The sequence below is a fragment of the Tursiops truncatus genome, chromosome 14 (genome assembly GCF_011762595.2).
Source record: "Tursiops truncatus isolate mTurTru1 chromosome 14, mTurTru1.mat.Y, whole genome shotgun sequence".
NCBI classification, from domain to species: Eukaryota; Metazoa; Chordata; class Mammalia; order Artiodactyla; family Delphinidae; genus Tursiops; species Tursiops truncatus.
The window spans coordinates 13,878,957-13,939,563 of NC_047047.1; the positions used below are offsets into that span (position 1 = coordinate 13,878,957).

Below are 60,607 nucleotides of genomic sequence, written 5' to 3' on the forward strand. Positions count from 1 at the left end.
TCCTTCCCTCATCACCTCCCCTCTCCTGGGGCAGCCCTGCCCCTCCTACACAGCCCTCTGGCCTGACAGTCCTTTCCTTGTCCTCTTATTAACCCTCCCCCATCCCCACTGAACCATTATTGCCCCATCTTAGGCCAAGGCCACACAAAGACTTCGGGCACGAGCTGGCCTATGGGGCTGGAGAGGCACTAAGAGCACAGGCAGTGGAGTGAGGCCGCTCTGATGTGAGAACTGTTTCTGTCACTGCCTGGCCCTGTCTCCTCCCCGCCTCAGGTTCCTCATCTGTACAATGGGATTAAAACTTCAGTCCCCACCTTATAAACTCACAGTCTGGAGTGAACGAGGCACGTTCCTGACCTGGCCTCCTGGTCACTAGACCAGGCCGAGGCCTTGGCGAGGGCCCCACCCCCTTACACACATACAGCTCACTTCCCGAAGGGCTCTCAACCTCTCCCTCCCCCCACAGCCCTCTCCAACTGACCGGCCAAAGTCCTGGTCACCCACGGAGTCCATCAACACAAGCAAGCGTTTTCGTTACATGTTGGGGCTTTTACTTCAATTTGAAGCAGATGGTTGAGCACAGATGTGAACAGCTTTGGCCTTGTGCACAAGGAAGGAACAGGCCTTGACTTTGAACATGCCCGCCTCCCCACATACTGGCCCATTCCCCTGGTCCCTTCCTCCCCTCCGCCCCCCTGCACAGCCATCACAGCCCGCCGGCCCCCAGGCAGGGTGCCATCTTGTGTGCCCAGTCAGGAGGGCGGGGCCCTGGCAAGGAGTGGCTGGCTGGACCGGCTGGGGGTCACCTTGGGGCAAGTCCCTGGGGTGAGGTACGGGTGGTCAGTATTGCCCCCCACCCTCCCATTCACTTCTCACGATGCTTAGGGCCCAAGAAGGAGCCTGCGCCCAGGGAACATGGGAAAATCAGGGTCAGAGGTCTGGGCAGCCAGTGGGAAGGAGAGGGGGGCCGGGATCTCAGACCTCACTCCCCACAGGTGCCCCCAGCCTCCCTGTCACAGCCTCCCTATCACCGATAAGCCAGAAGGCTTATCTGCGTCCAGCCAGCTCGGGGCCCAGCTGCAGAAAGGGAGTTCCGGGTCAGAGGGTCAAGCGCTTCCAACAGTCACCAAACGTCCATCCTTTCCACGAGTTCCTAGTGGAACTGCTGACTCTTCTTTGGCGTGAGATGGGACCCGGGCAACAGGAGGAGTAAACATCACAGAGCAACAGTGTGGCTTTTCACTATGGGGTCTTCTCACCCCATTTTGTTCAGTGTCTCTGTCGAATCTTTGGCAATGAATTTCTGCAGCCAGACGGTGGGCCTCAGGCCCGGGCAAGGGGAAGGCTTTGCTCTCCCCGTCCCACCAGGCAGAGAGCAAAGTGCAAAGTCACTGTGGAGTGGTTGCAGGGTGGGGCGGGGGGAGAGGGCGAGAGGGGGCAGGCAAGCTTCTGTCCTGAGAGGTGGTGGTCTGAGCATCCGGTGGCAACTTAGAGAGGACGACAAGGCTGGACTTGGCGAGCTCACCTTCTCTTCAAGCTTGACTGGAAAGAGGGCCCACAGCAGCGTCCTTGGACAAGCCCATGGCCGGTCACTCCTGAAAGAAACAACCAATGGGAGGAGAGGGAGAAATTAGGAGGTTGGGATTAACATATACACACTACTGTATCTAAAACAGGTAATCAACAAGGACCTACCGTAGAGCACCGGGAACTCTACTCAATACTCTGTCATAACCTATATGGGAAAATAATCTGAAAAAGAATAGATATCTGTATATATCTATATATAAAACTGAATCACTTTGCTGTACACCTGAAACTAACACAACATTATAAATCAAATATACTCCAATATAAAAAAATAAACTAAAGAAATAAAGAAACAGCAGCTAAGACCCGGCACAGCCAAATAAATAAATAAATAAATGTTTTTAAAAAATAAAGAAACAAACAAAAAATAAAATAAATAAGCTAAAAGGATATATTGTATAGCACAGGCATTAGAGCCAATATTTTATACTAACTTTAAATGGAATATAATCTATAAAAATTTTGAATCCCTATATTACATACCTGAAACTAATATAATATTGTAAACCAACTATACGTCAATAAACAAGCAAACAAACAAAAAGAAGGGCTTCCCCGGTGGCGCAGTGGTTACGGATCCGCCTGCCAACGCAGAGGACACGGGTTCAAGCCCTGGTCCCGGAAGATCCCACATGCCCCTCCCCCATGGTCCGTGGAAAATCTGTCTTCCACGAAACCGGGCCCTGCTGCCAAAAAGGTTGGGGACCGCTGCCCTACACCCTTCAGACAAGACACTACACCGGCAGCCAAGAGGCTGACTCTAGGTGCAGCCCATCCCCCCGCCAGCTGGGCCTCAGTGGTCTCATCTATAAAATGACAGTGTCTTCATCTATAAGAGGACAGTGTCCTCAGCTGTAGTAGAAATGAAGTCTGACCTGGGAATTCGAACCCAGAAAACAGATGAACACGGTTCTAGTCTATTTGGATCGGGAGAGTACAGGGGACACAGAGAGAGGGGAGCCCAGAGTCTACAGTATTCCTTCCAACGTGGAGCCTGGGGTGGCTGTGAGAACCCAGGTGCTCTGGGGCAAATTGGGAAACCCCTAGGTTAGACCGTCTTTCAGTTCCTTGCAGTCCTGACCTTCGGAAACTTCACACTGGCAGCTGAACTTGGTGTTGCTCATGAGAAAACTGACCAGAGGCATGATTTTGCTACAGGAAGGGACAGGAGATGCGAAAAGGTCCTGGGGCTGCCGGGCTTTAGCTTTGGGGGAGGTCAGAGCTGGTGGGGAGGCTCTTCAGGGGCTCCCAGTCCACCCAGAAGACGCAGGAGAATAACAGCCATCCGCTAACTGGGCACAGCACAGCCCTAATACCGCAGTTCCAAATCCTTCTCTCCCGTATCCTGCAACAACCCTGAGCAAACAGCTAAGCACTTACTTTTGAAGCAAAACATCTGTCAGGCACCTCTGACACGCCAGGGCGCTTCTCACGTCCCCAGCTCAGAGGTAAGTGCTACGAGTTGGCAGCACCACGATTCGAATCCAGATCGGCAGTGTTTATTCTACCACAAGGAGCCTGCTCCTGCTGAAAGGGAGGCTCGGGGAGCCGGGCTGCAGCCAAACCACGAGGCTGGAGGGGCTGCTAACCACAGGCCCTAGTGAGCCTCAGGCCTGGGCGGCGCTGGGCAGGCAGCCAAGGTGCGAGGCCGGGGCAAGGCTGGAAGTGGGGTCCAGGGAGGGCGAGGGAGCCCAGCCAGGAGGAGGGAGTGTCCTCCAGCTAACAGAGGCTAAGAAGGGGAAAAGGAAAAGTGAGAGGAGGTAGCATCTTGATGTGGTGAATCCAGGCTCACATTCTCCGAGCCCATGGTGCGTGGCTGGCCCCAGCAGGAATCTGCTTTTTGTTACCGAGTCTGAGGAGGATTAAGAAGCGGAAAGGAAACCCGTGGGGATGGCACTGGGTCTGTGGTCCACGGGGTGATTTACAGCCGCGTCATCCCGGCGCTGGCTGCCTGGGCGGGCCCTGCGGAGGACTGGCCCGGAGTTCCTCCCTTGTTCAGTCTGCCTGCGGTCAGGGAAGGCACGGAAGGCTAGGGCAGCTGAAGCCATCCCACTGGCTGCCCTGTAAAGGCGGCCGCCTGGCCGGGCCCAGCCCCAAGCCCTCCGTCGGCTCTCAGACTCCACTGAAGCCATGGCTACCACCCAAGAGCAAGGGAGACAGGGGTTTCTCTCGCCAAGGCCCAACCTGCAATTCTCAACCCCACCCTTTCCCTAACGTCTACACTGGACCTGCGTTCCCACCACCCACCTTGGTCCAGGAATGCCAGCACATGCATCATCCGTCCAAGGAAGCCTCATGTCAACTGGAGTGTGGTGGGAACACTGGGAGGCCTTAGGTGCCACGACCTTTTTTTGCAACTAACCGACTGTGTGACCTTGGGGAACTGACTCTCCCTCTCTGTGCTTTAATTCCTTCACCTGTACGGCAAGTGCACGTACATGGATTAGCACTCCCCGAAGGGTGCTCTTCAGAATACTAGCCAGGTGAGGTATATCCCGTGAGTTTGGGAAACCTCACAGACCTTGGCCCGACTTTGGAAAGTCACCGTGTATATGAACATATTAAAGTCTCTGAAAAGTCCTACAGTAAAGAAATTCGTGTGGCTTTACTTACCCAGTGTTTTCCCAACCCATCTGATTGTGTGACTGCAACCGCACTGTGAGGAGTAGAAACTCACTCTACTCTTCCCATTATTTAAGGCTGCACAAGGGCATTTCAGAGGGGCTGGGGGAAAGTCTCAGGAAAGCTTGCTGAACTGCAGTAGGGGCAATCTGTGGCCCTTCCCTCCAGGTACCTGCCAACAACATCACTCAGCCACCTCCAGGCTCTGCTTCTTTCTTGCCTGTCTGCCCATTGGCCCAATCTCTCAGCATCCCAACCCCGAAGACCCAGTGAAGGCAGTCAGTTGGTCCAGCCTCAGTCAGATTCCTTCCCCTAGACCAATCTGGTGTGGCTGAGAGACAGGAGACAAACCCACCTATGCCATCCCTTCAGAAGAGGTGGGGTGTGTGTGTGTGTGTGTGTGTGTGCGCGCGGACGCGTGTACGTAAGTGTAGGTGTGGACGTGGATGTGTATGCACGCACACATGCAAGCATAACTGCAAATACAGGGGAGAGGGCTGGACATACTCCCCACTGTGACAACCACACCACAGACCCCCTTCTCATGTAACTCCTGGCAACATCCTGCTTGGGTCCATGTGAGAAGCACAGCTTGAAAGGGCCTCTTGCGTCCCCTCTGACTCTGGCCTTCTGTGTGTGGTGTTCCCACTGTGGCCAAGCCTCTGATTATAGCTGGGTAAGGCTCTCACCGTCCTGAGGAGCCCCCTGCAGCATGACCCCTCCACACAAAAGATGCCCTTTAAACACAGGTCTTGCTGCTCACTAATACAAACTTTAAAAATGACTAGACAAGATGCCTCCCAGGTCCCTTTCAGCAGGTCTGACGTGCTGAGTCCGACTGAAGTGATTTGGTCAGGGTGACGAAGTGTCTGGGTTTATCACATTCAGAAATCATCTTTTTTTCTTTTTTGGCCACAGTATGGCATTCAGGATCTTAGTTCCCCAACCAGGGATCAAACCGTGCCCTCGGCAGTGAAAGTGCAGAGTCCTAACCACTGGACCGCCAGGGAATTCCCAGAAATCATCTTTTTATCTGCCCACTCATTTGTGGTCAGAATGGCAGCTCCACAATGGCAGGGACATGGTCGTTTTGTTCGCTGCTATAGCCCCAGAGCCTAGAACAGTCTGGACACACAGTAGCATCTCAATAAATATTTGTTATTTGTTGGACGTGTGAATATTTCCAGTTACCAGGCATTTTATTTACTGTAGCGTTTAAGTACCACCAGATACGTTTCCTATTTCAAATGTAACACTGAGCATTTTTGTAACTGTGCCTATGTTTTAGGGGAACTTTTGGTAATTGTTGTGAACCCAGGAACAATGTTGTATCTGTCTGGTTTTGTTCACTTCCAGTTTTTAAATTTCTAATTATACCTCCTCTACTTACTAAGTTTGTCCCTGGCTTTAAGTGGATTGGTTTCCTCTCATCACTTCTATGTGCTTCAGGGTAATTTTATCACTTTGGGGGCATTTTAAAAAAAACGATTATTTCTGCCTATAAGTTATTTTACCTTTTAAGTTCATTTTCAGTCACTTCACCTATTTAACCTTTTTGTTTGTTTGTTTGTTTTTTGTTTTTCTGCGGGACGCGGGCCTCTCACTGTTGTGGCCTCTCCCGTTGCGGAGCACAGGCTCCGGACGCGCAGGCTCAGCGGCCATGGCTCACGGGCCCAGCCGCTCCGCGGCATGTGGGATCTTCCCGGACCGGGGCACAAACCCGTGTCCCCTGCATCGGCAGGCGGACTCTCAACCACTGCGCCACCAGGGAAGCCCTATTTAACCATTTTTGACTGTTTTCAAATCATACATCTTTCTGTATTTAAGCAATTTGTATAGAGCCTTCTATGTGTAGAGAAAGACGTCAAATGGGACTGAAATCCTGAGTTTTTTGTTTTTTATGGTTTGTCCTAAAAGGAGCAGTCAGATTGCAATGTTACTTTAAAACTAAAATATGAAAGACAAGCAGGGAGGGCATGGGAGAAGTATTCTTCAAGCCCCACACTATCAGGCATTATTTTACCTTTCACTTTTACGTACACCAATATATGGGCTAGAAAGGGTTTGGTTCTAAATGCTGACCACTAGGGTTCATCTTGGCCCCAAAGTCAGCGGGACTCTGGGGCCCTGGGCAGGCTGGTTGATCTCTCAAAGCCTCAGTTTACTCATCTTTAAAATGAGCACAGGGGAGGGATAAACTGTGAGATCGGGATTGACATATACACCTATTATATATAAAATAGGTAACTAATAAGGACCTACTGTACAGCACAGGAAACTCTACTCAGTCCTCTGTAATGACCTATATGGGAAAAGAATCGGAAAAAAAGTGGATATATGTATATGTATAACTGATTCACTTTTCTGTACACCTGAAACTAACACAACACTGCCAATCAACTATACTCCAGTAAAAATTAAAAAGATAAAATGAGCACAGTAATAGTATCCACTTTCTAGCTCAGTTGCAAAGAATCAATGGGACGAGACAGCCACACTCCCAGCAGGGCCTGGCACACAGTATAAGCACCAGTTCCCATTCCTGCAAAGAGCCGGGTCCTTGGTGTGACTCACTGGTGTTTGAAAACATAAAATGGCATCACAGGCTGAAAGGTCTCAAAAGAAGTAATCAGAAATAGTCATATGGAACCAACTGTCATCTCGGCCAATCTGCTTTAGACGAATTCTTTTTTAAAAATAAGCACAACTTTTAAATTACTTAAGTCACATCCATGACGAATGAATAACCAAAGTGTGGTCTATTCATACAATGGAATATTATTCAGCCATAAAAAGGAATGAAGTACTGACATATGACAGAACTTGGATGAACCTTGAAAACAGTACGCTAGGTGAAAGGAGCCAGGCACAAAAGCCCACGTATTACAGGATTCCATTCCCATGAAATGTCCAGAACAGGGAAACCCATAGATTAGTGGTTGCCTAGGGCTGGGAGGGAGGAGATTCCTAAAGCATATGGGGTTTCTTTGGGGGCTGATGAAAATGCTCTAAAATTGGCTGTGGTGATGGCCACATTTTAGTGAAAAAACTAAAAAATCATTGAATTGTACACTTTAAATGGGTAAACTATAATCTCAATAAAAATGTTAAAGATTTTGGGACTTCCCTGGTGGCACAGTGGTTAAGAATCCGCCTGCCAATGCAGGGGACACGGGTTCAATCCCTGGTCCGGGAAGATCCCACATGCGGCAGAGCAACTAAGCCTGTGCACCACAACTGCTGAGCCTGTGTGCCACAACTGCTGAAGCCCAAGCACCTAGATCCCGTGCTCCACAACAAGAGAAGCCATCGCAACGAGAAGCCCGCGCACCGCAATGAAGAGTCGTCCCCGCTCGCCACAACTAGAGAAAGCCCGCGCACAGCAACGAAGACCCAACGCAGCCAAAAATAAATAAATTAATTTATAATTTAAAAAACTGTTAAAACTTTTGTAAACGCCTAAGTAGTATATGTTAATTATAGAAAAGTTAGAGAACACAGAAGAGTGAACAGAAGAAAACCATTTAAATCACCTCCATCTCCCCACCGAGAGAAACCATGATAGTGCTGGGTGATTGCTGTTCCACATACTTTTCCTTTTTTTTTTTCCTAGTTGATACACAATGCTGTGTTGGTTTCAAGTGCACAGCAAAGTGATTCCGTTTTATATATATATATATATATATATATATATATATATATATATATACACACACACATATATATGTACATATATATATATATTTTTTTAGATTCTTTTCGATTATAGGTTATTACAAGACATTGACTATAGTTCCCTGTGCTATAGAGTAGGTCCTCACTGTTTATCTCTTTTATATGTAGTAGTGCGTATTTGTTAATTCCAAACTCCTAATTTATCCCTTCCCACCCTTTTCCCCTTCGGTAACCATGAGTTTGTTTTCTATGCCTTTGAGTCTGTTTTTGTTGTGTAAATAAATTCGCTTGTATCATTTTTAAGATTCTACCGATAAGTGATATCATATGGTATTTGTCTTTCTCTGTCTGACTTGCTTCACTTAGTATGATCATCTCTAGGCCCATCCATCCACATACTTTTCCTATGCGTAGGCAGACCTATGTTGGATTTCACTCCCATGAAATCAGCTTGTGCACGGCAAGCTGGTGTTTGTGTTTTCTCCAACACTCCAGCCCATACATCTTTGCATCTGGCAGATCTGCTTCCACCTCTCCAAGGGCCAGGCTCTGCTGAGGTTATTCTGGGCACGAGCATAGGCCTGGGCTTCTGGCCTCCAAACTTCCCAGGGAACTGGAAGCAGGTATGGACCAGCCCACCCCCAGCGCCTCCCGCCTCGCCTGGCCTGGGCGCCACGGGTGACAGGCAGGAAATTTATGAGCAGTTGGAGCTGGCGGCCCTTTGCTGAGGGCAGGAACACGGCGTGAATCAACGACCACACTGTGTCCAGGCTGGGAGGGCTCTCCAGGTGCCAGGAACTGAGAGTTGCAAAGTTAGAGCCAGAGCCCCTTGTGAGCCAGGAGAATCCGCCTGGGGACCATGAACTGGGGGAAAACTTCGTTCAGTCATCAAAGATTTATTGAGTTCCTCCTGTCAGCTCTGACAGGCGTCAGGGTGGGAGGCCCTGCCCTGCAGCAGCTTACAGTCTAACCCCAGGGCAGAGCAGAAACCACCAAAATGCTATCCTGGTAGACGCTGTCGAGTCACCTCTTCCCCCTGCCCCCCGCTGTGTCCCTCCAGGCCACTCGTCAGAGAAGTGAATATGATTGCCAGGAGCTCCCGGCTACAGGGTGCAGATAGCTTCCTGTGATGCTAGGAGGACGTCCTGCCCTGCCGGCCCAGGTCAGGAGCAACAGTGGGTCCAGCAGTCTAAACCGCTCGCTGACTGGGGCCAACATTTATGTTCAAACCTCAGGGTCAGTCAAGGACATACAGAAGAACTTTCCTAGCTGTAGGAAACAACCACTGAGTAACACTGGGGACCCCTCCTGTGCTAAGATGCTGGAGCTGAAGCTGGGACCCAGGCACCCGGGCCAGCACTAAGAGAGCACCGTCCAGTCCCGGGCGTCCCCTCTGTTCCAGTACAGCCTTGCGCGGAGTACTTCCACCCACGGGAACGGAGGCTCCAGGAGGGCAGGGTTCTGCTGGCTGTGTCCCTGCTGTGTCCCCAGTCCAGGACAATGAGGCCTCCAGTCCAGCTGCCTGCCCCGAAACCCACCTCACTGCAGTCTGGGGAAATGTGTTTCCCCTCTGAAGCCTCCAAGCACTTCATACCGACTCCTCCTACACCCCTCTGTGCTCGAGTTATGGCTGCTGCAGCTGCCATCGCCCACTTGCTCCCCCCCACACGGCTCCACCACGGGCTCCTGAGACAGGGGGCCAGGTCATCCTCCCAGGCCTGGGGACAGTAGTCCGTGAATCGGCTGAGGGCGGCCTCGTCCGGAGCCCAACACACTCCTTTGCATGTGCGGTTGTACAGTCCTTGGGAGGTGCTGTCGCTGCTTCCATTTTGCAGATGGGGAAATGGAGGCCCTCGGTCACACGCTAGGATGCAGCAGAGCAAGGCAGACCCCTCAGTCCCTAGAGGATTCAGCTTCTTCACGGGCAATCGGGACTAGAAAGTCCTCAAGCCACCCCCCCAGCTGCCACCTCTCTTGGTGCTAAGAAAGCCTCAGCCTTCATCCCCTGGGGCCTAAGGGAAGGTGGGAGGCCCGGCGCTTGCAGAGCCGGGCCAGAGCTCAGAGGGAGAACCCACGCCTGCAGGGGACGGGCAGGGAGACCCCAGGGGCCGCCGGGCCGACCCTTCTCGGGCTGCAGGCTGACCATCTCTGCTTCTCTCTCCGTGCTCCCGCCGCGTCTCTCTGTGCCAGCTCTCTCTTGGCCTCCCCTCTACTTCTCTCTCCACGTCTGTCAGCCTATCTGCCTTTCTTGGTCCCCACCTCACCCCACCCACAGCACAGGGCACGGCAAGGGCCGAGCTGGCCTGGGTGAGGCCTGAGGCCCAGCTGCTGCAGCTTCCCATCTGCTCCCCGTCCTGTGAGGTTGTCCAGCCAATTCCACTTCGCTGCACGCTGCCCTTCCAGATCCCAGAAGCTCAAGGAGCTCCTGCCCTTGCCCCATAGCCAGAGAAGGCACCCGGGCTGGAGGGCAGCAGATAGCTGGGCAGACACGTGGCCCAGCCAGGTGAGGAAGGCCCTGCTCCCTGGAAGCGTCCCTAGGGCCCCGACTCATGACCCTCACACACGCCCCCCACCCCCCGCCAACACTACACATATACACACACCCCCAACCACAGTGTCGGGGGTCCCCGGGGGCCCCATCATGCTTCTGCATATCTCCGTGCCTCCCCTCTCCCCAATCCTTTTTTTATTTAATTTATTTTGGCTGCATCAGGTCTTGGTTGTGTCACACAGGATCTTCGCTGCAGCACGCGGGATCTTTAGTGCTGGCCCGTGGGATCTAGTTCCCTGACCAGGGATCGAACCTAGGCCCCCTGCATTGGGAGCGTGGAGCCTTAGCCACTGGACCACCAGGGAAGTCCCTCCCCTCCCCTCCCCAATCCTTATAGCAAAGCGACAGCAGGAGTGAGGGGGCATCAACCAGACAAGCCAATTCATGCTGAAGTGCCGGCCCACAAGCCTTTGCAAAGCCCACAGCATGTCTTCAGGAGACCCCCAGTCAGAGTCTAGCTGTGGATAGTTCAGGATCAGTGGAGGCAATAATGGGGTGGCTGGGAGAGGCCACCAGGCCCCTGGACAAATGATTTCTGAAAAAACAGTGTGCAAACCCCTCCTCTGGCCCCTCCCATCGTCCCTAAGCCCCTCATAGCCAGACTCTGGAGCTACCGTGGGATTCAGGAAAGGGCAGGACATCTCTGATCAGGGCTCTTTACTCACCACCACCCTGACCGTCAGTGACACCACAAAAGTACCGGGAAGAGAAACGGATCTTTCACCCACACACACACTTAAGTGCACGTACATACGCTCCCTGACGCACAAGCACCCTCACGGACGCAGCGCAGCGGAGTGGCTAAAGGTGCGGCTGTGGCATCACACAGCCTCTGCTTGAATCCTGACTTCCCCATTCCACCAGCCGTGGGACTTGGAGCACTGACGTCACCTCTCTGTGCCTCGGTTTCTCCACCTATAAAATGGCAATAATAGTAGTCTACTGTCTGAGGCTGAAGAGAGGATTAAAGGTCACAAAGGCTGCGAAGCCAAGCACTCAGGGTGAGGCAGCCACATGTCAGTACACACACGTGTGCATGTATGTGTGTGGGGGGGTCTCCCCCCATTTGCATGTCAGCTCCTCAAGGCAGGAACTGTGTCTCCCCATCAGGTGGCCAGGGCCCCACTGGGGACACGGCAGAGAGGAGCTAGCTGCCCACGAGATAGTGTGGAAGGCAGCTAGAAACACCTCACTTGCTTGGGCTTTCACGCTTCCATTCATTCGGCAAGCATGTACTGAGTGTTCAGACTGTGCCCGGCTCCATTCGGAGCACGGGGGGCCCCCCGCAGTGAGCAAAACAGACAAGGACCCCGACCCGCCCAGCGCTGCCCCCGCAGGAGAACAAGCCCCTGAGCAGGAGTGACTTTCCCTAGAGAAAGGAAGCCGTGTGTTTTCTGTGCCCAAACAGCTTGGACAGGTCCCAGTTCCCAATAATTGATGCACTTCCCTGCATTCTCCGTCAGACGCTACTGGATGAACTTCAGCTTCCCCTTGACAACTCAAGGTCAAGCCCGGGAATGTCAGTCTACAGAGGACTCCCCAGGTCCTTGAGGCTCCCGGGGCCCCTCACCCCGACACTAAATGGCTCCAATCCCTTGGCTTTTCTGAGCCCCTGGTGTTGCCCTCTTTGTTCTCTGTTTCCTCCCACGCCATCAGGCCACTGGCTGTGATTCTGGGGGCTGTCACTGCACCTGCTCCAGGAGCTGGTCTCCTGGTTGTTTCTGCTCAGCTGCTCTGACCCAAGCCTCCAGGGAGGCAGGCTTGTAAGAACTGTGCACAGAGCTAAGCACAGTGGGCTGCGAACAAGGTCCTGCAGGGCTCTCCTGTGAGCTTTCCTGCCCGGGCTTTGTGTCGTTCAGCCTGAGTTCCAAAGGGTGGGGCCTTTGTTTTGTTCTCCAGAGTGACCCAGCACCTAAAACAATGCCTGGCACATAGTAAACACTCAAAACTGTTTATTCTTAAATAAACGTACAGCGTCCTTCGAGCTTAATTCATCTTTTTCTGCTTCTGTTGAATAAACGAACCACCACTGCGTGTAAACGTGGAGGGGGTGGGTGGGTGCCAAAGTGGATCCTGACCCCTGGAGGAGAGGGGAAGTTCTGAAGCCCTTGAAGACCTCCGGGCACCTCCCCAGTGCCAGACACTCAGTCCACCATGTGGGAGGCCCTCCGTCTGATCCTGGCAGACAGTGCCTACAGATGCCCCAACAAACCTGTGCACATACACACACACACACACACACACACACACACGCACACACACGCAGCAGAAGGACGGACTCGGTGTCTGCTGCCTGGCAACAGAGTCAAGTCCACCCAGTCTAAGTCCCTGGGTGGGGAGGGGACACTCAAGGTCCCTCTTCCCACCTTCCGGATGGACAGCAGTGTCCTCCAGGAGCCCCAGTGACTGCGTAGTGCAGCCAGTTGACGTAGCCCTTTCATGGCCATCATTTCCTTGAACCCTCCTCACCCATGGACATTTCTATCCACGTCTCACGAGGAAAGCGAAGCTTGGAGAAGGCAAGTGCTCGAGCTGACAGAGCTCATGAGTGGCTGCGCTGAGACAGACCCGCGTCACTGCTAGACCCCCTCACCTTGGGAGAACAGAGGGCAGTGATGGTCTAGATTCGGAAGCGCTTGTTTCACGGGGCTGGATGAGCCTAGGTCCTGCCCGGCCCCACCCAGCTGTGTGGCACTGAGTGACTTCACCCCCCGGGTCCCAGCCTCCTCGTCTAGCTCCCATGGTTAGTGACGTGGATCTCAGGAGGTCACTGCAAAACTCAAGAGGGTAAGAGGCATGAGAAGGCTCTGCAAACTGAAAAGCACTGTGCAGAGGAAGCAGGTCACCAGTGGCCTAGTCACCTAGGTTCTCTGAACCTCAGTGCTGTCAACTGAAAACAGGGCTACTGGCCCTCACTTTGCGGGGCTGGGGGGAGGAGTAGGCAAACTCGCAGAGATGGGGTTCTGACACTGTGGTTGAGGTTATGATGACATCCGTCAGCCCCATTGGGAAGAAAACCACTCTGTCAAAAATCAGGGTCAACTTTCCAGGGATGAGCCACGTGGCCGTTTACCCTACTGTCCTCCCAGATGAGAGGCCCCAATCTCCTCCTCGGTTTCAGGGAGAGCACCCCTTCTTCCAGGGCAGGTAGGGGATGGCTGGACAGGACTGACTGAACTGGTGAGGAGAAACGCTCTTCCCGGCAAGGCCCTGCCCTGCCTTGGATGTAGCGTGTGGATGAAGTACTCAGTGCTGTGGCAGCCACTGTGCAGTCATGAGGTAAAGACCAAGAAAGAAGCCCGAAGCCTTAGCATCACCAGAGCCTTGGAGCCAGGGAACAGTCTCCTCACTTCACCTTTCCTAACTGTGAGAAACAGGAGCCCTGTTAGTTTAAGCTGCTGCTAGAGGCGTTTCTGTGATCTGAAATGCAAAGCTCTCTGCACTGATTCAAGGCAACAAGAGCCCAAACTCCCCAAACAGGAGCCTGGGGGAGCCCAGGGGCACTTCCCTGTCTGTGTCCTAAAGCCCCTAGTTCACGCTTCCCTAGAGTCTTTGCCTTCAGCTCAGGAATATTCAGCCCCAGCGTGTGTGGATTTTCGTGGAAGGAACGCTGTGCATTACTTGGCAGCCTCCTCTGTGCCAGGAGCTGGGACACAAAGATGAAAGGGCTGACAGTCTAGCTAGAGAGGTGTCCTAAACACACATTGTGTGACATAAGGTAATGTAGTATAGAGTTTTAATATCACATAATTTATCAGGTAACATATCACCTAAAAATACAATAAAATGAGCTCTCAAATATCACATAACGGAGTATCACATAATTTATCATGACTTCATACTGTATCATAGGATGCGCTCCTGAATTAGACTCTACGCCCCCCTATGGTAAGGGCAGGGAGGTGGCCATGCTATGGGGCCCTGCGGTGGAGGCTGGGGTAGGGGTCAGGGAGGGCTTCCAGGAGCAGGACTTAGCCAGACAGACAGGGTAGAAGGGCATTCCAGGCAGAAGGGACGGCGTGAGCACAGAGGCCAAAAATAGCCCCTCTGGGCGAGGAGTTCTGCGTTGATGGAGTGTAAATTGGGACACCGGGAGTGACCGGCTGGAGCCAGGTCACTTAGGGGGAGGGGCAGCTGCCCTGTAAGGGAGTCTGGCCTCTACCCTTGGCCTGTGGAGAGCCCCTGAGGGGTCCTGAGCAGGGGGAGTGAGGCAGTCAGACCCGGCTTTCAGCAGAGCTGCTGGGAGGGGCTCAGGTGGGTATGAACCGTGCCAGGGAGCAGCTGGGCGGCAGGGCCAGGCCCCAGGTGGCCGTGAAGTCTGGGCAGAGAACTAAGCACCGTGAAGGCAGGAAAGGCTCCTGCTTCGCCCTCTAGAAACGTTTATACTAGGAGGCCAGGAAGGCAGGGATTTATACCTTCCCCTAGAACCAGCCTCCAGTCTGCAGGGGGAGGTAGAAAAAGGACAACCAGGGCCTGCTGGCGCCCCCTGTGCCAGGCGATCCACTGTGCCAGGGGCAGGGGCTCAAGAATGGGCAGTGGGAGGGCAGCCCTGCCCTCCATTCTCCTCCCACTGCTCCTCTGGAAGCTCCAGGTCTGGAAAGCAAGTTCTGGTCACTGGTCGGACCCCACGTCATCACCAGGGGCCTGGGGCCAGCGGCCACGCCTCCTTCCCCAGGCCCTCCTCACCTTCGGCTCCACGGGGACCAGCTTCTCAGGCAGCAGACACGGGAGGGAGGACAGAGTTCACAAAACAGTTTCACATCCTTTGTGCCACTGACCCCTGGATAGGTGGGCAGTCAGGCTGGCATCTCCCGGATACGACACTTGAGCAAGGCCACCCAGCTATGCAGGCCCCTGGGCAGAGACGAGACCAGCCTCAGAGTCCAGATAGGTAGCTGCCCACCCAGGCCTTAGCAGGGAGGGGGGACCTCGGCCCATGCCCAGCCCTGCAGACGGGGAGACGAATGGCCCTGAAATTGTGATAAACTTATATATATTTTGTCCTGCCAGAGCTGCCACTTCTCCAACCGAAACTGGGAAGAGAGGAGAAAGGAGTGAAGTACGGCGCCTGAGTAAAGCGCAGAAGAAACGCCCTCCGTAGCCCGAGCCTCAGCGTGTGAGGACCGGCCACCCACGGCGATGTGGACGACAGGCTTTTTCCACTGCCGGGGTGAGGGGCAGCCGAGCTTCTGGGTCTCACGGGACAGTGCCGGGGCAGGCAGTGAAAAAGGGGTGCCGGCACTGAGAAAGGAAAGGGGAAGCCCCCCGTCCCCTGCCCCTGCCCCGTGACCCCCCATGAGGTCACACCCATCTGACACCTGGGAGGTGTCCCTCTCCCCACCTCCACCTGGCAGCCCTGGGCCTGACTCTCAGCTCCCCCTCAGGGGTCCAGGGGGTGTGAGGAAGGTGGCCAGGCCTTGCCCTCCCCTCCCCACCGCCGCCAATGCTGGCCTCCCAGCTGCCAGCCCTGCCCCAGCACAGCCCAAGGGCCCCACTCAGGCCACCCGGTGACTGCTCCCAGGAGGTGCCCAGATTCCAGGCAGACGTCTCCCAGAAGTTTCTGGCGGTGGCGGCGGTTCTTAAAAAAGGCTTCCTGTCATACTGCAATCAGCTGGGGCGCCAGGCGCTGAGCTTTTCATTAATGCCACTGCTCTCCCAGAGCGTCTCCGTGTTGCCTTCCGATGTGTTGACGGCAGTCTCCACGCCCTCTCTGCCCCCGACCCTCCCTCGGGTTGACGACTTTCTGCTGCCCTGCCCACACTGTGCCCTCCCGGGCACCTTCTTTCTGCCCCGTCTCCTCCAGCCCGGGTTTTATGACAACAGTCACTTCTAACCGCCTCCCATTTTAAGAGCTTTGGGAAGGAAAAACAGTTCGGCAGCGTCCAGGATACCTAATTAGGTGGCCTTCAGGCACCTTAGAGGAGGAAGAAAAGTCACAACTGGTGCAAGAAGGGGAAGAAACACCATTAAAAGAAAACAAGGGGAAACCAAATAAAGAGCGGAGATAAAGAGTCGGGAGAAAACAGCGGCGCCTGAGAAACACGGATTCCAGCCGCCAACTTTTACGGCGTCCAGCCCTGTTATTCATAAGCGAGTTTCCTCTCTCACAAAGGACCTTTTGCACGGTTTTCCCTGCTGCCTCCAAACCAGCTGCTTGTGCTGTTGTATCCTGAGTGATGATGAGGCTCTGAAAGGGTTTTTTGGGAACAGATGGCCAGGGGAGAGCTGGGGAATGTGCCAGCAGAGCGCTGGGCGGGCTGCCAGGGCCTGCGGTGACTGAGTGCTTGGGCTTCCAGCTCGCGTGCTTTCCCTGCCCTCTGCCCTCCGTGGCGCCAGCAGGCCTTCCCAGCGAGCGCTCGGAACATCTGGAGTCTGGGGCTGCCAGGAGGGGGGGCCGCGGCGGCCGGGCGGGGGACCCTCTGTTCCAGCGGAGCTCCCAGGGCCTCGCCACCAGGCCCGCCTTGTGGAACAGCTAATCAAAACCACAGCGCTCGAATGGGAACCAGGCGCGCTCCCAGCTGCAGCCAGAGGCCGCCAGGGCAACTTAACCCCGTGTCAGGCCTCGCTGGCGGCGGCACTGGGGGCGGGGGGCTGCTGACACCACCACCCCCACCGGCCCGGCCCACCCCTTGCCACCCTCAGCGGTCTGTGGGCTCCCCGCGGCTCAATGGAGCCTGCAAGCGCCACAGCCTGGCTGCTTACATAAGAGCTGCTGCTCCTGACAAGGCCCTGCACCCGCATTTGCTGGGGGTCTCCGGGCTCAGGCCACCCTGCTGGGCGGTATGTGAGCTTCAGGGCCCGGGCGCGGCTGAAGAGCTCGGAGTTTGGAACCAAAGAGACACGGGCTCAAAGCAGCTCCACCACTTCCTCGCTGCATGGCCTTGGGCAAGCTACTGCCCTTCTCTTGGCCTCAGTTTCCCCTCCGTGCAATGGGGAAGTGGTGCTAACTTGTGGGGTCAGCATAAAGGGTAGAGATAAAGTATGGGAGGTGCTCGGCACGCAATGGGCACCCCCCGCTCGGTCAGCGCGACTGTTGGTGAGAGTCTGTTTATTAGCATTATTACCACGTACAACCACACGTTATGCATGTTCTTTGGTATGAATCCGTGAACTTTGAAAGCCCAGGGATTTCTGGACTGGCTAGGTGCTCGCCCCCCTTTAAGGATGCAGGGCCAGGGGGTTTGTCCCGAACGCCGGACAAACAGGAGTCCCCCATTCAGAATTATTTGCCCTTATCTGCCCTTTGTCTGGTCATTCATCCATTCCAGGCACTGCCCTTTGCTGAGATGATCCTTCCTGGGATTCCATATGAAGTTGTTACCTTGTGGCTGTAAATTCCTGAGATTTCCCTTCTGGCACTGAGAAAAGGCCAGCCCTTTCTCATACTGGATCTCCTTTAATCCTTCCAGCAAGGTGGCGAGGAAGGTTTATAAGCTCACACTTTACACACGAGAGAACGGGGGATCAGAGAAGTTAGGTAACACACCCAAGGTCACATGGGTAGGAAGTACCAGTGCCATGATTCAAACCCAGGTCTCCAGCGCCAAAGCCTACACTTCCCCTACTTCGTGGTCTTGCCAAGGGTCTCCCTGTTGTATGTGCCTTAAAGTTAAATGACAGCACCAGAGAGAACTGAAAGGAACTATAGGGTTCTCTCAACTCAACACCCACCTGTAGCATCCTGGACCACTGAGCCTCTGAAGGGGTTTCCAGAGGGGCACTGGCTCGAAGAGATGCCCTGGAGGTTAGAGCATCAGAGGGGACTTTGCACGTCTCTGACTTTCTGAGCAGGAGAGGTTGGTCCCTTCTCACTGTCCGAGACCCCAAGTTTTCATTCATACACAGCACGGTGGGGAGAAGGGTGGGGTCTGTGAGTGCGTGTCAGTGGGGGAGAGGAGGAAGAGGTGAAGACAGTGTGAAAGGAGAGGGGAAAGCAGTGCCCCAGTCTCTCCCCCACCTCGGGACCACCCGGCGAACAGCAGAGGGCCAAGTTCTGCGTTCCAAGGAAGCTAACCTGGGGGGCTCCCCAGCCCACGACCCCTCCATCCCAGTCCCTGCCAGCCGTGTGGACTAACGGTGTCAACCGAGAGAGGAGAAACGGCAGCTGAGAGAACACTCCGTGTTAGAACAAACAGCTGGCGACAAACGTCTATGTAATTGGAATGCCAGAAAAAATAAATTGCATCCATTTTTATGACAAGAAGGGAATTTAATGGTGGTTTCCCACCCACCCCCCTTCTTTCCCAGCATAGACGGACTCCATGGGCTTTGAAAGCACATGGTATTTAACTCAGTAACATGGCTCGGAGGATGTGGAAACAGGACCTCCTCTCACCACCCCATTTCCATGCGGGGGGCGGGACAGGGAAGTGATAGGAGCCCCGGGCACCTCTCCTACTGGCCAGTTCCTCGGGCCTCTGAGCCTAAGATTCATTGTTCCTGGGACAACGTCAGGATCCACCTTGAAGGGGTGGCGGGAGGAGTCAACGGGGTGATCTGTCAGAAGTACTAAGCACCCAGCACCTCGCCTGGCGTGGGATCCAGGCTCTAAGAACGTCAGGTAGTATCAGGATTCTCCGGGTGCACTGCACTGGGGTCCCGACAGTCTCTGTGAGCAGCTTTCAGATCTGTGTGAAATGCCCGTGATGGGCAGAGGGGAAGGGAGAGTAAACGCCTGTTGTCATTGAGACAGAAAAAGGAGCTGAGGTGACCTCAGTTCGGAAAGTCTGACCAGAAGGGGCCTTAGAAATCACTTCTGGGGTCAACTCACCTTACAGAAGTGGAGACCAAAGCCCCAGTGGGGGTGACTGTGTACGTGGCATGTGGGGACAGAGACAGGACAGTGTCCCTCAATGGGGACTCTGGGGATGCAGGAGACCCTGCACACGAGGGGCTGGATCCAGCCAGAGCAGGAGCTGGAGACTGCCTCACATACTCTGGGGCTCCGGAACAGACCACAGAGAGAGCAGGTGCCACCAGGTCCTGTCCGAGGCCTGGTTTCAACCACCCAGACAGAACCCTCTCGGCTCCCACTGACCCCCCAACCCAAAACCAATGTGCTACCTCAGCTGGCCCCCAGCACCAAAAGTACAGAAGTCTGCACCCAAGATGTTCTTCCCAACAGGGGTCCGGCTACCCTCGAACCTGCCATCACCACGAAAAGCCTCCCCTACCCAGAAAGCAGCAGGAAGAGAGAAGATGCGGTCGAGCTATGCCAGCCTCACTGCCTCCTCTGGCACTGGACCACCCACAGGGTGAGAAGCAGCCTCTGGCCTTGCAGAGCCAGCCTTCCCTGCCCAGCTGGCACACACGGCTACAGCCACAGCTCTGGGGTCACCAATCGGTGCCCAGGTGTCTGGTAGGGCCCTTAGCTCAGCGCACCATAATGAACTTATCTCTCCCCCCACCCCACCCCGCCAACCTGGGGCCTGTGAGAAACCTGGGGGCAGGAACTTACTGGCCATTTACCGCCAGGGCTTAAGCTATGCCATCAGTGTTAGTAGCTGCTGCCGCTGTCATTATTATTATTATCATTATTCACTGGAAGGCAGGGCCCTAGACTGTGGGAAACTGCTCGTCTCCTATCCCGCAGGCCCGGCAATGCCCACCCTGCCCAGGTGTGGAACAGTTCTGCTTCTCTTCCCTTCTCTCCTCCTCAGAAGCTCCCAGGAGTCGCTGCTTTAAAAACAGGAGCTGCGGAAACATGGCCCAGAGCCAGGTGCTTAATGTGCATTATCTCCGGCTGCAGCCGGAGCTCGAGCTGAGATCTGCAGAGCCCTTCCACTCCTCCCACCTGTCTCTCCGCTTGGCAGCCTCCGACGAGCCTCTCTGCACGACCAGGGCTTCCAAACGGACCCTGGACCCTCAAAGTCACCTCCTGTGAGGTCCAGATATAGAGGACTCACCCGTCAAGGTCCCCACCCCCAGCAAGGAAGGGCTGAGACAGGCAAAAGGATGTGCCTGGGGCCTAGAGGGTAAGGAAAGATCACTTTAAATCCCACTCTTAACACAGGTCTGGAGGGACAAGGCAGCTCATCAGGGAACACTGAGTACAGTCTGTCAAGGCGGTGTTCTGGAAAAGGGTCGCCCAGCCTCTGGGGCACATGAACGGCGAGAGAGCCGCGTTCCGTGGGACAGCTCAGAGCGCCATCAGTGGCACTGGTGATGACCATTTATGAAAGACTTCCTTTCAGCTGGTCACTGACATCAGCATCGTTTTCTAGTTTCTTCCTTTCTTTATCCTCCATTAGAATGTAAGCCTGACTCACTCCCATCCCCAAACCCTCAGGCCGCCCTGAATGGCTGCAGGGGAGGGGAACAGGGGCTTGATTTGAGCCTCACATCCACCTGCCCTGTCCACAGGGACTAGGGAGGGTCAAGCCCGCCCCATCGCAAATACCCGTCACAGTGCCCACGTGCTGAGGATGGGATTCCCCAACACGGAGCTCACTGCCGCTGCTCGATAGACACTGAACGAATGAATGTATGAACAAATGAAGGAACGCGTCTCCAGGGACACCAGCTCCCTTGGTTCTGGTTAACAAAAGGATGGCCTATCCCAGGCACTCAGGGCCACTGGGCGGGTCACTGAAGTCCACCCCTGAGGGCATCCCTGAAACTCACCTACCTGCATGGTGACAGATGCAGGAAGGCACACACACCAGGAGTGGGGTGGTGCTGTGATCCGCCAATCTACCAGGGCAGTTACAGGGCCCAAGAGGCCTCAGATGCCCCAGCAGCCCCAAGACCCTGTCCCATCCCTCCCTCTAAGTCCTCTGGGCAACGGTGGCTGTGCAGGCATGGTCCTCGGGAGATGGCAGCCTCAGGACAGCCCGCTCGGCAGGAAGGGCTGCAGGATGCAAGGGGCCCCTTGCCCTTCAGAGGTGAGGCAGGACCTCTGCTCGTAGAGTCAGACTAGAAAGGGCCTTGGACATCTCTGATGTTTCCACCATCCCCGTTTATTGAGGAGAAAACTGAGGCAGGAAGAGGTAAAGAAATGGGTCCAAAATGATACAGCTAGTAGGTGGTGAGCCAGGCCTTGAACTCAGGGCTGTTTGATGCTCTTACCCACAATCTAACACCTCAGTCTCCCAATCTGGACAATGGGGAGGCTGGACCAGATAGTCTCTAAGGTGTCTTAGATTTGATGTGATTTCAGGGGAAGCCAAAAGCTCGTCTCTGCTGGGCATCGTCACCCCACCACCCCCCTTCTTCCCCCTCACCTCCCAAGCGTCTAGTTTCCTCCCCAGCCCAGGGCACTTGCTCCAATCAAAGAACAGGGAAGGAGGGGGACCCAGCACTCTGGCCTTTGGTGGCTGACGGGAGGACTTGGGGAGGGGGGAAGAGGGGCAGAGATGGGGGAAATGGTGCCTGTCCATCCTGCCCATCCACACCTCCGACCGACCACCACCGAACGCCAGGGGAAGTTCACCGAGAGTTTACAACCCTCCTTTGTCACCGAGCGCTGCATGGGGCCATCAATCACGCCCTTAATTTACCCGCGTCACCTTCCAGAGGAAAAGCCGCCCTGCGAGCAGCCAGTGGCGCTTCCTCTCTCACCCCTTGAGGAAGATTTCATCTAATTGGTCCACATTAAATCACTCCCAGGATCGCAACGTGCCATCACCGCAGCAGCGGCAGTGGCTGGCGGTGGGGACGTGCCGGGGCCCTCCCTGCTGTGGGCAGGAGAGTCCACAGAGGGCCTCCCTGGCTGGAAGCCTCTTGAAGGGGCCCCTGGGAAACCTGGAGAACCCAGAGAGGGGCCTCCTTGAAAGGGGGGCTGGGGGAGGAATGTCAGGGATGCGGGGAGGGGCCGGCCAGGAAGGAAGGAGGAGGTGGTAGGAAGGAATGAATGGAGGATGCCAGAGCCACTTGGCTACCCCCCCCCACTCCCCATCCCTGGATGCCCAGGGGAGTCAGGCATCTCTAACCACCTCTACCCTCTTCATGGATGCAGACTGGGTCCCACCCTCTGTCTCTCTCCCTCTAGCCTCGTGGGCACAGAGATCCAGAGGGTTGCCATGAGCCTTGCTCCACACAGCCTGGCAATGACCCCCAACTGGAAATGCTGGAAGTCTAGGCCATCTGCGAAGCGAAGCTGTGCCCGACATTTTTCCTCCCGCCCGTATTTCTCCAAACACATCAGGCTTTGTACAGGCTGTTCCCTCTGCCTCAGATACTGTTCCTGCTTCATCTGCCCGGTGACCTCCTTGTTGTCCAGCTCAAACACCACTTACACAAAGATGACCTTTCCAACTCCCTTGGGCAGGAGAGGTCACCTGTCCCTCTCTGCCTGGCCTTCCCCTGCCCCAGCACAGGCCTCCAGTGCCTCCTTTCCTACACTCTTCTGCCCTTATCCACAGGCAGGAGGGTCTCTGAGCATCCTGTGACCTGCAGGGGTGCTGCGACCATACGTGTATCATTTTTATACCCCTGCCCGGCAAGCGCGGCACATGGCTGGGGCTCAGCAAATCTCTTCAGAACGAATGAATGAATATCACGTGCCTTAATACGCGGCCTCAGGTAACCCACAGGCCAAGTCACATTACCAAAACACACCAGAGGGCTCTCCTGGGCTGTTACCAGTTCAGGAGATCTCACCCTGATATGACATCCATCAGGGGTCGCATGGGGGATGCATCCTAAGAGCACGTAAGGCCAGAAAGAGCTTCAGAGATAAGCTGTCCTCCTCATTTAAGTGATGAACACACGCAGGCCCAGGGTGACTGTCCCAGGTACCCAGCAGCCCCGTTCCCAGGAGCAGAGTCACACACAGTCCCAGGGGTCTGAGGAGCCCTGAAGCTGGCACGAACCCCAGCAAAGCTCCTAAGGGCCGAGCTCACCGGTCCCTCTGGAAGCCCAAGCTCCCGTCCCCACCTCTCTGTCTTCCCAGGAGGCTGCCGCCTGCGTGGCTGGCACGTACCTTGCGCTTCTTGGCGCGGCCCTCGGCCTGCAGGGTGCGGGTGCAGCGCTGCACACACTCGGAGAAGCTGAGGTTGCTGTGGTCGGCGCTGTAGTCCAGGTCGGCCAGCCGCGCCAGGGACAGGATGTAGTTACAGGCGATCCTCAGGATGGCCAGCTTGGACAGCTTCTGCCCATATGAGTAGCATGGCACCTGGAGGGTGAGAAGGCGTCAGGAGGGGCTGCCAGGCTCTCTGCTGAGAATGGCCTGGGGGCACCTCAGCCAGGCAGGGGTAGGGTCCCTCTCACGGACATCTGCACCGCCGGGCAGGGGACTGCAGGGCGGCAGAGGTGGCCCATCGAGTCCCTCAACCCGGATTTTATTCTCTGTTCTGAGCACCCGCCGTTTCCACACTCACCACCTTGGGAGGCATCCACGTTCCCACGTCACAGGGGAAGAAACCGAGACTTAGCTCTTGCCCGAACGTCAGTGCGCACGAAACACAGTGAGTTCCCCCAGGACAGAGCTCCACCCCCCTCCCTCCCTGAGAAGGAATCTCTCAGAGAGAACCGATGTTTTTTAGCTCTGAGGGTCTATTTACTCATTCAGTGGCACTTGTCTTGCTGGGCACTTGGGGTCCGACCACAGATAATAACTCGGGTCTGCCATCAGAGAACTTACACTCAAGAGGGATGTTATAACGTCAGAGCAGAGTTAGGTGCCCGGGACTCTGGGAACAGACCAGAAGCAAAGTGTCAGTGCTCAGCTGGGGGGCCCACACACGATTGGCTTTCTTTTGCTTTTCTCTTTTTCTTTCCGCCCTCTGGACCTGGGGCGCTGCTGGGCATTGCAACAGGACAGCCCCAACCAGACTTGACAGCCTTGACGTTCATCACCAACTAGACACTCACTAATGGCACAGGGATTTGTATGCGTGAAGCGATGGGGTCTCTAACATTGTCCACCAATGCTCCTGCTACTTGAGCAAAAAGCTACAAAGACTGCAGCAGAGTTCTGTGTCGTAACACGGAGACATCACCACAAAGTCCACCCGACAGGTGCTAACCAATACAGCTGCTCTGACGCGTCGTTCACCTAAATGGCCCAAACGTGCGCTGCAGCCAAGGCTGCGGCATCCTCCTCTCTACGGCTCTCCAGGATCTACACGCAGCGTCCATCCCCACCACGGATACCTGGTACTAACCCTCAGCCCACAGAGAGTGGGGCGCCTTGCAGGGACCACTCAACAAGCACGCCGGGCACTGTTCTGAACCAGCGGTTCTCAACCAGGGACAATGTTGTCCCTAAGGGGCAGCTGGCAATGTCTGCAGACACTCTTGATCGTCACTACCGGGGAGCAGGCGGGGAGGGGCTACTGGCCTGCAGAGGCCAGGGAAGCTGCTAAACATCGTACAGTGCTCAGGATCCTACGGTGCCTCCACAGCAAAGAATGACTCAGCCCAAAACGTCAGCAGCGCTGTGGTCGAGAAAGCATGATCAAGAGAGCCGCTTCAGATGAGGACCCTAAACGCGTCAACATCTTGATCTCACGTTAAAGCTCACTTCGTCCAGCAGCTTTCCCTGACCTCCCACCCAACCCTATCCCGGGGACTAGGGCTGCCTCCCCTTGATGGTGCTCTGATAGCCCGCCATCTGTCCTTAACTCCTGATTACTGGGACTCATTTCATGGTCAGTCTCTGTGTGAGCTGTCAGGGGAAGGCCTCTGTATGCAGAGCCTAGCCCTGGTCCTGCCCATCACCGGCCTCCAAAGGGTTTGTTGACTGAGGGAATGAATGAACAAATGAACGCTCTCCCTCCATATCTATCAGGTGACTCCAGAAGGTTTAGAACTGGGTTCAAAAACCGTTCTCTCTCTCTCTCTCTCTCTCTCTCTCTCTCTCTCTCTCTTTCTTTTTGGCCACACCGCTCAGCTTGTAGGATCTTAGTTCCCGGACCTGAGATTGAACCCGTGCCCCCTACAGTGGAAGCATGGAGTCCTAACCACTGGACCACCAGGGAATTCCCAAAATTCTCTGAGGATAAAGATTTAGTTATTTGGTGCAGAGGTGAAGCTCATACACCTTTTGGTCACCTGGGCTAACTCCTGGCTCTAGCTACAAACCCTGGGCAAGAGACGTAACCATTCTGAGCCTTGGTGTCCTTGTCATATAGCTAACAGGACTGACCACAGAGCGTGGTAAGGACTAAAGGAGATGGCATATGCGCTGCACATAGTAAGGCCTGATACAAGTCAGTGACATTATTACGGTGGGTGTTGCAGAGGGTCTCTAAAGAGGGTCTCCAGAGAGGGTGAGAAGCAGGAGATCTGGAGCCAGGACATACTGCCTGCTCATCCCCCACCCCCTGGGGGTCCTGAGACCACAGGCCTGAGGTGAAGTTTGCTGTCACCTTTCAAAAATCCTCTAGCACACATATATATGGAATTTAAGGGGAAAAAAATGTCATGAAGAACCTAGGGGTAAGACAGGAATAAAGACACAGACCTACTAGAGAATGGACTTGAGGATATGGAGAGGGGGAAGGGTAAGCTGTGACAAAGCGAGAGAGAGGCATGGACATATATACACTACCAAACGTAACATAGATAGCTAGTGGGAAGCAGCCGCCTAGCACAGGGAGATCAGCTCGGTGCTTTGTGACCACGTGGAGGGGTGGGATAGGGAGGGTGGGAGGGAGGGAGACGCAAGAGGGAAGAGATATGGGAACATATGTATATGTATAACTGATTCACTTTGTTATAAAGCAGAAACTAACACACCATTGTAAAGCAATTATACTCCAATAAAGATGTTAAAAAAAAAAAAAATCCTCTAGCAGCCAAGGAGTTGCCCTTCACCAGGCCAGGAAATGCAGGGAGGGGCAGGGAGGTGACACAGGGACCACCAACTCCTGTGCATTCCCCTTCCCCGTCCCAGTCCTGGCCACAGCTCCAAACCCATCTGAGAAAAGCCTGCAGAACAATGCACGTTGCCTGTTCTCATCCAGAGTCCAGAGAATCCTGCTTTATCAGCCTGAACAAATGAACAAGGTCTGTGGCACAGAAAGGTTCCCTGGGGCAGGGGCATGGGTCTCAGGGACCAGCCTAGCACCTCTGCCTCCCCTGCACCCAGGGAGGGAGTGCCTGCCTGGTGGAGGCTCTGGACACCGGGCACAGCTCTGTGACACAGGCCCTAGTGTGTTGTTACCCAGAGGCCATGCTGGGAGTTACCCAGCTCTTTGAGCCCTGGGCCCTGAGCAGCTGGGCTTCCCTGCCAGCAGGGAGCAGGGATCTTGGAAGGGATCTGCACATGGGGATCCAGGGTCATTGCGGGACGACCGAGCAACAGGTGAGGCCAAGGCTGACCTAGGGGCTCCTGTGCCAAGTTCTGATCCAGTTTTGCCCCAGATTTGTCACTCTGTCCCACTGCTTGTGTCAAAGTCCAGGTCTAACAAGAAAACCATCTATTGAGGGGGCTGCCCTTGTGGCGCAGTGGTTAAGAATCTGCCTGCCAATGCAGGGGACACAGGTTCAAGCCCTGGTCCGGGAAGATCCCACTTGCCACGGAGCAACTAAGCCCATGCGCCACAGCTACTGAAGCCTGCACGCCTGGAGTCCATGCTCCGCAGTGGGAGAAGCCGCCGCAATGAGAGGCCCGTGCACCGCAGCGAAGAGTGGCCCCTGCTCGCCGCAACTAGAGAAAGCCCTACGTCACTCTGCAACAAAGACCCAATGCAGCCAAAAATAAATTAAGAAGCAACTGTGGAGTTTAAAAAAAAACCAACCCATCTACTGAGCTCTGGTTGTTTACCTGGCACCGTGGTCACTATTCACAGGTAGTTTCAGCCCATTGAAACTTACCCCCAAATAAAGATTGTTACCCCATCTGCACATGAGGAAACAGAGAGGTGACATATTGGGCCCCAGGTCACTCAGCTAAGACCCGGTTGGAGCCAGAAGCTCGTGTGTTTATCGCCCAAGGAAGGCGGGCTCCCCAAACTCCCACCAGGGGCTTGGCCGCTGGGCTCTCCAAACTCCCACCACCAGCGGTGGTGATGCTGGTGCCCACGGCCCAGGATGCAGGAGCTGGGCCCCCAAAAGCCCAGCTCAGAGGCACCCTGGCCTATGAGGATCTGATTCTAGGAGGTTAAGGTAAGGCAGAAAGAGCTGGTCTAAATCCCAAACATCGGGGTGACTTTGGACAGGTAGCTTCACCTCTCTGAGCCTCAGTTTTCTTATCTGGAGAGCGGGAATAATGCCTGGGTACCCTGGATGACTGTTGGAACTAGGTCATCCCCTTGCTGTTTCTTGTGATCTACTAAGGCCAGGCAGAGGGCTGGTTATTGTGAATATAATTCATCTTTCGACAGCGCCATGAGGTAGAAATGACGACTTCCACTTTACAGAGAAGCATTTGATGCCCAGGGAGCGTAAGAACTTCCTGTATCTCTCAGCTGATGAAAGATGAGCTGGGTCTTGAACACACACCTTACTTAGCGGGGCTCTTTCCAATCAGCCAGAAGCGATGGCTTGGGGGTTTGGATAAGCATCTATAGCCTATGGTGGGGAGGTGGGCAGCCCCCCCTTCTGAGCAGGGGATGGAGAGTCCTGGACTCCACGGGACCCCAGCCTTAGTGCATTACCTCTCTGAGCGTCCACAGCGTGGCCCAGAGCCCAGCCATCCCACCACCTGCCGGAGACCACACAGCAGTCATCTGCTCAGCCTGGGCAGGGGACAGAAGCCAAAGGAGGCAGCAGGGCCGCTCGGCTCCAGCTACCGACAGGCAGCAAATCTTCCTGTAAAGGAAAAGGACCTGCCTCATGCTCACCCCACAAGAATCGTTATGCTTCAGAGGAGCAGGTGCAGTATGGGGATTTTTCACCAGGTCCCAAGTGCCCCTAAAAGATTCCATCCCACCTACCCCAAGCTGGACCCTCTCCTGGCTCCAGCAAGTGGGAAAAGGCAGGAAGGGCACTGGCCTGGGATTCTGAGGACCTAGCTCTACTCCGGGCCATCCAGGTGATCTTAGGTCCGCAACCATAGGGGACCTCAGTTTCCTCACCAATAAAATGGGCATCAGAATACCTGCTACCTCAGAATGGAATCGCCATGGGCAGATGTAGGGAGGCGCTACAGAGAAGCAAAGCCAGGAACCAACCAGCCAATGCAGGGGAGGCCTGGAAGCCCTCCACCCTCTTGCCTCTGTGCCAACTCCTACCCCACCCTTCAGACCCAGCCCAAGACGCCCACCAAGACTCCTGGACCCACACAGCTCCAACATCACTGCATCCCCGGCACACAGCCGAGCACTTGATCCCATCTGAAATTTTTCTCTAATCGGCTCATGTCAGTGAGTGCTGGCTCCCTGGGATGAAGCCGCTCTACACAGGCTGTTTAAGGTCCTTGTCAAGTTCTATTTAAACAAAATCCCAACCTGCTACACAGCAACGAGGCTGGACCCTGAGAACCTGGGTCTGAGTGGTTAAGAGCCACGGCCCAGGGCCAGACAGGACAAATCCTGGTCACTCACTCCACCTCCGTAAGCATCCCCATCTGTGAAATGGGAAGGCGGCACGACAGGGCCAGGTAAGGCACCTCGCCCCGTGCAATGAGGCTCAACAAGCTACTGTCGTGGTGACTGTGGATGCGAGGGGGCAGGAGAGAGGTTTTTATCACCCTCTCCCATCTGGATGCAAGCAGGTCCGTCCTCCATTCCCTGAGGAAGGAGGTTCAGGTTGCAGTGGGGCCATGGGCCCCTGGCATCCTGTGGCGTCTGAGACTGAGGGAGGTGCTGGGCTGGGGGTACCATCCTCATGCCCCCTCCTGGGCCATCCTGAGTTCACTTGCTGAGGACCCCCTGGGACACTCCAGGGGCAGCAGAGGAGGGGCCCCTGGTTTGGTACTTCAGCAAGTCCTGAGGGCTGCTCCTTGCTGCCCCAGGCCTCTGCCTGGCTCGGCTGCCATTCCTCCATCAATGCTGAGAGGAAACCTGCATAGATCTGCACACACACCAGATGCCCCGAGGGTGAGCACAGCCTGTGAACCAGAAGGTTCTGCGGGGGAGGCCGAGGCCCACAGCTCTGGCCCCTCCCCTCACCCGCCCAGCAAGGCCAGGCTTTCCCTTGGACCCTCTCCCACCCGGCCTGGAGCAGCCCTGCACATGGGCCAGGCCCAGCTATGCACACATGGCCTTCACGTGAGGCGGCAGGGAGGGCCCCGAGCAGCTGGGCTGGTGGCATGTGCTGCGGCCTGACCATCTGCCCCGCATACACACCCCCTGGCCCCGCTGCCGGGGGCCTCCCTCTCCCCCACCTGCACTTCTCATGGCCAAGCGGCCCCCCACCCCATTCCCTTCCTGGTTGAGAGCATGACGGGTTGGACAACACAGAAGACTGTCTGGCTTCCCCCTGCTGGGGGTGGACAGCTCCCGGGTGGTCACCAGGCTGAAGAGCGGGGCCGTCAGGAGCCTGGGCCCTGGAGCAACTCGCTGACTCCGATTCGAATCCAGGCTCTGCAATGACAGTGGCACACAGCCACGCAGGCTGTGACTGCACCACGCCCGGGAGGGCGCCGGCACCCCGGAGCCTAGTGAATGGCAGGCCGGGGAGGCATGCAGTGCAAACCCAGGAGGCCTCATGCGGTGGCCAAAGGCTGCGAGACCTCCACCAACTTACAGAAGTTCCCTGAACCTCGGCCTCACCATCCGTGAAACAGGGGTGGGAATGAGGGCGGGGGGGATGGGGGGGTGGAAACAATACCTACTTCATTAAATGAACTAATACGCGTAACACGCTTAGCACAGGACCCAGTACAAAGGAAGCATCTGATAAATGGCAGTTTCTATGATTCTTATTAAAATGATTACAGAATTCTTATTTCTACATCTGTCAAGGCCTTTGCCCAGCCCTGAGGACGTTGCAGACGTTCGAGAAATGTTCATTCCTCCTACGGCCCCCATTCCTTTCTTCATGCGCTCTCTGCAGAGAAGCGCTGTGTGAGGTAAGCATTAACACCGTTTCCCAACTTTAGCAACTGAGGCTCAGAGAGGGAAAGTGACTTGTCCACGGTCACACAGAACGCATACGGCAGAGGTATAACTCAAACTCCGGCCTCCGGACTCCCCGCCCAGTGCTCTTTTCACCGTACCAGGAAGCTGCTCAGAGAAATGAAGCCCCAGACCAGAGCCACAGCCCCAGACCTGACCTCGGTGATGCAACAGCCATGGCCTCATTTCAGGAAGAACCATCCTTCTTCCTCACCCTCCTTTCTCAGGGTCCATTTCAGACAGTCAAGCCTACGCCTAGATCCAGAGTCACAGCCTGCCTGGATAAGGGCACACACACACACACACGCACACGAGTGTGAGTGTGTATTCACGTGCGCACTTTCTACAGGTGGGATACTGAGGTCCAGAGGAGGAAGGAGTGCCTCTGAGACACAGGACTTTCCCCATCGGATGGAGGCTGTGATGTGGACATGGTGAGTGTGCCCTAGCGATACTTCTTTCCCTCGCAGACAATAGACCGGTGCCCACCAGCAGCCTTTTTGGGGAAGGGACAGATGGACTGGGCAAGGGGGGGAACAAACCAGAGGAGGCACTTCTGATCACGCATTTGTGTGTGCTCTTGGGCACTAGTACTGATCGTGTGTATAGGTACAGCTGTTTGTACCTGTGTGTGTGTGTGTGTGTGTGTGCACACTTTCTCCCTGAATTTGTCCCTCTTATATAGAACTTCCGCACAAGAAGGGTGGAAGGGAAAGGAAACCACGATTAACCATCTCATCTCAGAGAGTCAGCCATGTGTACACCCACCTTCCGACTTAACAATACTGCGAGCGCAGGGCCCACAGCGCTGATACAGCTGACATTGTGAGAAGCATTTGGCCAGGCGGGCATTCCAGAAACTTCTGTCACCTTCCCTAACCCACTAGGTGATCTTGGAAGCGTTTCCTTCATTCTTTCTCCAGGCCCCAGTTTTCCATTCCATTAAATGGAAAGCTAATTCAATCGACAGGGATGTTAAGATCAAATAAGATGGAATTTATTACTGAAAGAAGTTAAAGCCACTGGACAAATGAGATGTAGTTGAACACACAGAGACCGTGAATACTTTCTCGGAACTGAAAGAGGCAGCTGGAGGAGTAAAAAGGACGCTGAACTGTCAGTTAAAGGACCTAGGTGCCAGCCCTGACCGTCCTCTCACCAGCTGTGATGCTCTGGGCACGTGGCCTCCCCAATCTGAGAGGGGTTGCCCTAGCTGCAAGGTGAGCAGGTGGACAGTCATCTCTCTGCCATCTCATCCTTCCATCCTGGGCGGTAGGTAGCAGGATGCCCTCCAGGCTGCCACCCTCTGACACAGAGCCACTGCCTGAGGGTGAAACTGAATTCTCCACTGGGCCCACTGCCCAAGGTCCCAACTGTCTATGACAGTTATCTGACTCCTCCACTCCACTCCACCTCACTGACCAATCATCTTACTCAAGCCCAAATGTGACACTTTGGCTCAAAAGTCATAGAAACTCTTTTCCCCAGGAGTTTAATTCCCTTCCCATGGATGGACACAGGCACCTTCCCTGCCCCACCCACAGGAGGAAGAGGAGAGTGTGTGATCCAAAAAGAAGATCATGTTTTCTGAAATCCTTTGTTGTTGGCTAAAGCCCAGAGAGGGTAAGTAACTTTCCTGAAGTCACACAGGAAGTCAGCTGCAGAGCAAGCAAAAATCCTGACCATTCAAACCAGTCACATCCACCCCCCCTCCAACCCTTCCCCATGCCCTGTGTGGGCTGGGGGCAGGGGGCACTTACCACACTCTTCTTAGATCTCCGCTCTGTGAAAATGCCCAGCCTAGAATCCCGGGGCAGTCTCAATCTTGTCTAAGTGGAATTGTAAAACTGCCACTCCCCACTATGGGTAACTCTTGGACAAATATTCTTTCCCATCGGCCCCAGAAGACAGTGTCTGGTGAAGACAGCCCCCACCTGCCCCAAACTAAGAAGCCCCTAACCCACCCAGAACTAGTTTCTGAAGATTCCCCGAACCAATCAGTCCCCTCAGCAGACCTGCCTGCTTCAGCATGCGGCGGGCGGCGAACGGCAGCAGTGGAGGGGATCTCCTGGAAAGGCCCTCTCCAGCCAATTCCTGAGGCCGCCCCTGCAGAGGGGGCTCAGGCTTGTACCCCGGGTCCTTAAGGGACACCAGGAGCGAGGGGTGCAGAGCGCAGAAGCAACCTGAGTTCAGGGGCATCCCTGCTGGGAGGTGGGGGCTGAGGAGGTGCTGACAGGTTCCCGCGGGCTGCGGGACCCTTATGTTCTGGCAAAGCCAGGACCACCCCTCCGCAGCGTTCCGGGCCTCCAAGACCACGCCAAATTGCCAGAAGAGTAAGGGTCTTCCCCCTTTCCCCGCCGGAGACAGATTCCCACATTGCCCCTCTCCACTCCCCACCGCGCCCAAGGGACCCCGGGAGACGAATATTCGCTGCCATAAAAGTGAACTATGAGGGGTGAAGTCAGACGCGCAGACAGGGTCACCCCAGGGGGGACGGGGGTGGCTGTAACCAGGGCGTGCCCGAGCCAGAGATCTCGAACCTTCACCCCGACTTTGCAGACTAAGAGCCGTACCAACGCTGTGGCAAAGGTCACTGCCCCAGGAGGACCCAAACCTGTCTGGGCCCTGGGGCCGACCGGGCGGGGACAACTTGCCGGTTACCCACGCCCTCATCCTCCCTAAAGTCCCCCAGCCACTTACCCACCCACTCCCGCAGTCATACCCGGGCGCAGTGAGGGTGTGTGGCTGGTAGCCGGTACCTGCTTCCTGAGCGCCTCGAAGGCTGCGCTGATGGTGTGCACCCTCGTCCGCTCCCTGGCGTTCGCCAGGAGCCTCCGGGTCTGCTGCAGGGCTTTGATCTCGGAGGAGGCGGCGGTAGCTTCGCCTGGCCGTTTCCTAGGCGACGCGGAGGAATCCGGGTGGTTATTGTAAATTACGTGTGAAATTGACGAGTAAGAACTTTCCCCAGGGCGCGTGGGGGGAGCCGGGCGCACTGAGGGCTCCGGGGGAGCAGGGGCCGCCGACGGCGTGGGGCGTGCTGGCGGTGCGCACAGCAAGATGCGGGGACGTAGGCCGGCCTCCCGGAAAGGCTGTGCCTCGGGACCCCCAGGTACCTGGCCCTGGGGCGCTGGAGGCGGCGGCGGTGGCGGCGGCGTGGGGAGTCCCGGCCCCACTGCGCCCAGGGCGAAGCCGCGTTTCCGCGCGTCCAAGACCTCCGGAGCCCGGGCGCCCCCGCGCTCCCCGGCCGTGTCCGCGCCCCCACCTGAGGGAACGGCCGGCGCCACCCGGGCTGGCACCGGGGCCGGGACCGGCTGCAGCCGCTGGGTCCTGTCCCGCAGCCCGTCGGTGGCGGCGGCGCCGTGCTCGGGCGCTTCCAAGTCCAATCGGAAAGTTTTATAGCCGTTCGCGCGCCGCGCCGGCTCCTTGCCTTTCCTCTTGAGCTTCTTGAGGCCGTTCAGCTCCTTCACACACACGGTCTTCCACGGCCCGTCCTCGAGAACCGGGATGTGCTTCATGGCGCGGGCAGCGCGCAAGGCAGGGGCGTGGGGCTGCCCGGGAAGCGCGCCCGCCGCGCTCGCTCTACACGCTGCGCGCCGGCTCTGCCCGGGCGGCCGCGGCGCTCAGCGCCTCGGAGTCTCCAGCTCTCCCCCTGCTCGCTCCCTCCCTCCCTCCCTCCCTTTCTCCCCCTCGTCCGGGGCAGCTGCGCCGCCGGCTCCGCGAAGCCGCCGGGCTGTCCGTTCCCGGAGCGCTCAGAGTGTCATCTGAAGTCGCTGCCGCCGTGCCAGCATTTCTGGAGAACGCCCGCTGCGCTCCATCTGTGTTTGTTTAGCCTCAGTTTACACAGAAGCCCAATTCGCGAGATCAGTCAGTGCCGCCGCCCGGAGAGGAGGCAGCTCCCGCCGCAGCCTCCCCAGCCCCGGCCGCCCGAGCCGCGAGCGCCTTTAAAGAAACAGGAAGCATTTTTCAAAACAGCTGGGCTGCTGGCCGCCTCCTTTGTCCGCGTCCTCTCCACCTCCCCCCACCCCCATCCCTTCTGCCCAGAACCTGGTCCTCTGACTCTCCCTCCCCGCCCCCTCCTCAAGTCCGGGGCGCTTCTCTGTCCCCAGAGGACAGTCCGCTCCCGAGCACGTGCCCTCTAGGCCCTTCGGCCCTTCCCCAGATCAGAGCCGGGCCTTGTCTCCCTGGCCTTGCTGACCTCTCGGTGACGCAGCGTCGCCTTCCGCACCCAGCACCTCCACGTCCAGCCCTCCACCCCAGCTTGCCAATCGAGAAAGAAACAGAATGGCGACTTCTCCTGGGGGGCGGGGGTGGGGGTAGGTCGACGAGGGAAGGGAAAGGCTCTGGGGTTGCCCGAGACCCTCACTCCCCCTGCACCGCATCCCCATCCGCTCGGGTCACTTGCTGGAGCAGAGAGACCAGGAGCAGAAGGGCTAAGCGCCAGGCAAACTGAGGCTCTGAAAAGGAACGGGCTTTCCCACGGTCACGCAGCGAGTTAAAGAGGCCGAGCAGCGTGGAAGCTTTGGTTTTAGACGCAGCATCTGGGAGAATCTCAAGTCACCTCACCGCAGGTTGCCCGCTGCGTTGCTGTGGGGAATTCAGGCCCAGGCACATAGGGGGTACCAGTCAAATGGAAGCTTTGGTTATTATTAATAACAGAGGCAGAATAGCTTCTAGAGGCAGATTTCCTGGGTTCCAATGCCAGCTCTACCACTTACAAACTGAGTGTCGTTGGGCAAGTCACTGAACCTCTCTGTGCCTCCCTTTCCCCATCTGTAGAATGGAAGTAACAATTGTACCTTCTTCCCGAGGTGTTGTGAAGATTAATTGAGCATATATGTGCAAAGCGTTCAGAGCTGCCTGGCACAAAGTGAGAGCTTTGCAGGTAGGTGCCCACTGTTATTGGCAGGGGACAGAGGTCGACTACCCAGACCTTCGGTCCCAGTGCCATCCCACTGGAGATTCTGGGGGAAAATAAAGAGCAAACTAGTGGGCCCTCACCCGAGCCCACCTCCCGGAGGCTGCCCTGAGGACCAGCACACGGTCCTTCACTCTTCGCGGGTCCTTTCTCTGTGGTAGTAAGTTCCTCCTTGGTGGTGGTTGCTTTAAGCAGTTTGAGAGAAGATAGACCCTTGACCCTGGCCTTGGGCTCTGACCTCTGCAGCCACTGGAATCTTTGTCTTTCTGGTTTCAGTCCTTCATTCCCATCCCCAGACCCACCAAACCCGGTGGGGTTTTTCTGGTGAAAATGCAGGTTCATCAGAGTGCCTTCTCTCCTCTAGGGGAGAATGCCCTGGGGGTGGGAGGAGGCAGATGACATGGTGACCTGTGCCATACAGTGTCCTGTGAGGTAGGATGGGGGTCCAGGAAGAAAGTTCAGGGACAAGAGCATAGATTGTACTTGGCTTTTCAACTCTCAAGCTCCATGACCCTGAGCAAGACGGTTCATCCCACTGGGGTTCTGAATCTGTCCTTGAGGATGATATTTCTGTCCAGCCAACCTCTCAAGATAGTTGGGGAAGTAAAAAGAGATCACAGATGTAAAAGGACTTTGACATAAGACTTCAAACATCCCTTCACACGTCAACATTCACACAGGGACACACGCAGAGGCATGCAGTTTTCTGATCAATGCAAAACCTCATTTTTTCCACCGGGATGGGTCCCGGCATCATGAAATGTGCGTTGCCTGAGGCATCCCCTTCCCTGGGCACTCAGCATCTTCCCATACCTTATCTCTCTCCTGAAGACCAAGGGTAAGCCCCAGAGAGGAGTCCCCATTCTCCTTCTGTTTCCCCCACCAGCCCGGGACCCTCTGAAGAGAACACTCTTCTCACTCTTTGATGACTGGCTCCAGTCTCCCCTCCTCCTGTAAGCCTCCCCTCCTGCTGTAAACCTGGCTGGTCAGCACAGCCCCCTGTCACTCTTGCTGGCCTCTGCATGTGGTCACTCACAAGAATTGCTGCAACTTGCCCTCCACTGAGGTCCTGCCTGAACCCCTGGGTTTGTGAGCTCCCGAAAAGCCACTGTTTCCTTCCTCCCTGTCTTCCAGGAAACTTTTGCTGAAGGCTTCATGCCCTTTACATTCTCCAGATCGCAAGCAGAAGCTGAGACCCCCGCCTACCCACTCCTCACGCACCCAGCCAGTCGGTGGCAGAGTTGGGGGGAAAGCCAAGACCCCCTCTCCAGAGCTGCTGAGGTCCTCTCTGAGCCTCAGTTTCCCCCTCTGTAAAATGGAGATCGTAATATTGTCTCATTGGGCTGGCATGAGGATTAAATGAGGCTGCAAGTACAGCACTGAGCCTGGTAGGTAAGTGGGATGATGGTGGCCTTACGCACCCTGGGTTAGCACAGCTGCCCAGGCGCCTTGCATCCCAGCTTTTCCCCCCAGGCTCGGGGTGCATTTGCAGGCTGGGGTGTCCATGGCTAGTTAGGGCGTGCAGAAGTCTCTTGGCAGGACTGAAAATTGTCCCTAAAGAGGCCAGGCTGTGCTCCAGGAAAGTCACGTGTCTTGGTTGAATAGCGAAGGCTCCACACTCATGCTGATCCTGAGCCTGTCACGAACTCTTCCAAAACAGAGGAGAAGGTCACTGAGATCCCAAGGGGTGGAAGGAAGAGAAGGGAGTGGATAGGAGTGGCCATCTGCACTGGGTGGAGGTAGACGGGACTCAGACCCAGCCAGTCTCCCAGGACATGCTCCCTCGCCATGCTGCCTCTCCCGCCGATCAAATCGCGGGGCCCAGGGGTTGGCATCAGGCTATTCTAGTGCTTTGCCACTCACCAGCAGCTGTGTGGCCTTGAGCAGCCCCTTCACCTCTCTGAGCCACAGTTTGCTATCTGGGCGTTATCCCCTTAGTCATAAGATGGAATGCCATGTACCGGAACAGGAGGGCCCAAGTGATGTGAAGGGTCCCTGTTATTGTGATTCTCAGCCCACCAGGTGGCAGACCTTCGAAGTCCAGGCTAACTGCCCAAGGTCCCCCAGCCTAAGGGCAAACCGGCCACCCAGGGCTCCCTTCCCTCAGTCTCCTGGAGAAGTGGAGGGAGACCAGCCTGCCAGCACCCCCTGGTGGTATGTACACTGTCTGGACTACACACAACATAGCCGTCTCCCCACAAGGATTTAGAGCCAGGAGTGGTAGCCCTGCAATGACAGCAATTTGGATTTTGTGAATTCATAGAATTTCCAGGATAGAAAGGCTCTCCAGGCTCTAGGTGGTCTCACCCCCTGTTTGGAATGGGACAACACAGACATCCAAAGAAAACCTATGCCCTACATTAAAAACATCCCCCACTGAATCAAGTGTTTGTGGTTACTCTGGGCTAGCATGATCGTGCCACTGGGAGGTTCCACATCCCCTGTATGGCCGGTCCAGGGAATAGGAATGAAACTAGAAAGGGAAGTGAAGGCAAGAGCTTAGAGCTTAGGCCACTGGGAACAAATGTTAGAAAGCCAGGCAGCAAAACTCACCACCACACAGGGAGTGACTACAGGCTCTAGTTCACTAAATCCTTATAACAACCCAGGGAAGTAAACCCATTCTACAGATAAGGAAACTGAGGCTCCTAGACCAAAAAGCAAAACAAAACAAAAACTTGCCAATGGAAAGGAAATAACAGAAGTGGGAGTTGAACCCAGGCCAACGAACCCAAAGACTTGAGCTTTGAACCATTGTGTTTTGCTGCCTCCTGAGACCTCAGTGAGTAGCATCTGGGGAGGTGAGTCACTGGGCCATCTACAGGGCTGGCCTCTCTGGAAGCCTGGCTGTCCCTGCATGCGCCACCAGCCTGGGTGAGCTTCTTGCTGTCCTCTTCTCAAGGGAAGCCACTGTCCTCCTTTGGACCAGCTCCATGACCCTCCAGCTCCTTCCAGGTCAGGGTCAGATGGCAAGGGCAGTGCCTCTGGACATTTGATGGTCTCAGGCATATGGATCCCAGGTCTTATCCAGGTACTGGTACCCTCCTAGCATTGCCGGGTGGAACCTGCCCAGCAATTCCTAAGTGCATATGCACCACCCATGGGTGAGGACAGGATAGCTCTGCAGGGCGACATCTCAAGATTGCCATCTTCTTGGCCAAATGGGACGGAACCTTGGATACTTGCTACATGGAACACTACATTCCTGAATCCGGAGTTCCTATTTCCGGCTGTCTAGATTGTTCCAAAGTGGGTGTGTCATCCATTCGAGAAAGGGAGGAAGAACAGAAATTAGACTGCCAGAAGGCATGTGATCGGTGCCTTCCAGAGTTGTGCTCATAGCCACCCTGGATAGGACCACCCAAGGGAGTGAGCAGAAAGCAGAATACAGTCAGCCTGTGGCCCCCAAGGTCCCTCCCTACCTTTCAGTCGCAGTGTCTGCACTGCCCCCATTAGCCAGCAGGATGCTGGATCCAGGAGACAGGAATGAGACATCCAGGCAGAAAGCTGTTCCAGACTCACTCTCCAGTCTTCCTTCCTACCTCTCTCTATCCAAGTGACCATCCCCGCTGTGGAAAATTCAGAGAGTCTTTGGGGCTGGGAAAGGGGCTGGGAAAGGGGCACGGCAGGAGGGAGCGAGGAAGGCCTTCAGCAGCCCCTCCCTGGGGCTCCCTCTCTGGGATGGGCTAGGGTGCACCTTCTCAGCCCTGAGCACATGCTCTGTGGTTAATGGAGCAGTTTCCCCTGCAACAGGCAGAGCCCGTGGGGTGCACTTAGTCCTGGCCTCTGTGGTCAGGGAGGAAATGGCAGGATTGGCTCAGGAGAGGAGGGGTTCAACAAGCACCCAAAGGAGTCTGGCACAACAAGCTGGTAGGTGCCAGGTTCCCACACAGTTGGCCAGATGTCCTTTGAAACCTAGGACACATCACGTCATTCCTCTGCTCAAAACCTCTCCGTGACTTCCTATTTTTCTCAGATGTGTTAGGAGCTGCCAGCAGTCCTCGCTCCCTGCAAGCTTGGAGACGGGGGTCAGTCCCCTCACCCTGGGAACCCGGACTGCCTTGGCTAACGGAGGCCTGCGGGAGTGGAGGTGACACCGTGCTTTTAAGGCCACTGGCTGTTTCAGCTTGCTGTCAGTGGGAGCCCTGAGCCACCGTGTGAGCAGTCCAGGTGACTCTGCTGGAGAGAGAGGCCTCGTGGGGAGCACCGTGGTGCCTGACCTGTGAGTGAGAAAGGCACCTGGACACCTGGCCCAGGGGAGCCTTCAGACACCTCCAGCCCCAACCTCTATCTGGCTACAGCCACATGGGAAAACCTAAGCGAGAACTGCCCAGCTGAGCCCGGTCAACCCCCAGAACCATGGGAATGAATCCTGAATTGTTGTGTTAAGCCGCTACATTTTGGGGTGGTTTGATATGCAAGCAATAGAGAACTCGAACATTCAGACAGGAGCCAAAGTTGGCATCTGGTCCTCCCTTTCCTCTCTGACTCATCCCCTCAGTCCTCCCCCACCACCCGCCCCATCCCTCTGCTCTCACCGCACTGGGCTTCTTGCTACTCCTTGAACTTACCCAGCAAGCTCCCTCCCGTCTCAGGGCCTTTGCACTGGCTGTTCCTGTGGCCTGGAATGCCAGGTAGCCCAGGTAGACTCGTGGCTTCCTCCCTCACCCCCTTCTGGTGTTTCTATGTCACCTTCTCAGGGAGGTTGTCCCTGGGCACCCCATAGAACCTCCTCTTCAATATCTCTACCTCTTCCCTGCTTTAATTTTTCAAGTACTTACCATTATCTGACATATTACGTTTGTAGATGTATAACTGGGTTTTTTGTTTATTTGTCTCCCCCACCAGAATGTCAGCTCCATGAGGGCAGGGATTTTTACCTGCCTTGTTCACTGCTATATCCCAGGATCTAGAACAATCCTGGTATACAGTAGGCACTCAATAAATATTTACTGAATGAACGAAGGCTCACTGCTCAGTTTGGACCAGGTCTTACTCAGCTAGTCAACCAGCTGCTTTAACAGAAGAAACCAGTGGATCCAGAGTTGATCATGTCCCAGGGACAGCTGCTCTGACCACCGGGAACTGGTGGTTGGTCCAATTCACTCTCTTTTCTCTGGTTTCGTGTCTCCTGGCCTGATAAACAAAGTGGGGGACAATGGGTGCAAATCACCAGTCATTCATTCACTCGACAAACCTTGGGCCGAGCCAGGCCTCATGATGGGACTGGGTCAGAGAGATGAGGTGTGTACCATCAGGAGCTCAGGCGATTCCCATCTCCAACTTGGTCCACCTGTGACAATTCAACACACATCTGTAGACACCTACTGAGGCTGTCTACACCTACAGCACAAAGACAGCTACTGAGGGATACAGCAGTGAACAGAGCAAAAACCCCTGCCTCACGGAGCTAACATCTGGTGAGAGGGCACGAGGTATCCGCCTCAAGGCATTCCAGGTCCAGCAGAGAAATTACACAAATCTGTTAAGAGCCGTAAACACAGCACGAAGCGATACACTCTGTAGGGAAAGCTGTGGGAATTCTGAGCACGGCAGAACTGCTCTGGGAGACTTCCCGAAGGAAGAGGCATTTGAACCAGGCTGGAAGGTCCATGAGATCTGGCCAGGCAGACCCCTTGCCTGACAAATGCCCATGGCTCACTCCCTTACCTCCCCCCAGCCTCCTGTTATGTCACCTCCTCATTAGGCCTCCCCTCACTACCCACTTACAACTGGAACGACCACCAGCCCTTTTCTCCTTGTCACACGCTTACGCATCACGTTTATGGTCTGCGTTGCCACCCAAAGGAGATAGAAAGTGGCAGGAAGGAGCGGCGCCTGCTTGACATTATCCATCATCACTCCATGTTGTTAATGTGAATTTTATCACCTTTGTAGTTGTGTTTATTCATTTATTGACTTATTTCCATTTATAGTTACATAAGAATTAAAAGCATAAAGCATAAGTGTATAACTATGTCTCAGGCTCTGTGACAGTGTGTCACCTTTCGAGACAGGAGCACACATTACCCAGATTCAAGAAATTCTGGGCAGGACATTATCAAAGTTGTCCTGCAGCTTTGACTTTCTGGTCTGGGAGTCGAAAGATACATTCTCTTCCCAGGATCAGCTATGTACCCTTCCCTTGGGCACCTGCTTCCCCTGTCCCCTGCCCCCTGCAAGCCTCACTTTCTTCTCTTTTCTCTTTTGGCCACGCCGCGTGGCATGTGGGATCCTAGTTCCCGACCAGGGATCGAAACTGCTCCCCCTGCATTGGAAGCGGAGAGTCTTAACCACTGGACCACCAGGGAAGTCCCAAGCCTCAGTTTCTTCATCTATAAAATGGGAAGAGTGAGAAGGTGATGGCACCTGCCTACCCCGAGATCTTCCCATCCCCAGCATCTTAGCATTTGTCATAAGCCTCTCCAAAACCCAGAGCACAATGGGGGAAAATGAAACATTCACTCGCTAGAGAGAAAACTCTCCTGCAGGTCTAACCCCTATTGCAGGCAAGAGAAGCTCTGTCACGAAGCCATCAATCCCACTGGAACACCGAAGCTGGATCAGCCAGGGGTCGGGCGGGGAGCGAGCCAGAGGCCCTTCAGTGCTTTCCTCATCAGGACCTAGTTGTCAACAGCCTAACAAGACCTGGCTTAAGCCAGTGATCTCCCGGGAGCTGTTACCAATCCTCACAGGCGTGCTCTGTGGCTAGATGTGAAACCAGTGTGTGATAAGTCCTTCTTCTTCTTTTTTTTTTTTTTTAGGAAAACAACATTAAATTCCCCAAGGAGCACATTCCTTCATTGTGAAGTATTCCCTACCCATCTCCCCCATTCCCTCAGAAAAGAAAGGAAACAAAAAAGGCTTGGCTACTTCTTCTGTACAGGCTCCTTAAAAAACTATTTTTACAGCTCTCTAGAAAAGTCCCCTCTGATGGCGGCAGCCGGAGCACATGAGGGGGCAGGACGGAGCTGACGCAATGCACATTTATTAGCAATGTGGAAAATTAAAAAGGTACTGGCTCTTCCACGGCCCAGCTCAAGGGCAGCCCCACAGACCTGGGAAGCCCCAGTGACAGCTGTTGATCTGGTGGTCTCCAGGCTGAGTCCTCAGACGCCTCATCAGTTGCAATCCTAGATTGGCACAGCTGGAGGGAGGCTTGGAGACCATCTAGTGCCCGGGGGGCCAAATGCTTTTTTTTCTCTCTCTTTTTTTTTTGAATTTTATTTTCTTTTTATACAGCAGGTTCTTATTAGTTATCTATTTTACACATATTAGTGTATATATGTCAATCCCAATCTCCCAAAGGACAAATGCTTTTTATCATGCATGCCAAATCTAATTGATTGGTAGGGGCTGCTTGAAGCCCTGTGTTGAAAAGGATTCTGAGGCTGGATCTGGGTCCCATGGGAATGAGTGCTGTAATTGATTAGCAATGTCTGCCATGGATGAAAGAGGAAGAGGGCAGTATTCATGCCATGTGTTGGCCACTCCTGGTCTAGTCCAGTCTTCCCATTTTATTGATGGGGGAGACTGAGTCCCAAAGCCCATTGTTTGTAGGGTCTTCCCCAGCCTTCTTGGGGGCTGGCTGTTGTTGGTAAGTGGCAGGGAGCTTAAATATCTCTGAGGTCCAAAGATGTTAGATCCGAAGACCATCTCTGAAAACCCAAAACAATGATTGGGTTTGGTTAATACAGTCAATTGCCTGTTTCCTGGAAATAACTGGTACAATCAGTCATCTCACAGGATTAAGTCAGTTCAACCAATGAAGACGATCTGGCAGGCCCAGGTGACCCCATGCCAGTGTTTACCTAACACTAATGGTTAGATGGTCAAAAAGAATCAATGGGTGAGACTCACCAACTATTTGGCCTCAGGACAATAAAATCCCCAAACGGCCAGTGGAGTCGCTCTAATCAAATGGACAGCTATCCATCTGGTCTGTACCCGACGAGCTTGGGTCTAACCATCCTGTCCATTACTCCACTCCCTCACCCCCATCTTCTCCTCCTGCCAAGCCTGGCTTATTTCCTTCTCCTCTCCTGAGTCTGGGAGAGACCCTGCAATAGACTCTGCTTTCTCTGACCAAGAATCCTTCTGAGGTGGGTCAGACACCCACCCTCCCACCAAATACCTGGATATCAACTCTGCATCTTAGATTCTCTCCTCCCGTCTATGACAGCTCAGGGAACATACAGACCACTCCTCAGGGGACAGACTCGCTTGATATCACTGAGAAGTACCGGTGCCACTGGGTCCCCCGACTCCGGCTCTCGGGTCATGTTCGTTGCCCTGGATAAAACCATTCTGTCTGGTCCACCTGGGTTTCATGCTATCAGACTAGCAGATAACTTCTGAAGACCCCTTTAGGGGTCAGTCCCACGGTGAACATTTGCGGTGGGGAAGAACTTGGCATGTGACGGGGGTATGCCGAGGAGTGCGGGAAGGGACACAGGTCATCGATAAGGTGAGCCAGGCTATTGGGGAGGCCTGGCTTGCCAGGCACCCTGGCAGGACTGCCAGCCGTCACCTCCTGGGAATGGTGAGGCAAAGCAACTTCCTCTCGGATCTCCCAGCGCTTGTCACACTGCCCTCTGGAAAGTCTACCTTGGCATCTTAGATCCCCAACTCAGATTGAACAGTTCTTTTTCCAGGGACAAAAAAATAGAAAAACAAAGACAGGTCCTTACTCAGAGAACTTGGCTAAGCGGGAATAGACCCTCAGCGGTGGGGAGAAGTCATGCTCTCATGTAGGACAGCTCTGAGCTGAACCCGCCTGACCACGTACAAGCCAGGGGCTTGGCCAAGTTCCCTAATCGCTCTGGGCCTCAGTTTCCTCCTCTGCAATGTCGGATAGAAAGATCCATGACCCTCATGGGTTGTTGGGAGGATAAGGGATCGTCACTGTAAAGGGCTCGGCACAGCCTTGGCCCATGGTTGCTACTAACAGTCTCCTGCACACCTCTCCTTTCCTTTCAACACAACACATACGGTCCCTGACTTTCAACGGTTCAACTTAAGATTTTTCGATTTTACGACGGCGCGAAAGTGATACACATTCAGTGGAAACTCTTCTTGGAATTTTGAATTTTGTTCTTTTCCTGTACACGCGGTACATACTCTCTTGAGATGCTGGGCGGCATCCGCCGCAGCTCCCAGCCAGCCCCGCGGTCACACCAACGCACAACCATTCTGTACCCAGACGACTTCTGTTTTTCACTTTCAGTCCAGTATTCCATACATGACATAAGATAGGCAATACTCTATTATAAAATAGGTTTTGTGTTTGCCAAAATAGGTTTGCGTAGGCTGATGGAGTGTTCTCAGCGCGTTTAAGGTAGGCTAGGCCGGGCTGTGATGTTTAGTAGGTTGGCTGTATTAAATGCATTTTCGACTTAACAGCACTTTCAGCTTCTGATGGGTTTAGTAGGATGTAACCCCATTGTAAGCAGAGGAAGAGCTGTACTTCGTGCTTCAGGGCTGGGACCCTACCACACCTCCTCCAGGAAGCCTACCCTGAACACCCTCAGCCATTCATGCAGCCTGCTCGGGGGAACTTCCGGGCTGGCCTGACTGTGTCCTGTACTGGGAGCCTTGTTTCTCCAAAGAGCCTATGGGTCACCGGGGGCCAGGGTGGTCTGCACCTCCCCTTGCTCCCGAGAGCCCCCAGCTTTAGGCAGAGAACACAGTGGGTGCTGGATAAAGTAGCCACACAGATCCTGGCATCCTCTTCCCCCACCCACCCACCCACCTAATCTCGCTGGTTCCCCTGATTTTCCAAACCTCTGTCTAGTTTCTTCCTAATGATTCTGTCTCCACGTCTCCAGGGTTCTGTTTGCATGAGGGAAAGAAGTCTACACACACACACAGAGCTCAGAAAGCATTCAGTTGCTCCCGGGCGGGCTGCCAGCGATTGAGTGACCTGCAGCTTCCCCCCCAAATCACATTCCACTGGCACGGATCTTGCCCCGCCTGACGCCAGCCTCCGAACTCGCCCCCAGAGCAAACATTTCCAGTTGGCAGCCCGGCCTTGTTTTTCTGAGGCCCTGATTCAGGCTCCCTTGTAGAAAACAGAAAACAAAATGCAAGGGACCAAAAAGGAATTCAAATCAAATGTGAACGGAGGGGGGTGAGGTGGGGAGGCATTTGCTCCAAGGCACAGGGAAAAATAGGAGCTCGGGGATGTGCAAAGATTTTCTAAGAAGCAAACGCACATGCTCACAAGCCCTCCTTCCCTGCTGGCTTGGAGGCTGGGATCAATTCATTTAGGCCACTGCCTCCTGCTAAAAGACTTACTCTGTTCTCATTCACAGCTGCGCGGGGAGGACGGGGGTGGGGGGCGGCAGGCTGCGGATCTGAAAGGAGAGGGTGGTCTGTGTTACAGGACTGGTGTTTGTTCTAAAGGGGAAATTAAAGGAAGAAAAATAAACACGGCCAGCCGGATTTTCACGCCAGCGCGTGTGGCGTCAGGGCGAGGAGGGGTGCGTGTGTGCATGTGCTGGCGTGTTTGCCTTCTCCAAATAAGAGCCGCTCAGCGGAAAGATGTCATAACCCAGGCTCGGGTGCTGGGGGACAGGCCAGCCAGGGGGAGCTGAGGCTGGCGCCCGAGTTTACCCATGGGGTCAGGCAAAGGCCAGGTGTCAGGACAGGGGCGCTCAGCCAGGACCCATTAGTCAGGGCTGGGCGTGTGGGGACCAGACTTGGAAGGTCAGCCCCAAACTGGGGGCTCGGTCCCTGGGGAAGAGGTGGGCTGAGGAGCGTTACTAGGGAAGGATGGACTCGGGCCTGGAATCTGGGTGCTCATCTCAGTGGGAGAGGACCACGAAGCAGGGAGGGAGGGATGGGAGAGGCCCAAGGGACAGGAAGGGGCTAGGTGGGGTGGTAGGGTAGGAAAGGGGGTGGTGAGGATGCTTAGCGGACTCCAGAGTGAGCGTAGACTGGCCACAATCTGGCTCAGCCACAGAGCCGGTCAGCAGAGCTGCAAACAGCCCCCTGCCCAGGGACAAGGGTCCCGTGAGGGCACCGGGGAGGAAAGAGGAATCCCAGGCCTGAGGGCCTCTCAGGGCCTGGGCTGGGATATAGGGTCCCAGGTCCGGCAGAGCCCGAGAAGTGTTGTCAAGAGTCAGGGGCCCTGAGCGAGCGGGCTGTCACATGGGAAGCTGTGAGAGGCGGTGAGGGCTGGCAGCTCAGAGCTCCCACTGGGACCCGTGTGGCTGTGTCCCTTCTCCATAGTGCCAGCTTTCCCACACAGGGAAGGGCCTGGCATCTTAAAGGCTTCACCTGGTGGTAACGAAGAGGTCCCAGGGTGAGGGGCCCGTGAAGTTTGCAGAGGCTGTAAGTGCTCAGCTGTGACAGTCCAGTGCTGCCGGAGCAGAAAGTCACACAGCCAGTAGAAGAGACTCAGGAGCCGTGGTCCAGTGTTCCCCAGAAAATGTAGCAGGACAACCATGTTTGCATCGCCTGGGGTGTATAATAAAATGTACATCTCTGGCATTCTTTCCACCTGCTGGACCAGACCTCATCTGATTGGGCTACCGAGGAGCTGCACTTTGGAGCCCAGGGGGGGTTCTCCTGCCCTCCACGACAGTTCCAAGATCTTTCTCCTCCAGCCCTTCTTCTCTGGCTGTACCCCTACCTGTTCAGACTCCAGGAACCATGGGACTCACCACTTTTCCTCTATCACAATCTGTGAGGAAAATAGTTAACAAACCTTTCCCAAGGTTACTCTGACTCCAATTCAGGACATTTCTAACCTCAAAGAAATGAGTCTCTAATGGTGGAAATTCAGGCCTGGAAGAAGCCAGAGGCAGGTTTGGAGAGCACATGGGAAGCCTTTCAACTAACCCTTAACTTCACTGTATCATTGGGATGCCCCACAGGTAGCTTTTTGAAAACTTTTTTCCCTTTATTTATCACTTCTCGGAATAGTGAGTTAGTTTTCTCTAAGCAGCCTCTGAATGTTTTTTATTATTATTATCATATTTTAATTCATGGACTTTAAAAAATATTTGACGTGGGGCTTCCCTGGTGGCGCAGCGGTTGAGAGTCCGCCTGCCGATGCAGGCGACATGGGTTCGTGCCCCGGTACGGGAGGATCCCACATGCCACGGAGCGGCTGGGCCCGTGAGCCATGGCCGCTCAGCCTGCGCGCCCGGAGCCTGTGCTCCGCAACGGGAGAGGCCACAGCAGTGAGAGGCCCGCGTACCGGAAAAAAAAAAAAAAAAAAATTAACATGTTTCAATTCATTGCAGGGTTTTCGTTTGTTCAGTTTTGTATTTGATGCTCAAATGATCCCATTTTATCCAGGAGGAGCTCCTTCAGTCTGGCATCTGTGTCCTTTTGACACGACCTCAGTGGTGTTTGACAGCTGTCTTACCTTCTAATAAAAGATGCTCTGGGCTTATCTTATATAATTGTTGCTCTGGACCTGGAAACAGCCAGTTCTCCAAGAAGCCTTGGTTCCTTTCAGTGAGAAAGGATGCTTGGAGACCACAGTTTGGTCACTATATGTGCTCAATCAAAAACAGCTTATTTTCTTTCAATCTCTCAATCTTCTCCAAGTAGGACTTGAGTCTGGGCCCAAGGGCATCTGAAGGATACCACACCCTGCCCCATTAAGTATGTCTTTCCTCCTTGGAGGTAAGCTCTCTACCCACCTGAGGCAGCTTCCCCCTCCCCTTATCTTCTCCTCAGAGATTAACCTTGGTCCCCCAGGCTGGCCCATCAGCCCCAAAGCCCACCTCACCATCTTTCTTGGTTGTATACTATAATGTGAGGAGCATAGATACGAAAATCAGACCTCAAGGGAGTTGCCACAGTTTCTATGCCACAGTTCCTTCATCTGCAAAGTGAGGTCAAAAAGTATTTTAAATGAGATAATTCAGGCAAAGTTCTTAGCACAGTGCTTGGCAAATAGTAAGAACTGGAAAACTTCATAGATATGGCATTCCCTGCCGGGGAACCTCCGAAGTCTTCACGTGCAAATAGAGTTTCTCCGAAGCCTTCTCTGACATCCCCGAGGCAGGAGGGCCTGTAGATCCCCACCTTGCTATAACACAGAGACACAAAGATGGTTTGTACTGGTTTTAGGCTTTCTTTCTTTGGCTGCACCTCGCTGCTTGTAGGGTTTTAGTCCCCTGACCAGGGATCGAACCCTGGCCCTCGGCAGTGAGAGTGCGGAGTCCTAACCACTGGACCGCCAGAGAGTTCCCCACGTTTTGCTTTTGAGGAAGGGAGTCCCCAAGTGGGAGAGTAGCATTCAAAGGAAATAAGAAGTCCCAGGAGGGAGGTCTTAATTTGCAAGAAACAAACAAACGTACGTGTGGAGGATGATGGGCATTGCAAGGCACGTGTGGGACAAAAAGGGCGATGCAGGTGTTGTGTGAATACAGTCCACGGTATGAAAGGGGCTCGTGAAATCTGGACCTGTGAGGTCTGAGGCTGCTCTAGGGACCAGCTCCCCTCTCTGTGGACATCAATAAGGCTGCTCACAAATGCTCAAGCTTTTCCTCTTTCCACGCATACAGTAGCATCGCACGACTCTTCTGCCTTTAAAATTAGGCACAGCCATGAGATTTGCTTTAGCCAATGAATTGTAAGCAGAAGGGGCATGTGTCACCTCCGGACAGAAGCCTTAAGAGCTGACATATCATTGGCTGAATTTCCTTCCCCCACCTCTGCAATCGTGGAAACCCGGGTCAAAGTGGAGCCTCCGTTGGCCTGAGTTCTCACACAACCACAGTGCGCAGGGCCTTCCCTGCTCACCGGTGATGGACAAGTCGTGTATGGTCAGGAAAAAACCCTTGTTGGGTTAAGCCACTGAGATTTGGGGGATGTTTGTTCCCACGGCAGAATCTAGCCTATCCTGACTAATTGTTCTCCATCTCTTTCTCCGTAGCTTCACTCCCTCTGTCAGGGTGTCGGTTATTCTTTCCATGGACTCTGGGATAGCACTTCTCTCCTTGTAGCCTCACCTGCTCCTCATTTCTGCTCCCTGAATAACTTTTGCTAGCTTAACATTCTCCCATGGCCCCGCCTCTGCTCCGTGGCCCTGCCTGAAACCATTTCCTTCTTCAGGATATCTCAGTTCAGAGAGACAAAGAAAGACTCTGATTGCCCCAGCTCGCCTCTTCATGTCAGGCCACACGTGGGTTCTTGCCCAGTGTCTAGACCGGCTCTGTGGGCTAGATACCAATTCCTGGTCCAAATAACTGTGGAGGAAGGAGACAAGTGGGGTAGGCGATACAAATCATAGCGCCTCCCTGAGGATTCGGGTGGGACCTGACTATCCGGACGTGACTAGAGGTGGGCAGGCACCAGATGGGGGGCAGGGGAGGGAGGAGAAAGGGGGAGTATTTGCTTTTAAGCATTAAATCCTGTGAACCCTCCATCTACAAGATATTCAACATCTGGCTGAAACAAGAACATTCGACGGAACATCTGGATACTTACTCTGCACAGTGTGAAACAGCTGGATCTTTGGCAGCATCTGTGTGAGTAACCGATGTGGGGTCTCCCCCGTGCGTTTAACATCACATTTGGGCTTTCCTTTGCCTGTAACAGAAAACCAGACTCAAACTGGTTTAAATGTCTTAAAGGGAAATTCTTAGCTCAGTGGACTGAAAAGTTCTGAGAGGAGGCTGGCTTTAGGTAGGTGTTAATCTAGCAGCTGAACAATATTACCAAGGACCCAGTTTCTTGTATCCTGTTAACAGCTTTATCCCCAAACTGACTCCCCTCAGAGGTCCCCAAAAAGCTACCAGAAGTCCCATGGTTACATTTACCCTGTTCAGTCACAAGAGTGGAATCATATCTGACCCAGCATCCCTAGCAAAAGGCTTGACATCTACTCTGATTGGACTGGAGGGGGGTCACACGCTACAACCGACCCCGTCACCGTGACCTAAGGGTACTGGAATGTGCTGACAGGCTTAGTCACATGCTCCACCCTTGGACCCTGAGAAGGAAGCAGCTTCTTCAGAACCCCAAGGACACTCAAGTACAAGCTGGAGAATGCTGGGAAGGGGAAAGGGGTATGGAGGTTTACACTCTGCTAGACACAAGGTTGGGACTAAGGTGAGGCCAGTGAGGAAACCAGTGCACAAAGTCTAGGGAGGCACTCATTTTCAGGGTTGGGTTCCTCACTTGCTTTGCCCTAGTCCCAGCTCTGGCTGCACAACGAATTACCCCAAAACTTGGTGGCTTCAAACAATAAACATTTATTATCTCATAGTTTCTGTGAGAAAGTCAGGAGTTTGAGAGTGGCTTAGCTGGAGGGTTCTGGTTTGGGGTTTCTCAAACCCCAAAGTTTGAGAAGATGTTGGCCGGGACTGCAGTCGTCTGAAGACTTGACTGGGACTGGAAGGTCCACATCCGGCATGGCTCCCTCACATGGCTGTTGGTAGAAGGTCTCAGTTCCTCCCCACATGGGCCTCTTGGTAGGGCTGCTGGAGTACTCCCATGGCATGGTGGCTGGCCTCCCCCGGGCAAGTGATCCAAGAGAGAACAAAGCAAAACCTCCACTGCCTTTTATATCTAGTCTCGCAATTCACACACCATCACTTTTGCCATTTTCTGTTCATTAGAAATGAGTCACCAGGTCCAGCCCCTGCTCAAGGGGAGGGGCATATGCTGCCACTTTTTGAAGGAAAGATTGTCAAAGAATTTGTAGACATATTTAAAGACACCATGTGAGTCAATAAGATGACTGGGTCACTAAAGATACCCTGAATTATTGCTCCCTTACTTCACATTATCTGAGGCCGAGATGACACATGCTTTATCTCCTGTGCCAACTTTGATTGACAATGACTGTCAGAGAAAGAGAGCTATAAGTGATTAGTAATGTCTTCCCTAAGCCTAACCAAGTGCCATGGCTCCCTAAAGCACGGTGCCCTATTTCTTGGATAACAGAACTTGTCTGTTGAGAATCCAGATGCAGTGTACTCAGAGAAGATGGGCCCCAGATGATGAATCATGATTGGCCTAAACCAACCATCCTGTGGGAAGGGGTAATCCCATTCCCCCTTGCCAGTATTTGATTGGGGGACAGAGATATAACCCAGTCTGGCCAAGAGAAGGGGAATTCTGATGGAGAGGCTCTGGGAAATGTTATCCTTTCAGATACAATGACACTGGTGAGGAAAATACTTCCTTTGAAAGCAATTTTAGGAGGACATAATGCTTGGAAGTCCAGATGCCATCTTATAACCGAACAGAAAAGCTATGAGAATTTCTGGAAAATGGAATCAGAGCCCAGACATCACAGAGCTATTGAATTAACCGATCCTGGAACTACCCTCCTCTGGACTTCTTGTTTTGGGAGATAATAAGTGCTCTTATTGAACATTTTGGTTGTGTTTACTGTTACTTGTGACCCAGAGCAACCTAGTTGATAATGTGAGATGATCCCACGTCTTATGTACCTTCACGTACCTTGAGGAAAACTGGACAAGTTCCTTCCTTACATCCTGAAAGAGTTTGACTCAGTATGACTTATCACATCCTTCCCCATGACTGCCAGGTACACTCCAGAGCCTCTTCTTGGCTAAGTGGGAAAGCAAAACCCTGCACTTCATTTTCCTTCCTTTTATTAGATGCAGACCTTCCGCAGAGACTTCACTGAAGTAGCCACAGCCCACTTCAGGTCTGGGCCCCAAAAGCAGGTTAATCAGTCTTTGAGAAGGGGAAGGGCTCCTAGCCCCCAAGGAACTTGCCTATGACAAACCCCTAGGCCTGGTCACCCTGGGGTGGAGCCAGGTGTGCTGGGAGGTCAGGTTTAGCCACGAGTACAAGCTGTTCCAAAGGGTTTTACCCTCCTTCCCTTCCTGTCCCCGCCCCTCCTCCTTCCAAGCGCTTCCCTTCCTTTTTATTTTCCTGCCCCTGTATCCACTTTCCTTCTTTCTCATTCCTTCTACTCTGGATACGTGGATACTCAGAACAAAGACTACGATTCCCGGCTTCTCTTTCAGCTAGATGTAGCTCTGGTGACTACCTTCTGGCCGGTGAGCTGTCAGGGGAAGTGACGTGTGCAACGCCCACTTGGGTCCCTAAAGCGAGGGGCGTGCCCTTCCCCCACCCCTTCCTCCACACTGCAGCTTGGAATTGTTAGGAATGGTGGAAAAAGAACGCAAGCCCTGGTTTTCACTCTAGCCCTGGACTAGCTCCCTACAGCTGTATGTAAGGAAAGCTGCCATCTTGTTTAAGTGTCTGTTGCCTGTAGCCTTCCTCGCCCCTCTCCTCCCTCTCTCTGTCCTCTCCTCTCTCACATCTTTCTCTTCCTTCTACCTTTCCCTCCCGAATTTTAGATCCCCTCACCTTCCCTTCCTCTCTTCTCTCCAACCCACTGGCCCCTTCCAAACAGCAGGCGGCAGGAGCAGGTGGCCAAGGGCCCAGATGGCTCTCTTGTTCCCTAGTCCCTGTGAACCCGGTCCTGTCCTGAGGGTCCTGACCAGCCGGGGGTTTGTTCCAACCCCGAGGTGTCTCCCACCGCGTCCGGCTGTGTGCTCAGCCTGGCCTGCTCCCGGGGAGGGGCAGAGCCAACCAGGGCACCACCCCCAGGCAGCCCATCCTGTGGCCCAATGCCCAGTGCCCAGTTCCAGTCTCATGATTCCACGGTGACCGCTGTGCTGCCTAGGACTGGACACTTGCCTGGGCTGTAGACCATCTGGTTGTGCCCTCTGGCTTCCCCAGAAGGGAAGGCTCTTGATGTTGGGGAAGCCAAAGCCAGCCTGAGCTGGGGGCTGAGCACTTCTAACTCTCTTATTCTTCAGCTCCAGGTCCGAACCCTGCACAAGTGGGTGATGGTGGCAGAAGAAGAGGGGGTAACAAGGGCGCTCTCTCCGCAAGGGCGCCCCCAAACCACCATGACCTCCGCCTCCCAGCCCTGCCTTCTGAGCTCCAGTGCCAGCCTCCTGTCCCCGCTCAGCCCTCGCAGGCAACAGATGGTGCCTTGAAGACAAGCCCTGGGTCCGGGCCGGGCGCGGATGTCAGCTGTGGCAGGGCTCCCCTTTCACCCTCCAGCAGGCGGCTGGGGCAGCCCCAGCTCTTCACCTGGCTCAGCCCGGCTTAGCAGAGCTCGCAGGGCTGAGGCCAAAGAAGCCACATGCAGAGTGTCAGCGGCCCTTTGGGAGTGCGGGAGGAGAGGTGGCCGAGGCCCCAGGTGGGTAGGAGAGCGGAGGGCAGCCAAAACGAGCCTCGCCCACAGCCGGGGATGCGAGGGCGGGGCCTCCGCTGGGCTCAAGTCACAGGAAGCGGAGGAAGGGCATCCGTTTGCCTCTGGGCTGGTCCTGACGATGGTCTGGACACCCAGAAGGCCCCTCCCTGTGCCACCCCTTGGTTCTAGATTCCCACCCGCCAAACCAAGCTCCTTGATCTGAGCCAGCCCTGGACAAGGGGCAAGGTTGGCAATGACTTCACCTGGCCTCTCCCAGATCGGTTACCGCCAGCGCAGTGTCCTGACAGTGTGATGTCACGTCAGAATTCTCGAAACACTTTCCATCTGGAGTCAACACCATCCTTGCAGCTGCTCTGAGGGCCGCACCCCACTGCCAGCCACGGGATGGGATCAAGTGTCCTGGTGGAAGCCAAGCTTAGGGCAGGCTTAGGAAGAACAAAGTCGAGGCGGGAGCTGCTGAGGGAACAGGGAAGCCCTTGTGGGGCTCAAGTGCAGAAGCTCTGAGCCCACAGGGGAGCAGGGACAGACCCACAGAGGTCACAGCTGGACCACGAGCCCTGAGGCAGGGGCTCAAGGGGGAAATCAGGGACCAAAGAAAGTTAAGCGAACATACATGGAGCCTCTCTCTCTGTCTCTGTCTCTCCGTCGCTCACAGACACATGCACGTTCATACCCATAGCATCCTCTCTGTGCTTCACGCTCCCAAGCCTCTGAGCTTTGTTCACGTCGTGCTCTTGCCAAGAGTGCCCTCCCTCCACCTGGCGAATTTCTCTCACCCTTCAGAGGACAGCTCCCGTGTCACCTATCGGTGACGCGTCTCCGCGCACTGACCCCCTCTGCCCCTCATCCACTGGCAGGTTCGAGAGCCCTCCTCTGAGCTCCTCAACCACGCCGGGCTCACCCGGCAGGGCTGGCAGACGGGTTCACAGCCTACCTGCCCACTTCCTCCTCTGCCGAGGGGCACCCCGAGGGCACGTCGAGGCAGCCTGGTGGAGCTCAGGCGTAACTTGGTCCTCCATAGACACGGGGTCCCCAGGGCCTGCCCTTGGAGGGTTTAGGGACAGGCATGAGGACACGCTGGGGGGGTCACTCAATTGCCCCATGCTGAGCACACAGTTGGGGCTCAAACAAAGAGTTACCGACTGAATGCGTTTACACAGGCCTTTGTCATACACCCACACACAACTCACAGGTCTCTCCCTTTCCTTTCAGTGTCTTGGGGTTATTTGGGGTTTGGCCTTCAGGGTGGGGGAAAGATGCCGCAAAAGCAGTCCAGCTTTGTTGGAACAAACAAACGAAATGAAAGCTGCCCAGGTGTTTCCCACACCACAGAAGCCCCAGGAAGAAGAGGGAGGCCTGGGGGCCGAACACCAGAGAACCTCGTGGGAGGCCCGTTCGCCACTCACTCACCACGTGGGGCTAAGCCCCAGTCAGAGCCTCAGCTTCTTCCCTGGTCCAACGAGAATATCTATGGTAATGATATTCCCAGTGTTGTTAAAAGAAACAAAATGAGGGAACGTGTGACCAAAACATGTAACACATTAATGTCATAAATTTTCATTCAGCCCCAGCTCCCACTTATTTCTATTTATTTATTTGTATTTTGGCTGCCCACAGGATCTTAGTTCCCTAACCAGGGATTGAACCCATGCCCCCTGCAGTGGAAGCACAGAGTCTTAACCACTGGACTCCCAGGGAAGTTCCCATCTCTCACTTCTTTAATTTCTAGTTCTAGAAAACCGGTGGAGTAGGAATCCATTAATGCCCTAGAGAAGACAACACAGGGAATTTCCCAGCAGTTTAGTGGTTAGGAATCCATGCTTTCACTGCCGAGGGCCCGGGTTCAATCCCTAGTCAGGGAACTAACATCCTACAAGCTGAGTGACCAAAAAAAAAAAAAGAGAGAGAGAGAGAGACTATATAAAGGTAGAAAGACTGATCCATATTAATTATTAAATATTACTAAATATTTATGGATGAGATTATATTTTAGAACGATTTCTAACTCCAAAAGTCTAAAATTTTTTTTTTTTTTTTTTTGCGGTACGCGGGCCTCTCACTGCTGTGGCCTCTCCCGTTGCGGAGCACAGGCTCCGGACGCGCAAGCTCAGCGGCCATGGCTCACGGGCCCAGGCGCTCCACGGCATGTGGGATCTTCCTGGACCGGGGCACAAACCCATGTCCCCTGCATCGGCAGGCGGACTCTCAACCACTGCGCCACCAGGGAAGCCCAAGTCTAAAATTTTAAATGTACTAAGGGCGACCCTTATTTAACCAGAATGGCTTGGTTAACTGAACTCCAGCCCCTGGGCTGGTCCAAGCTCTTCTGCCATCCCTGGGGATGAAGGACTGTGGCTGCCATTGTAAACAAAGGGTGGTAGGAGAGGCTGGGTCTCTTCCCAGCTAGCTTTGCTGGGTCCTGGAGCCCACTGACCTTGACAACGGACCCTATAACCACCTCCCAACTACCCTCCTCCACCCTCCCTCACCAGCTTCCTGAGCCCAGGTTAGGTCTGCTTCAACTGTCCCAATTCACACCCTGATGCAGGACTTAAGAGATGCAAACTTTATGATTTCTAGAACACTTGACATTCTCATCGCATCTAATATTTTTCAACCTGGGACCCCTTACCCTCTAGACCAGCATCCTCAGCCTCTTTCTCTGCTTCTACTCACGGGAAAGATGACTCCTACAGTTGGGCACACTCCCTTGGGTTACCTCTGAGCTAAATCCCTAAGATATAATTCCAGCCCTCTTTCTCCCACTTTGTGCTGACGTCACATCTCACATGTATATGTATTATGGCAGTTTACACAGTGTACCTTGGTTATTTATTTGTGACAGTGTCCCCTGGGGGTAAGACCTGTTTGATGGGGTGTTTTTAAAATCCCAGCACCCAGCCCAGCATCACACATGCTGTCTGCAGGCAGTGTCCCTGAAGCCTTCTCCTCACCGGCCAAGATAGAACCTGTTTGAGGAAGATGGAAAAAGTGCTCTGTGAGCAGGATTGTGAAATGATAGGGATGACGTGAGGGGCTTTCGAAACCCTGGGAAGGAGCATCCACGTGAACTACAGCCCCTGGCTATTCTTGGCCACCGGCAGTTCAGGTTTTGAGTCAGGACAGCTGCCCGGAGCCTGCAGTCAACTGGGGACATGGCCGTCCTGGCCAGTGCAGACCTCTGCTGCCCCCTGGTGGCCCCCAGGGCCTCAGCTGAGCAGGGTCTCCAAGGCCTCCAGCTTCCGCTCTCTGGGAAACTTCTCAACTCCAATGGAGAAGACAGAGATTTTTCACTGGAACCCCCACTTCACAGCTGTCTGGGAAATGCCTCTTTGCAACATGGTGCCAGGCACAGCTAAGAATAGAGCCTTAGGGCTTCCCTGGTGGCTCAGTGGTTGGGATTCCGCCTGCCGATGCGGGGGACACGGGTTCGTGCCCCGGTCCGGGAGGATCCCACATGCCGCGGAGCAGCTGGGCCCGTGAGCCATGGCCGCTGAGCCTGCGTGTCCGGAGCCTGTGCTCCGCAGCGGGAGAGGCCACAACAGTGAGAGGCCCGCGTACCGCAAAATAAAAAAAAAAAAAGTATAGAGCCTTAGGTGTTTTTCAACCCAGAGCTTTGCAGTTTCACTCATGGTGTGATCTTCCGTGGCCTCCTTCACCTATCGGAGGCTGTTTTCTCATCTGTAAAATGGGGATGATAATACAGATCCTACTTTATGTGGGTTTTGCGCAGAGTAGAGAAAATAATCCATGAAAATCGTTTCGCACAGTACCTGGCACACAGTAAAGACCCAAGGCAGTAACTATTGCTATTATTATAACAGAGAATCTTGGTGACTCTCTTGTCTCATTCCTCTACTCTCTCTGTCATCCCCTTTCTGCATGAGACCCTCTCTCCAGTAGTCTGTCTCCCCCAGCCCACCTCCTGCCTGCTACCACCTCCCAGTGCTGGCAAAGAATCTGCACCCAAAAAAATAATTAGGATGCCCATGGTGGCCTCGACATCTGCAAGACCAAAATATGATGACAAGTGAAATACACCAGGCCTGGCTCAGGGACTCCTGGCTTGGCTGGAGAAACTGAACAGAACTGCCACACTCCCCCCAGCCCACCCAGGTCCGCCTACTCAGGGAAATAGGGCCAGGTGCCAGTGTTTTGCACCTTGGATGCTCTGGAAACCCCAAACCTGGCCAATCTGGGGAGGTGGGGGTGAGGTGGTCGGTGGAAGGAGAAGGAAGTCAATTTAGGAAAAGATGAATTTTTCTGCACCACCTCCTCCACTGTTTTCCCTTTCCTTTGTACTTTTCCTCATTAAAAAATTTTAACTTACTGGACTTCCCTGGTGGGGCAGTGGTTAAGAATCCGCCTGCCAGTGCAGGGGACACAGGTTCGAGCCCTGGTCCAGGAAATCCCACATGCCGCAGAGCAACTAAGCCCATGCGCCACAACTACTGAGCCTGCACTCTAGAGCCCGTGAGCCACAACTACTGAAGCCCGCGCACCTAGAGCCCGTGCTCCACAACAAGAGAAGCCACCGCAATGAGAAGCCCACGCACCGCAACGAAGAGTAGCCCCCGCTCACAACTAGAGAAAGCCCGTGTGCAGCAACAAAGACCCAACGTAGCCAAAGATAAATAAATTAAATAAATACATTTATTTTTAAAATTTTTAATGTACTGTGATGATGAAATTAAACATGTTATTGTAGAAATTTTGGAATATACAGGAAATTATTGAGAAGAAAATCAAAAACACCTATAACACATTCACATATTCAGCAGATATTTGTAAGGAGCGACAAGATCGTGGGAATGGAAAGGTGAGTAAGAGACCGCATCTCAACCCTCCCAGAAATCACGCTTAGGTAAGGCAATCCCATCATCCTGAGACAACCAACTACAGTAAGTCCCCTACATATGAACGAGTTCCGTTCCGAGAGCACATTCATAAGTCCAACAAAGTTAGCCTAGGTACCCAACTAACACAATCGACTATATAGTACTGTACTGTAATAGGTTTATAATACTTTTTACACAAATAATACATTTTAAAAAACCCACAAAAAATCAAGAAAACATTTAAAATCGTACAGTACCTTGAAAAGTACAGTAGTACAGTACAACAGCTGGCATACTGGGGCTGGCATCGAGTGAACAGGCAAGAAGAGTTAGTGACTGGAGGAGTGAGAGGAGGTGGGAGATGGTAGAGCTGAAGGATCATCAGCAATAGGAGATGGAGGGCAAGCTGCAATTCCACTCACGCCTAACGTGATTGGACAGGCGAACACACGTTCGCATCTTTGAAAGTTCACAACTTGAAGGTTTGTATGTAGCGGACTTACTGTACTTATAATAGTCTGATGTGCTTCCTCAAGTCTTTCTCCTAAATATACCTAAATATATATCTAGTTATTTTAAACAACACAGAGGTCATACTGTCTATATCTATACATGCTATCTATCAAAAAATTCTGACAAGGGCTTCCCTGGTGGCGCCGTGGTAGAGAGTCTGCCTGCCGATGCGGGGGACGCGGGTTCGTGCCCTGGTCGGGGAAGATCCCACATGCCGCGGAGCGGCTGGGCCCGTGAGCCATGGCCGCTGAGCCTGCGCGTCCGGAGCCTGTGCTCCACAACGGGAGTGGCCACAACAGTGAGAGGCCTGCGAACCGCAAAAAAAAAAAAAATTCTGGCATGAATTAATAGCTGAGTAGTCCAACATATAAGTGTAATATAATCTAACCAATCTCAGTTTGTCAGTTATTAGCTCCTTTCCAATTTTTTTTTTGGCAATTCTAAATAATACTATGTGAAAAATTGTTTTAGATAATTCTTCTGATCTGCTCTATTTCTCTAGGGTATTTTCATAGGAAAGGAATCATTGGATCAAATGGAATAAACATTAGAAACAAAACAAAGAGACACTGAATTTTGGTTATAAAGTAATATGTGCATTTTGAAAAATAATTGACTAAATACAGAAAAATACAAAGAAGAAAATAACGCTCACCTGTAATTCCATACCTGCAGGTAATCTCTGCTAATATTCTTGAGACGTATTTTTCCAGATTTGTAACTGTATATAAAGGTTTTTAAATCCAGTCTGACAGAATTCATCTGGTAGCTGAAGTAGTACATTTTTCTGTGCACATATACATAATATTTTTTCCAGAATAGAATTTTACTGTAAATATTTTGATTCTGTACTGTAATCTTTCGGTGATATATTATGAGTTACTTTCCATTTGCACAAATACGTTTCTACCACATCATTTTTAACCGCTGCACGGTTGTGTACTATGATATTTATTATGGTTGTATACTATGATTTATTAAATTAGTCCTCTATTTTTAGAAATCTAGGTTATATAAATTTTCTGCTATTAGAAACCATGTGATAAATACTCTCACATGTGCATTTTCGTGTGTTTTTAAGATTTTAAAAGACTACTTGTCCCTAAAGTTCTCTAGTTATCTGTTTCAAGGGAAAAAAACATACATACTGACTATTCCATGTGGATATTATATTTTTTGAAGTTTTCCTCTATTTCCTACGTTGACTTTATTTCCCTTTGTAAGCCTGTTCTCCTTTTGTTTGCCTTGGGTTTTCTTTCTTATTCATACAGAGCATTTCCTCAATCATTAGCTGATCTTTGGCTGCTCATGTATAAAAGGGTGATATTAAAAAGCTGATTGGAAGCTTCCAGGTTAAGAGACCAGGTTGAGCACACACACGCAATGTTTCTCCCTCCTGAACCCCACCAACATTATAGTAAAGAGATTAAAGGGGGCGGGAGAGAGAGACATCAAAAAGCACAGAAAACAGGAGATGGGACCATGGCAGCCAAACTTTGGAAGTTGGAAAACAGATGGGTAAGGAGGGATTGATCGGACAGAGCACAGGAGGAGCTGATGCCAGAGGTAGAGAAAACTAAGAACCACTGCATCTCTGCTATGAGATTTTCAAGAGATCAGGAGATGGCAGCCCCCAGAAACTCTCGGATGGAGGGCTCAGGAGGATGAGGGGGAAACTGTGTGAGAGGCAGCTGGTCCTTCCTCCCCTCCCCTGCAACACTGGGCAGCTCCTTTCCCTACCCGTTCAAGCCCCGAAGTGTCTTCTCTGGAAAGGGGGATACT

General features: G+C 53.8%; 1 protein-coding gene across 6 annotated transcripts; it reads right to left on the reverse strand.

Moving 5' to 3' along the window:
- Nucleotides 1-511: 511 nt before the first annotated feature.
- Nucleotides 512-34,402, reverse strand: ATOH8 (atonal bHLH transcription factor 8). Of its 6 annotated transcripts, none has more exons than XR_012325625.1 (4): nucleotides 33,144-34,402; nucleotides 23,361-23,552; nucleotides 15,125-15,471; nucleotides 512-1,595 (listed from the first exon to the last, which is right to left on the reverse strand). XR_012325625.1 is itself a non-coding variant. In XM_033838370.2 (3 exons), exons 1-3 carry the CDS (start codon nucleotides 33,897-33,899, stop codon nucleotides 1,590-1,592), a joined length of 954 nt encoding a protein of 317 aa, XP_033694261.1. In that variant the 5' UTR covers nucleotides 33,900-34,394; the 3' UTR covers nucleotides 513-1,589. The 6 variants fall into 6 exon arrangements, 2 of the variants coding, with proteins under 2 accessions (XP_033694261.1, XP_033694262.1); XR_004521740.2 differs by lacking the exon at nucleotides 15,125-15,471 and adding an exon at nucleotides 11,189-11,353 and having other exon boundaries at nucleotides 513-1,595; nucleotides 33,144-34,401; XR_012325626.1 differs by lacking the exon at nucleotides 512-1,595 and adding an exon at nucleotides 11,219-11,353.
- Nucleotides 34,403-60,607: the final 26,205 nt, after the last annotated feature.

What these genes read in the sequence shown, in the direction of transcription:
- ATOH8 (XM_033838370.2), bottom strand. Translation starts at nt 33,899, where the DNA reads ATGAAGCACATCCCGGTTCTCGAGGACGGGCCGTGGAAGACCGTGTGT. An exon ending in TCGAGGCGCTCAGGAAGCAG is followed by an intron (nt 23,553 to 33,143) that starts GTACCGGCTACC and finishes CTCACCCTCCAG; the next exon opens with GTGCCATGCTACTCATATGG.